The sequence below is a fragment of the Malania oleifera genome, chromosome 9 (genome assembly GCF_029873635.1).
Source record: "Malania oleifera isolate guangnan ecotype guangnan chromosome 9, ASM2987363v1, whole genome shotgun sequence".
Taxonomy (NCBI): domain Eukaryota; kingdom Viridiplantae; phylum Streptophyta; class Magnoliopsida; order Santalales; family Ximeniaceae; genus Malania; species Malania oleifera.
The window spans coordinates 79,112,268-79,184,356 of record NC_080425.1 but is presented as its reverse complement, the minus strand read 5'-3'; the positions used below and the strand labels follow the sequence as shown (position 1 = coordinate 79,184,356).

Here is a 72,089-nt window from a genome sequence, read left to right as displayed (position 1 = left end):
GAGATTGGGACGAAATCCAACCTAACTTTTCCAATGATCAGCTCTGGCAGACTTGCAAAGAACTTCGCCAGGAGCGTCGTGGTAGCCTCAGATCTTCGATTTGGAAAAAAATAGGCCCGAAAATGAAGAGAGAAGGAGAGAGAGGGGCGCTGAAATGAGATAAAAATATGATTTTTCCTTATTTATAGGGCCAGATTCGTCGACGAGACACGTCATCTCGTTGACGAGTCCTTCATTAAATTCGTCGACGAAACCCTGTATTCATCGACGAAATTTAGAGTAGCCCATTCCTCGCTCGGTAGTTTCTCGTTGACAAAATCTTGCCTTCGTCGACGAAGTCTTGAAGACCTTCGTCGATGAAACCCTGTATTCGTCGACGAATTTCCTTATGCGCTCGTCGACGAACGCCTGTATTTGTCGACAAGTCCTGGAAGTCTACTGCCTCCTTTTGTTCCTGTTTCCATTTTTCTCTCCCTTTAATATTTAAATATCAGTATTTTATGGGTCGTTACATATTGCTTATGTATCCAGGCAACTTAAAGAATATGAGAAAAACTATCCTGTGCATGATTTACAGCTAGCTACAGTGGTGTATGCCCTTAAGATTTGGAGACACTACCTTTATGGAGGAAAATGTGAAATCTTCAAGGACCACAAAAGTTTGAAATATTTCTTTACTAAAAAAGAATTGAATATGAGACAAAGAAGATGGCTAGAACTCATTAAAGATTATGATTGCACTATTAACTACCACCTAAGGAAAGCAAATGTGGTAGTTGATGCACTAAGCCGAAAGTTAGTGGGAGCAGTATTGTTAGCAGTGGAGATTCAGTACCCTATCCAAATGGATTTGGAGAGGTTAGGCATGGAGTTGATAGAGGGTGATCATTAGACATTCATTGCCAACCTGGTGGTACATCCTACTTAGCAAGAAAGAATTAAAGCCGCCTAGAGGAGTGATCTAGAATTAGCAGAACTTATAGATAAAGTACAGGACAGACAGGAGGAAGAGTTCAGTATTTCAGATGACAGATCTTTGAGGTTTTATGCCAGACTATGCATTCCTGCAAACGTCGAGATCAGGAGGACGATCTTAGAGGAGGCTCATAGATCCCTTTACACTGTGTATCCGGGAGGCAAGAAAATGTATCGGGATCTATGTGAATCCTTCTGTTGGAGCAGCATGAAAAGGGATATTGCTGAATTTGTGAAACAGTGCTTGACATGCTAGCAAATAAAGGCTAAGCACTAGAGACTGGTAGAGCAGATGCAACCATTATACATCCCTAAGTGGAAATGGGATCATGTTTCCATGGACTTCGTGATAGGGCTACCACTAGCACGGTAGGGACAAAACGATATATGGGTGGTCATATATCAGCTATCGACCGCTCATTTTATCCCTATCAAAGTCAACTATTCTATAGACAGACTAGTAAAATTATACATTCAGGAGATAGTGTACTCATATGGTGTGCCAGTATCTATAATCTCATACCGAGACCCCCAATTTACTTCACGGTTTTGGAGGAGCTTTCAGGAGGCTATGGGGTCACAGTTAGCATTCAACACCGCTTTTCATCCTTAGATAGATGGGTAGACAGAGAGGACGATCTAGATACTTGAGGATATGCTGCGAGCGTGCGTGCTGGAATTCGGGGGCAGTTTGACCCAGTATTTATCGCTGGTCGAGTTTGCGTACCATAACAGCTATCAGGGCAACATTGGGATGGCATCGTACGAGGCTTTATACGGGAGGAGGTGTCGTTCTCCATTATACTAGGATGAAGTGGGAGAAAGGCGAGTATTGGGACCGGAGTTGGTGCAGCAGGTGTACGATAAAGTTCGCTTATTAAAGACAGAATCAATGCTGCTCATAGTTGGTAGAAAAGTTACGCAGATACTTGCCACCGGGAGTTAGAGTTTGACGTGGGAGATCAGGTATTTTTGAAGATAGCTCCATTGATAGGAGTTATGAGATTTGGAAAGAAGGGTAACCTGAGCCCTAGGTACATTAGCCCATTTGAAATACTTGAGAGAGTGGGGTCAGTTGCCTACATGCTAGCTCTACCACCAGTTCTATCTACAATTCACGACGTATTTTATGTTTCCATATTGAGGAAATACATTCCAAACCCTTCTCATGAGATAAGTTATGCAAAAATATAGCTAAGAGATTCATTGTCATATGAGGAAGCACTAGTATAGATCTTAGATAGGAAGGAATAGGAATTGCGCACCAAGAAAATTCAGTTAGTAAAAGTCCTGTGGAGGAATCATGCCATAAAGGAAGCTTCCTGGGAGCTTAAGGAGGAAATTAGACAGAAATACCCACACCTATTTAGTGGGATACAATAGTAGTTAGTATTGTTCAAATAACGACAGTTTTATTTTATTCAGTACATAATGATAAATGTATAGTTGTAGTTTAGGTTATAGGTTAGATAGTATTTTAGTTTTGGGAGAAAATTTTCTTTTATGGGTGTAATTGTAATCTCCTAAAATTGCTTATATAACCACGATATTCTTTTGCCATAAGTGAGGGTAAATAATAAAATAAGTAGCCCATTTTCCTCAATGAATGGTGTTTAATACAGATAGCAAATTTCAAGGAAGAAATTTTATAAGGAGAGGAGAATGTAGTACCCCGAAGAATTATAGTAATTAAATAATAAAAAAAATAAGAGAAAAATAAAATTTTCGAAAGGGACTCATAGGGTCTCGTTGACGAACGCAGGGTGCTCGTCGACGAGCATACTTCTTGGGCTCATCGACGTGGACATGTGTTTCGTCGACGAGAACTTACCGAGAGGTGTTTAGAAGAGAGGGATTCCAGTTCATCGATGAACTCCCTTCATGGACTCGTAGACGAGATGACGTGTCTCATTGACAAATCTGCATTTAAAAATAGGCCTAACTTGGGTTTTCCAATGAGAAATTCATGCAAAAATTCATCTCTCTCTCTCTCTCTCTCTAAAAACCATCCCTCTCTCATTCTCTCTAGATTACTGGCTCCATTTCTCCCTGTTTCGATGATCGGAAGCCGTCACGCTACTCTTGAGAAGATTCTCTTCAAGTCTGCTGGAGTAGATTGTTGGTTAGGCCAACTTGGGCACCATCCCAAAACCAGGATAAGTTGATTATTTGGGTATTTTTAGTATGATCAGGCTTATCCGAGTTTAGATTTTGTGTTGTATGAGAATATACTAGTGTTTTGTGAAGTAAAACTAGGGTATTATGTTTTCAGGATTAAGGTGTTTTGGGACCCTACAGATATGGGTTGAGGATCCTAGTGGGTATATTTCCAGGAGCTCTGGTAAATTATAGTTTAGAAATGCTGAATATGTTGAGTTGGGGAAATATGAATGTAATAATTATTATGGTACATTTAGTTGTGTGACTGAGGATTATATGGGTGTTCTCACTACAAAAAATCATTGTATTAGTGAAGGATTTATTAGTATTAGTGACAGTTTTAAATTAGTTTCTATATCTGCAGTTACTATTAACTATTATTGATGAATTTTATATTCGTCACTAATAATACATTATTAGTGACGAATTACAACCGTCACTAAAACCCTAATATCGTCACTATAAATTCTACATTGACTCTGCTCGAATTCGTCACCAATAGTACAGTATTAGTGAAGGATTCAAATTCGTCATTAATAATAGAATATTAGTAAGGATTAAAATTCATAACTAATAGTAGGGTATTAGTGACGAATTACAAATTTGTCACTAATAAAGTAATTCGTCACTAATAGTACAGTATTAGTGAAGGATTTGAATCCTTCACTAATAACTTACTATTAGTGACGAATCTAGAAACCGTCACTAATACTCCACTATTAGTGACGAATTTTAATCCTTCACTAATACTTTATTTTTAGTGACGAATTTGTAATTCGTCACTAATACCCTACTATTAGTCATGAATTTGAATCATTCACTAATAATTAAAAAAATAAAAAAAATCTTTAATACTAATTTTTTTTAATCATCAATTCCCATAAAAATCTATAACTATATTTTCGCATACATAACCTGAAACCATAATTACTACAAAATTCGTAAATTATTCAAAATGAATTCAAATACAAATTCAATTAAAATAAAGAAATAACATCTGTTTAGATAACAAAAACAAATTTCAAAATATTCAAAATTCAAATACAAATACATTATATAAATTCAAATTAAAATACAAAAATTCCTTTTGTTCAAATAACAATAAAAACTACAAAGAAATAATAAAAAGTTGCATCCGACGACTGTAGTGCATGCATGCATGGCATCGTGCTGATGTTATGATAGCTACGAACCTTACAAATTAAGAATCATAAAAAAAAAAAAAATTACTATACAAATGGAGAGTTGGCGCTCAGTATACTCAGGAAGAAAAATATAAAGAGTACGCTATTGACTCTATGAGTCCAATCTTATTTTGATAATGACAAATCACTTGGTATTTGATCTGTGTATTGAGATTGTGAATAGGAATAATATTTAGCATGCACGGAAGGCTAGCAAGTCATGGAAGCCATGAAGATTAAAGAATATATATCTTGGCACAATCCATGGAACTAAAAGAGTAGAAGAATGAAGATGCAATCGCAAAGTTCAAGAATGTCATAGGAATGGGTATTTAGAACTGAATGTACTTACATATTTCATATGATTTAATTTGAAGCTCAAAACATATCCTAGACTGACCTTAGGACTCATGCATCTCATGAACATCTTTAGGGGATATTTATGGACTTAGAGATTGTTTTTGAACCTCGAAAAATATTTTATAAAAGAGCAAAGAAAAGGAGCAAAAATAGATTTTTGAAAATAAAAAGGAAAATCCAGAAAATGCACTGTTCAGAAGACTGAACTCCATGTTCAGTCGTCTGAAGTGTCAATTTCAGAAGACCGAAGTTAAGCTCAGTTGTCTGAAGAATTTCTTTAGAAGACCAAAGATTAAGTTCAGTCGTCTAAAGAATTATTGGAGAAACACAGAAACAGGCAGAAGCACATCAGAAGACTGAACCCTAACTTCAGTCATATGAACCTGCAACTTCAGAAGACTGAACCCCAACTTCAGTCGTCTGATCCTATGTCCAGGTTCTATTTTTCAAAACTTTAAGGAACTTCAGTCGTCTGAGCTCTAACCTTCACTCGTTTAAACTTACAGAAAGATTAAAAATTTGATTTTTAATGAGAGAACACACGAGTTATTTCTTTATGAAGTTTATCTAATGGTTAGAAATCATCTTAAGGGAAATAATCAACATCTAAACCCTAGTGCTCCATGATAGAAAGAAGAAAAACAACCTTTGGCATACGATTGAGCATATTGTAAGATTAACACAACTTTGGGAAACACACTTCTGAAACTTTTTCTTGGGATTTCAAAGTTTATACATCAAATCTAGGTTAAGGCTATCTTGATCTTCAAAAGTCATTCTAGTGATTGTTGTGCATTCAACTTGGTATTGAGGTTTGGTAAATCGGTTTGTTTGTTAATACTTATGTTCAAAGAGTTTTTCATCTCTACATCTATTATTGAATATTATTAAAGAGATTGATCTTGAGTGTTCATTTACATATATAGATTGTTTTTTTTTTTTTTTTTTTGACAAAATCACTACTTGAGAAAAGTTTTGCCATTGGTTCAATATTCTTTGATTCAAGTGTGTATTCATTTAAAGACTCGATATTTTTGATATTATAAACCACTTGATTAAATATCCGTAGAGCTTATAACTATATTTATTTTGGAGGGATATTTTCTGAAAAATATTATATTAGGTTTTTTATCTTTGGAACTCATATTATATATATATATATATATATATATATATATATTTGCATATTACAAAGATCATATTGTGTTTGGATATTTGGAAGAAATCTTATTGATCCATATCTTTATCATATTCAAGACAAATCATTTAATAAGATCACATTTGGTATTCGTGCATCTAGTAAGGTAAACTAGAACCCAAATTTCTCCTACTTATATCATTATTTGGGAGATTTGATAAAAGGGAAATTGTGTTGAAGCATATTATTCATATAACAATTATATCGTTACATACATATTATGCTTCAAGTTTCATCATATTGATATGTGTTACTGTCACGCCCCGAACCCCGAAATGGGACCCGGGGGGTGAGAAAGTAACCTAACATGTCCCTGTATCATACAAATCATCACAAATATAGTACAATGGATGAGGGTCCAACCCTATAGGGTTCCCAAGCACCCTAAACACATCCAACCAGAATTATATACGCAGCGGAAAAAGTCATTCTATATCAACATATGCAGTACCATACTAGAGTCTATACAAGAGCAGAAGATGACTCTAACAAAGTGTACAAATTGGGTGCCCAAATACAACTCAAAATGGCAACCCAACAAACTACAGTCCTAGCACTTACCCAAGTGCTAACGTAGTACACTGGCCACTACGTTCCCTACACCAGGATGCTAGTTCCGGTTACTCGAAGGACCTGTAAAAATGTACGTACAACAGGGGTGAGACACCTCTCAGTAAGGAAGAACACAGGTTATATCGATGTGTGGCATTTGAGTGTTATCATGATACAACATACACGCAGTTAAATACATTCCAGTACTAACTTACACAGTGCATACACGCACACATACGGCGGCCATTTATACGTAGCCCCGTCACAATACATACACATGATCAGTAATCCTCAATGTCGTCACACTCTTCGGCCCGAAGCCGGCCCGTGACATATAGCGTTGGCCCGTAGCCAACCTGCAAACACGGCGCCACCGACACATGGCTAGTCCCCGACTCCCATGGCATCGTACCGAAGCTAAACTGGTGGATCCACACCCTTTGGCCTGATCTGCTGGAATAGACTCACTCCCTCGGATATAGAGCCGGACACTCTTAGTACCTAGAACAATTTCAGAACCGTGTTCCTACTAGAATTTCAACATATCACACATACATGCATGCTCATATAACCAAACAAACCACACTCATTTTGTAATCTAAATCATGGTTTTCCAGACACGGTTCGGGTTGTGAACCAGGTGAGGAGGAAGCTTTGCCTCTTTTAAGCAGCAGATGTAAAGGAAGTTCCGTCCCGGTTAAAGGAGCAGAGATTTAGTAGAATCCTTAAGTGGGTTGATCAAGGCGAGGACATAGGCCGGGTTGGTTGAACCTCGTAAAAATTGTGTTTGCCTTCTCTCTTCCTTTACTCCTTTTATTTTTCGGCAACGTATTTCATTATCTATCTCGTATGTGTATGTTGAATAACCCCACTCGCACTTGACAATTAATTGGGTAAGAAGAATTCATTGATATAATAATTTAAATCAGTCTTAAACCCCTGCACTTAATTTGTTAAATATAAAAATAGGGATTAAGTGGTAAATAATTTTAAAGGTTTTTAAAAATACCCAATTCAGCCCTCTTTTTGGGATTACACCTAAATTAACATTTGGTATCAGAGCGGTTTTACATAGACTTAATTGTTCATTTGTAAAAAGATCACATGGCACACATTGGTGTAACTCCATTCGGTGAGGGACACTCGTCCACTAGACCACCTATTTTCTGCGGTGTAAATTACACCCACTGGAAAAGAAGGATGAGTATATATCTGTTAAATGTAGATTGGAAAGTGTGGAAAATTGTTTCCAAAGGAAGCCATGTCCCTATGAAAGTAGTTGATAAGGTTAATGTACCCAAACTGAAGATGAGCATACTGAAGAGGACTGGAAATCAGTGCAAATAAATGCTACTGCAATGAATCTGTTATTCTGTGCACTTGATGTAAATGAGTTTAATAGGGTAATGACATGTAACTCTGCTAAAGAGGTTTGGGAAAAATTAGAGGTTACATAGGAAGGTACTAAGGAAGTAAAAGATAGTAGGATAGACATGCTCACCAGTGAGTACGAAGCATTTAAAATGACTGCTAATGAATCTATTCAATCCATGTACACTAGATTCAACAAATCACAAATTTTTTAAATGCTCTTGGTAAATCTTACCCTACTTATGAGTTGATTAGGAAAACACTCAGGGCTAGTTTAGGAAGCTAAAGCTACTGCTATAGCATAAGGGAGAAATCTCAAGAAGATGTCGGTTGAAAAACTAATTGGATCACTTATCACCTATGAGCTTGCAATAAATAAGAGGAAGAATGAGCAAATTAAAGTAAAGAAAACTACAACACTTAAGGCATTATCTCATTGCTCCAGTGAGGGAAGTGATTCAGAATCGGATGACAACATGACACTCATCACTAAGAAATTTGGAGAATTCATGAGAAAGAACAAGAAATACACCAGAAAATTCAAGGGGTCAAAAGTAGAAAAGGGAGAATCAAGCAGAAGGAAGCAAAAAGATGATCCTCCTATGTGTTATAACTGTAGAGAATTTTGACATATCAAGCCGGATTGTCCCCAGCTGAAGAAAGGATCTAAGAAGAACAAGAAGAAGGCTCTAAAAGTGGGCTGGGACACACATAGTACCAGTAGTTCAGAATATGAATCCAGTGCTGACGAAATGGCGAATCTATGTCTAATGGCACACAATGACCACGAGGTATAATCCTTTTGTTCTGCTTCATCATACTATTCAAGTGATTCAGAAAATGAAATTAGCATGCTTTCGTATGATGAATTGCATCAGGAATATTTGTACACCCTTAAAATGCTTGAGAAAAATGGATAAAAAAAATTCTAGTTTGAAATTAAAATTGAAAGAATTTTCAAAGTTAGTTGAACGTCAAAATGAATCTCATGCATCTCTCATGAAAGACAAAGATTTGAAAATCGAGGAGTTAGAAAAGAATTTGAAAGATAAATCTAAGATTATTTGTAAATTTACTGAAGATCAAAATAATTTTGAAAAACTCCTAGGAGCTCAAAGAAATTCCCTAGAGAAGGAAGGTCTATGTTTTAATGGACAGGAGAATCTAAAACAGAAACATCTCTACTTGGGATATTTTGTAAGAGAGTCAAAAGCATATGTTTCAACTAAAGACTATCATAGAAATATTACATGTTTTAAATGTAAGAGGTTGGGTCACATAAAATTTGATTGTCCTTTCAAAAATAAAGATGTCAAACTTAAGAAAGTCTAGAAAGTCAAAGGAGAATCTAGTACTAACCCCCATGGATCCAAGAAAATTTGGGTACCAAAAGTAATTATCTGAATATGTTCTGCAGATGTGCTTGAGATTGTCCTCCTCAAAGAACAAGTGGTATATGGATAGCGGATGCTCGCAACACATGATAGGAGATAAAGCTAAATTCGCAGCTATCATATCCAAAGATAAAGGATTCGTTACATTTGGGGATAACTCTAAAGGTAAAATCATTGGAGTTGGTAAAGTTGGTAAGGAACCTTCACTTGTCATTGATAATGTGTTGTTAGTTGATGGATTGAAACATAACTTATTGAGTATAAGTCAACTATGTGATAAAGGTTATAAAGTCTCATTTGAACATGACAAATGCGCTGTAGAGAACAAATCTGAAAACAAAATATTGTTTACTATTGATCGTCATGAAAAGGTATACATTACTAGCCTTGATAACCTTGCTTTTCAATATGTTACTTGTTTTTTTGCTATAAATGAGATTAATTGGATTTGGCATAGGAGACTAGGACACGCAAACATGGACTTAATATCTAAACTTGTTAAGGAAGAATTAGTTAAGGGATTGCCTAAGACCAAATTCGTGAAAGATGAAATATGTGATGCATGCCAACTAGGAAAACAAGCAAGAACGAGCTGTAAGAAGAAGAAAGTAATCTTTACTACTAGGCCACTTCAAATGCTACACTTAGATCTATTTGGCCCAAACCCAACTCAGAGTTTAGGAGGAAAATCATACGCATTCGTCATAGTTGATGATTATTCAAGATACACATGGGTACTCTTTTTAGGTCACAAAGATGAAGCGTGTGAACAATTCATAAATCTATGTAAGAAAATTCAAAATGAAAAGTGTTATACTGTCACTAAAATCTGAAGTGATAGGGGTAGAGAATTTAAAAATCAAAGCATGGAAGACTACTGCAATTCATTAGAAATAGCTCATAATTTTTCGGCTCCTAGAACACCACAGTAGAATGGTGTAGTTGAAAGGAAGAATAGGTCTATATAAGAAATGGCCAGAACTATGCTTAACGAACATAAACTACCTAAGTACTTCTGAGCTGAGGCAGGAAATACCACCTTCTATGTTCTAAATATAGTTTTGATTAGACCTTCTCTTAATAAGACTCCGTACGAATTATAGAATGGCCATAGACCAAACATATCATATTTTCATATCTTTGGCTGTACATGTTTTGTGCTTAGAGACAATAAACATTTACATTTAGGAAAGTTTGATGTGAAATCAGATGAAGGTATCTTCCTAGGGTATGCCTTAGATAGTAAAACCTACTGAGTATATAATAAACGAACATTAACCGTTATAGAATCTATTCATGTAGTATTTGATGAGTCAAATCCCTTCTCTAAAAGGACTGATGAAGATGAAATTGAGATAAATAAGGAATTTGAAAAATTGTCCATTAAAATTGATTTAGATAAGAGAAATGAAATTAAGGAACCATCTTTTGAAACTCGTCAAATTGAAAATGAGGTTAATGAACTATCTAGAGAATAGAAGTACATAAAGAGTCATCCCACTGATTAAATAATAGGTGAACCATTACGTGGTGTAGCCACACAATCATCATTTAAGAATATGATTAGTCACTTTGCCTTTCTATCTCAAGAAAGAACCTAAGAATGTGAGTGAAGAAATTGAGAATGAATCGTGGGTGTTGTCCATGCAAGAAGAGTTAAATCAGTATGAGAGAAACAAACTATGGATATTAGTTCCTAGACCTAAGAATAAGACAATTATTGGAACAAAATGGATATATAAGAACAAGAAAGATGAACATGGGATAGTTGTTAGAAATAAGGCAAGACTAGTAGCTCAGGGATATAACCAGGAAGGAGGAATAGATTTTGAAGAAACCTTTGTACCTATAGATAGAATGGAAGCCATTCGAATGCTTTTAGCCAATGCTGCTTTTAAGGATTTCAAGCTATATCAAATGGATATCAAAAACGCATTTTTAAATAGCTACATTAGTGAAGAGGTATATGTAGAACAACCCCTAGGTATTGAAAACCATAAGAATCCAAATCATGTTTATAGACTAACAAAAGCCTTGTACGGTTTAAAGCAAGCTCCTAGAGCTTGGTATGAGAGACTAAGCGGCTTTCTACTAGACAATGGATTTATCAGAGGAAGGATAGAAACGACACTTTTCATAAAGTCTAAGAAAGATGACATGCTCCTAGTTCAAGTATACGTAGATGATATCATATTTGGAGCTACAAATAAAGACTTGTGTAATGAGTTTGTAAACACTATGTAAAATGAATTTGAAACGAGCATGATGGGTGAACTAAATTTCTTCCTAGGACTTTAGATTAAACAAGTGAAACATGGAATCTTTATAAATCAATCGAAGTATATTAGAGATCTGCTCAAAAAGTTTAATATGGAAGATGGAAAAATACTAGGAACACCTATGAGCTCTTCGTTGAAATTGGACAAAGATGAACAAGGTATACTAGTAGATGTCAAAGTTTTATATTAGGTTTTTGATCTTTGGAACTCACATATATATATATATATATATATATATATATATATATATATTTGCATATTACAAATATCATATTGTGTTTGAATATTTGGAAGAAAGCTTATTGATCTAGATCTTTATCATATTCAAGAAAAATCTTTTAATAAGATCACATTTGGTATTCGTGCATCTAGTAAGGTGAACTAGAACCCAAATTTCTCCAAAGCATTTACTTATATCATTATTTGGGAGATTTGATAAAAAAGAATTGTGTTGAATCATATCATTCATAAAACAATTATATCGTTACATACATAGCTTCAAGTTTCATCATATGGATATGTGTTAGGATTTCAATTGTACTCACTAGCTTTGTTAGAAGCAAATCTTGAGTTGTTTTGAAGATTTAAATTCTATATTGTAATCACGGTTCTAGTTGTGAACCAGGTGAGGAGGAAACTGTGCCTCTTGTAAGCAGCGGATGTAAGGGAAGCTCCGTTCCTGTTAAAGGAGCGGGGATTTAGTGGAATCTTTGAGTGGGTTGCTCAAGGCGTGGACGTAAGCCGGGTTGGCTGAACCTTGTAAAAATTGTGTTTGTCTTCTCTCTTCCTTTACTTCTTTTATTTTTCCGCAACGTATTTCATTATCTATCTTGCATATGTATGTTGAATAACCCCACTCGCACTTGACAATTAATTGGGTAAGAAGAATTCATTGATATAATAATCTAAATCAGTCTTAAACCCCTGCACTTAATTTGCTAAATATTAAAATAGGGATTAAGTGGTAAGTAATTTTAAAGGTTTTTAAAAATACCCAATTCACCCCCCTTTTGGGATTACACCTAAATTAACAACTTGATCAGAGATGAGCATGTTGTGCAGGTGGAGTTAGAAACTTAGGGCAATGATCTTGGTTCCCCAGTTGTAGGGAGTTCTAGCTTAAGAAACTAGCAAGTCAATGATGTTCCTATATGGAGATTCAGATGAACTATCAAACCACTGCCTAGGTATGGATTTGATGATTTGGTATCTTATGCTTTCATTACCAGGTACAAGGATCTGACTACTTTTCAAAAGGAAGTGCACGACCAGGAGAAAAGTAGTTGGATGGGTGTAATGATTGAGGAAATGGAGTCGCTGCATAAGAATCAGACTTGGGATTTGGTGGAGCTTCCAGATAGGAAGAAGGAGATATGCTACAAATGAGTATATAGGAAGAAGGAAGCAATTTCAAAAAAGGAAGGAGAGAAATTCAAGACATGGTTTGTGGTAAAGGGGTACTCATAGAAGAAGGGAGTAGATTATGATGAGATCTTCTCACCTATGGTCCAACACACTTCCATCAGGGTGGTGTTGGGATTAGTAGTTCATTATGAGCTACATTTGGAACAAATGGATATGAAGATGACATTTCTCCATGGTGACTTAGAGGAGCAGATCTACGTGGCACAGCTAGAGGGATTCAGTCAACCTCGGCAAGAGCACTTAGTGTGTAAGTTGAAGAAGTCTTTGTATGGGCTAAAATAGTCTCCAAGGCAATGGTACAAATGGTTTGATTCCTATATGACCCAGATAAGCTACTTGAGGTGTGAGTATGATTGTTGCATGTATGTGAAAGGTCATGATGATGGTTCTCTCGTCTTATTATTGTTGTATGTCGATGACATGTTAATAGCTGCGAAAGATTTAACTGAGGTAAATTAGTTAAAGGATCTGTTGCATAAGGAGTTTAACATGAAGGATCTTGGTATAACCAAGAAGATACTTGGGATGAAGATTTACTTGGGATAGAACTGTAGGCAGATTATGGTTATCTTAGGGTGGTTATGTGGAGAAGGTGTTGGAAAGGTTTAGTATGGTTGATGCTAAACTGGTATTTACACCTTTAGTGAATCACTTTAAATTGTCTACCACTAAATGCTTAAGGATGGATGATGAAATCCGAGACATATCAAAGGTCCCCTATGTAAGTGTTATGGGGAGTTTAATGTATGCCATGGTATGTACAAGACTAGACTTGGCACATGCAGTGAGTTTGGTGAGTAAGCTTCTCTTTAATCTAGGTAGACAACATTGGGAAGCTGTCAAATGGATTTTCAAATACTTATGGGGTTCTTCTAGTTATGACATTATGTTCGACAAGTAACATGATAGTCCATCTACTATGTGGTTTGTTGATGCTGATTATGTAGGGGATATGGATGACAGAAGGTCTACAATGGGTTATCTTTTTACCCTTGTATGAGGACCCATCTGTTGGAGGTCCATGGTATTCTAGTGGCATTGTCTATAACTGAGTCTGAATATATGGTAGTTGCCGAAGCTGCAAATGAAGCCTTATGACTTACCAATCTAGTCAAAGAGTTGGGTATACAGTAAGGTGGAGTTGTATTATGTTGTGATAGTCAGAGTATCATATACTTGGTGAAGAATCAAGTGTACCATGCTAGAACGAAACATATTGATGTAAGGTTCCACAAGGTTCGAGAATTGATATCTTGAGGTGAACTTGTACTTGAGAAAGTTCACACATCTGAGAACGCAATGGACATCTTGACAAAGCCAGTGACTACTGAAAAGTTCAAGCATTGCTTGGACTTGCTTCATGTCTCCAAGTGCTAGAAGGGAGATGGACCCAACCTAACGTTCCAATGTCAAGGTAGAGCATCAAACTATGTTTTCAGTTACTGCTGAAGGGCATATAATCGTCAAAGTAGAGATTGTTGTGTTTTGTGGCTCATATATTTGAGTGGATGACATACACAAGGAGAAAAGCATACTAAGATCAGCATGCTGGGGGGAAACCGTCGACGCTTTGCTCATACCATCGACGGTTTGGCTGAATTTTAGAATGGTTTGCTCTCGGTATGTTTCGGTTGAAGGAACCATCGACTATTGTCTGAATGTTGCTAAGACGGTTTGCTCTCGGTATCTTAAATCATCGACGATTTTACTTGAGAACCCAGCACAGATTTTCAAAATTTGAATGTGAACGTAAAGTTGGCTAGGTGTTTGAAGGGAAAGCCTTTGTGGTACATCAGTTTGGGTGTATTTGCATTGTAAGAAAAATATTGTAAGTGTCTTTGACACAAGATAGTAAAAGTTCTTTGCTGATTGCTCTCATGGATGTAGGCATTGTCAAACCACGTAATTCCTTGTGTTGTTCTTACTTTCATTTGATTGTTGTGGTTATGTTATGTATTTGTTCTGTGCTGATTGCTATGTTAGACTTTCATTGTGCAAATTCGTGTGTTTTATATATAACATACATGCTTTATTACATGAAAAGTCCCCCATAATTTAAAAGTTATACCCATATGAATAGGGGTGACTTATGATAAAAATCAAGACTTAAATGCACACTTTAAGTGTGTTCAGTCAACTGAACCCAAACCTACATAGAAGCTTCGATCGACCGAACCTAATAGAGTCAACTTGTTGACTATTCGGTCGACCATTTTGAAATGAACTTGCACTGCACAGTCGACCAAACTGACAGGTGGGTGATTCCAAACAATCTGGTTGATCGAACCACTAGTTAAAATCTGGCATGGTCGATCGAACATTAGACTTTGGTCAACCGAACATGCCCTGGTCAACCAAACCTCGGAGGGTTCAAAATTGCCTTAATATGGTCGACCAAAACCTCAGTTCAAAAATATCACGGTTGATTGAACTTAGTGATATGGTCGACGGAACCTCAAATATGTCGATCGAAAACTCTCGGGTTGCCCAATTTTTACCGAGGTAAAATAAGATTTATTTTTTATTAACCTCACTTAAACTTTTCAAAAATACCATATGAGTCTCGAACGATTATATTTTTTGGAGTGTCTATATATACTCCCTCATTTGGTTTGATTAGCAACCAATTAGAAAACATCATTAGCAATATATTCTATGAATTTTCAAATACCTATTTTTCATGCACAAGCTCACTACTTCCATTCTTACTCATCCTCCTTGTTGAAAATCATTTAGTAAGAGTGTTTTAGAGATCATACTATAAGCTTACACTCTCATTGCTTGTATTTGATTAAGATTGATTTTATTGGGAGTAAGTTTTGAGTTTTCTCTTGTGATTTCATTCATAAGTCATCTTTGGGAAAACTCTCTAGAGCTTGTGAGTCTTGCATTATTATTGAAAAACTCAAGAGCTCGTATTGTGTTTGTTTGTGAAAAATTTTTACAAACTAATTTCAAATATCTTTTGTGCTTGATTTTTGAGAAAAAAAAATTTTGAGATATTTTCTTGTGTGCTTAAGATCTTTAATACTGCACATTGTGATTGATATTGTTATCTTGATTCAAAGATCATAACATATACACTCTCACATTCTGATCGCTATACTTGCATTTCGTTGAGAGTAGTTATTTAATCTATATTGAGCCTATCACATCCTATCATCTTGTAGTGTATTGATTATACTGGTACAAATCTGCTTATTGGAGAAATACATATTTTTGTACATGAAATTTGTATTGTGAATCTGTTGTATTCCAGGCGTGGCCTGAGGGGACGTTAATCCAGTTCGGAAGGATTGATTGTATAGGTTGAGGTTAGTCCTGCTTTAATTTGACTTGATTATATTTCGGTACTGCTCCACCCATTAAGTGAGCTGTAGTGAAATCCTTACACTTGTGATCCAAGGCAGGGACGTAGGCAGTATTGGCCAAACCCCGATAACATATTTTGTATCGGCTCTCTATTTAATTTATGCACTTTCAATGCCGCACATGTATGCTAGTACTTGAACTACTATGAATGTTTTAATTTCTTTAAATATTTGCATACATATTTTCTTGGGAAATTGAGTCTGTTTTAGAAAGACCTTAGGTTGTGAAATGCTACTAATATCTCGCATAACCTAAGAAAAGTTTTTAAAATTCCAATTCACCCCCCCTTCTTTGGAATACACCAAAGTCAACAGTCTTATAACCTACATCTATAGACAAGTATGACAGGAGAAATTCACTATTCAAAAGAGTGAAATCATACGAGCATATAAGATGTCATGCTTTATTGCACACTAGAAGGCCCAAAAAAGGGACCTATAAATACACACCCTCAAAATTAACTTTCCATTAGACCATGGAGGTAAATTAAATCTCCATCGAAGTTAATATTCTCTTCCTTATTATTTCTTTTCTTCTTAAATGACCCTTCATTTAATACAAACAACTCTTCTCTTAAATGAGGGATTTATTATGAAGCATGGGTGCGTTGAACATGGCATGGAAGGGAAAGTGAGAGTATTCATAGAGGGCTGGCCCACACCTTTTAACATTTATATAAGTTAAAGCTTAACACCTATTGAGATTTAAGGTTTGATTTGTTGTTATTGTATAAGTTTAAAGTTTTAAATTAAAATTTATATGATATTCAATAAAACTCAAATACAAATTATTCAATCCAAATAATAAAAAGAGAAATTGCAAGAATAGACATAAGATTTATGCGGTTTGACTTATAGCTTACATCCACAGGCAATGATGAAAGGAAAATTTTGCTGTTCAAAAGAGTCAAAATACAAGAGCATCTAAGATTTCATGCTCTATCACACACGTCCATACGTTGTTCTTGAACAAAAATGAAAGTCTAATAATCAATATATTATTTCAATTTTTACATTCCATAATCAATAACTATTCATTTTGAACAAAGCTAAAAGAATGAATCTATCATTGCACAATCTGTAGATATCTAAAATTATAATTTTTTCCTTGCAGCTACCTCCGTTGGAAGTTTAATTTCATAATGCAGAATGCAAATATGAGGGCAAAGACCACAGTGAAGCCCACCAAAACTCCAGCAACAGGTCCCATGAAATTCAGGTTACACCCAAAATGGTTCTCCACATACCATGCCAATGGGCAAACCCAGTAATACCATGTCCACCACTTGGGAATTCTCTGAAATGTTTGAAGAGAAATTAAAACAATTATTGTATCACATTATGATGCTGTATGATATGACATTAGTCGAAATGAACTCACTAGTTTGGGGACAAAGAAGCTGGAGAAGAGGGTGAAGAACGCATAGAAGGCTGGCGCGAGGAGAAGCCACTTCATGGCTTGGTATGATCGAAACCATCATCATCCCATAGTATGTGAAGTAGAGAAAGGAGAAAAACAAGATGAAGAAGAACTAACAAAACTTTGCTACTGTCCATTGAAAGCTCAGTGTCACGGTCCGATTATTTTCACACAATTGTGAAAAGGTCGTGTAGCTCTAGTTAAAGCACTCTTGTTTAACTAGCCAGCCCATTGTTTACTAACATTCATCCAGGAAATACTTTCATTAGCATTCAATCAAATGACAACGAAAATAATAAGCATTCATGAAAGTAATGGCAAGCAAGTAGTAAACATTAAACCTACGAAATTCATTAACAACACCTCCGTTGACATCGTGTGTTTAGCGAGGGAGGCAAGTAGGCTAAACACGTTGACAATAGCTAGTGAGTTTTACAATGATTGATGAACACTCACCCTCCTCTAAAGAGCTTTCTAGGCTATTCTCACTCTGGCAATAAGAAATATCAAAGTGACCGAGGAGTCATACTACTTTATTTGATATATAATGAAATAAATGCTAGAAAATAACCATGCACTAGTATTTACATGATGGAAACTCATCTCAAACACGCTAGGCAAGTGGTCACAGGCAAGCATAATGGCCTGAACAAGCTTAGCTCGTGAAATTCTCCCTCACTTATGCGGTTGACGTCCTCATAGACTTTGATGCTAGGTACACTTCAACTTTGTCCATGAACAGTTGCATATCTTCCGCAGAAACCCAACTGATTTCTTCATCACCAAGGCCTTTTCACTTCACTAAGAACTCCTGCCGCTTTTTCCTTGAGGATACAAACTGTCTATTTGCAAGGATATCTTTAACTTCACATCTGTCAGGTTGAACTATACTCACTTCTGCTCTGGTTGACTGACTTTTGCTTGGATTGTTGGTGTCGGCATTGTACGGCTTGAGGCAGCTGACGTGAAACATAGGATGCACTTTTATCTAAGTCGGAGGGTCGATTTTGTAGGAGACCTTCCCGAATTTGGCCAAGATGGGGACTAGTCCTTCGTATTTGTGAAGTAGTCTCCTATCTTGTCCTCGTAGTGAACTGACCTGAGATTGTGCTTAACAAGCACCAAGTCACCTACGTTGTAGTGCTGCGGTCTTCTCCCCTGATCTACCCACTTCTTCATCTGCTTAGTAGCTTTCTCCAAATAGACTTGGGCAATCTCAGCATTCTGTCTCCATTCTTTGGTGAAGTTGTACGCCCTAGGACTCTTTCCTCTGTACAGTTCATCTAGTGCGTGAGGTAACAACGGCTGCTAGCCTGTAACTAGATCAAAAGGGCTCTTGTTGGTTGTTGAGTTCTTTTGGGCATTGAAACAAAACTGAACCACATCAAGTAGTTGCACCCAATTATTTTGGTTGACGTTGACAAAGTGGCGCAAGTACTCTTCCAGTAGCCCATTAAATCTCTCCGTCTTTCCGTCTGTTCACTTTTTGAGTCCTATTTCATTTTGATTATGACAAATACAAAGTATCTAACCTATGCCTTGAGTTTGTGTGCAGGTTGAGTCTTGCATGAATTGGCAATATCATATGGTGTATATGGAGACTCGAAGAAAAATGAAAACCGAATTGTTTATTGTTTGTAATTTATATTTCATTCATTCGGGTTTGTAATATTTAATATGTAACGACCTGCCTATTTTACCGTAATTTTTTTTTCATAATAACATTTAATATAATAAACCTGGTACACTATTCAGCTGATAAAACATAATCAATCAGGACCCATAGATACCAGGGATATACCTAAAATACAACTTGAACACCTAAGCAGCAGAAAACGTAAAATCATATACATATCAAATCATCCAACAACACAATACCAAAGTTTTATTTAAACTATTATATACATATACACATCCCAAAATGACCAAAAAGTGCCCTAGGCTCACAACCCAAAAATCCATCAGACCCTAGCAAAATGGCTTACCCTTCTGACAGGGTAGAATAATCGACCTCTAGCTCTACGAAGCTCTATCTGCTCTTCTATCTGGGACTCCTGAAATGTTTATATAGTTGGGGTGAGACACCTCTCAATAAGAGAAATAAACTAGCATCAGTGCATGGCAACATAAGTATTTTCGTGTTATACATATAACAGTACATAAATCACATTTGGCAAGACTGTCTGTAGCGTAACTAGATAAAACATAATTTATCATAAAATGGTATAACATACTGAGTTACTATACATGAAATCATCATATGTAACTGTACATGAAATAACACCCTGGATGGATAACTGGCTGGTGTCCTGTCTTACCCCCACATGACTAGGTTGTGCGGGCCAAAGATGGGACCTAGCAATGGCTAGCCGACCACATTAGATCAATATATGTTTGTAAGTACGATGGGTCTGCCCCTCCTGGTCCGGATGCCAGAGGGACGCCTGCACTACCATAAAACCACATCGACTGCCGATCTCCCATAGTCCCCTACGACATGTGGTAGCACTAACATATACATGATTGTGATCATATAGCTACGGTACCATACTTCGTGAAAGCCTAAATCAAGTCATCTGTGTTCTGATAACATATAGTAAATCTCAAATAATAATATATAACTGTTGCATAATAATATTTGTCAAAAATAATATTTTCATGAATTTTTGCATATCATAACGTATAAACCACGACCATTACACTGGCATAGCAAAACAGGAAAACCACTGTCCTTACGCCGGCATAGTATATCATAAAACCCACGGCCCTTACTCTGGCATATCATATAAAACTACAGCCCTTACGCTGACATATCATATCATGTAAAATCACAACCCTTATGCCGGCATATATTTTAACATACATAGTTTGAAATCTCTGTACTGTTTCAATACCATACTTTAAACATAGTTCCCGTATCGTTTTTAATATCTTCCTGAAAACAGTAATTACATACTGATTCTGAAAACATAATATTCTGATATTACATAAAATTATATAATTTCATACTCATGCCACACAAAAGTGAATATTGTTCTATTCATAAAATCTGCACAAAATCATATTCCCTTACCTGACTTATAGAAAAGCCCATAAATTACTCCAAAATTACACCTCTGTGTTCACCAACTCAACACCCTAAAATTGAATTTCTCCCAACAAAACTTCAATATAAACTCATCTAATACTTTTCCTTAACCTAGAAATACCAAATACCTTAATAAATATTAAAATAATCATCTTACCCAAATTTTGGGATGGTGCCCAAGTTAGCCTAACCAACGAATCACTATAGCAGATTTATATAGAATTTTTCCAGGAGCAACGTGGTGGCTTTGGATCATTGAACCAGAGAAAGAAGGAGCCGGAATCAAAGAGAGAAGGGGAGGGAGTCATAGAAAAAGAGAGAGAGAGAGAGAGAGAGAGAGAGAGAGAGAGGGGTTTCTATAAAATATTTCGGCAAGAAAATGAGTTCTTGAGCTTATATAGAAAGCTTGTCCACGTGGCCTCGTCGACAAGTCACATTTCCTCGTCCATGTGTCCAAGTGGTAGTCTCTTCGACGAACACCTTCTTCTCATCGATGAGTTTCAGGCTCTGAAAGAAGTTCTCTCTCGGCAACTTTTTGTCAACGAGGCACGAGTTCTCGTTGATGAGCCAAAGAGCACTGCTCGTTGATGAGCACTTCTTTACTCGTCGACGTGACCTTGCTAAAACCCCTTTTGAAAAATATTTTCCTCTCATTTCTTTTATTATTTAATTACTATAATTCTTCGGGTCTCTACATTCTCCCTTTCTTATAAAAAATTTCATCCTCGAAATTTACTATCTGTATTGACATCATCCTTTTAAAGAAAAATGAGCTACTTATTTTATTACTTACCTTCACTTGTGGCAGAGGAATACTGTGGTTACATTCAAGGTTCTAGGAGATTACATATACACATAAAATAAAATTCTCCCACAACCAAAATACTATCTACTACCAGAAATTTATTACATTTAACTAACCTGCACAAAAGAAATTTTACATATTCACTAGTAACTTTTCCTGATTACTACTGATGCCCACTGAAGAGATACGAGTACTTCTATCGTATTTGCTCCTTGAGTTCCAATGAAACTTTCTCTATCGCATGATTTCTCCACAGGACTTTTACTAAAAGAATTTTCTTATTGCGCAATTTCTATTCTTTCCTGTCCACCTCATACGGCAGAGTATCCCTGAGCTCTATCTCACTATATATGATCACATGAGAGGAGTCTAGGACATATTTCCTTAACATGGAAACATGGAATACGTCGTGCATTATGAACAAAATGGGTGGTAAGGCTAGTATGTAGGCAACTGACCTCACTCTCTTAAGGATCTCAAACGGGCCAATAAACCTAGTGCTAAGCTTACTCTTCCTTCCAAATCTTACAACTCCCTTTAACGACACTATCTTTAGAAACACGTGATCTCCTATATCAAATTCTAGTTTCCTGCGATGAGTATCAGCATAACTCTTCTATCAGCTCTAAGCTACATTCATCTTGTCTCTGATGAGCCAAACTTTATCGTATGACTATTACACTATTTATGGCCCTAAAACTTGCCTCTCACCTAACTCATCCCAGTATAGAGGAGAACGACACCTTCTACCATAAAGTGCCTCATAAGGTGCCATGTAGATATTGGCTTGATAACTATCATTGTATGCAAATTCTACCAGCGGCATATACTAGGTCCAACTGCCCCCAAAATCTAACACGCATGCTCGCAACATATCTTCTAATATCTGAATCACCCTTTCATTCTGACCGTTCATTTGAGGATGCAATGTCGTGCTAAAAGATAACTGAGACCCCAGAGCCTCCTGAAAGCTTGTCCAAACCCATGATGTGAATCGTGGGTCTCGGTCTGATACAATAGACACTGACACTCCATGTGTTCATACAATCTCCTGAATATATAATTCTGCCACTCTGTCTATGGAGTAGTTGAATTTAATAGGAATGAAGTGAGCGGTCTTCGTTAATCCATCAACGACCACCCGAATAGCATTCTCATCATGCGGTGCTAGTGGCAAACCCGTCACAAAGTCCATAGATACATGATCCCACTTCCACTTTGGGATGTAAAGTGGCTGCAATTGGCCCGCCGGCCTCTGGTGCTCAACTTTTACCTACTGGCACGTCAGACACTATTGTATGAACTCGGCAATTTCCCTTTTCATGTCGTTCTACCAGTAAGACTCTCGTAGATCCCTATACATTTTAGTACTACCTAGATGAACCGTGTACAAAGACCTGTGAGCCTCTTATGAGATCATCCTCCTGATGTTTATATCTGCAGGCACGTACAACCTGGAATGGAACCTCAGGGCCCCATCATCAAAAATACTGAATTCATCTCCCTGTCTGTCCTACACCTTAGCTATCAGCTCTGCTAATTCTGTGTCATCTCTCTGAACTATCTTAATCCTATCCTGTAGAGTAGGTTGCACTACTAAGCTGGCAATAAATGCCCGAGGATCACTTTTTACCAACTCTACACCGTGTCTCTCCAGATCCATCTAAATCGTATGCTAAACTTCCACAGCTACCAGTGCTAGTCCTACTGATTTCCTGCTCAGAGCATCAGTTACCATGTTTGCTTTCCCTAGGTGGTAACTCATAGTGCAGTCATAATCTTTAATAACTTCCAACCACCTTCTTTGTCTCATATTCAGCTCATTTTGAGTGAAAAAGTACTTCAAACTTTTGTGATCATAGAATATCTTGCATCTCTTACCGTACAAGTAATGCCTCCAAATCTTTAACGCGTGTACCACTTCAGCCAATTCTAGATTGAGGGTAGGGTTCTAACGACCTGCTTATCTTATCATATAGCAAAATATATTTATTTATATAGTCAAATCAAACTCGTGGGTAACAAGGACACATCTGACATTCATAATATAAGCCTAAGCAGCAGTAAATGTAAATCACATTGTCATAACCATAAAATACATAATACCAGAGTCATCTACATTTCAAAATACTGTATTTATATATAATCTCCAAAAATAAAAAAAAAATGTATACATAGCTAGGGACCCACAACACAAATCTTCTGTTCCTAGATCAAAACTTACCCTCCTAGTGGGGGTAGTTACACACTATCTCAATGGCGGCCTCGATCCGCTGGTCTTTCTGGGTTTCCTGAAAATGATTTAATGTTGGGGGTGAGACACCTCTCAGTAAAGGAAAATAAACTAAATAAAGTTGTGTGATAACATGAATATTTAATGCTAATATAGATATACAATACATTTTGCATACCAAAAAATATTAATCATTTAATAACTGCATAAACATATACTTTCATATTTCTAATAAATCATATTGTTCATGAACTATTTGGTATAGCTAGGTATACTGAAAATTTACCCAGGATGAATAACTAACTGATGTCATGTATTAAACCCCATGATGGGTTGTGCAACCCAAAGGTGGGACCCAACAATGGCTGATCGACCACTGCCGAGTCAAAAATGTCTGTAAGTACGATGGGTCCGCCACACTCTGGTCTGAACTGTCAGGTGGACGTTTACAACTCTATACTGAAAGCCACATCGAGTATCCATCTTCCACCCTCTCTACTAGTAGGGGCGGTTAGCACAAGTATGAAACATAATAATCTGATCTATATAGTTACAGTACCGTGCCCCTGTAACTGAACTGAATGGAACTATCATCCAGGTTCTGATAATATATAATACATGATAATTTAGTGTTTAACATAAATGGATTGATAATATTTTCTGTAATATCATAAATACATACGGCCTTACACCGAAATCATACATAATACACGACTTTACACCGACTATCAATCACAGCCTTGCACCGAATATTTCATAAATAATAATCTGAATAAACATGTTATTTATCATGTATTGCAAAATCGTAATGTATTGCATTTTTCTATATTTTCTGAAAATATGTCTTATCTGTAAAATTGTCTTAACATAATACTTTTCACATAAAATAATATTCATGTCACACAATGCTAAATAATACCATATATTCCATACTGAAATCATATTTTTTGGCATTTTATACTAATACATACATTTCAATATAATAACTGTATTTTTCCCAAATAAACATTTTCTTAATAATACTCAAATATAATACATGCTTTCTGAACATAAATCTACTAGTAATTTAATAGTATTTTCATGGAAAAGTAACTGCTTTAATTTATTCCCTTACCTAATTTCTGAAAAGAAACTCCCTAAATATCCTTGTCCTGCACTCGCAAGGTTCCCTGTTCAACACCCTGTAAACGACAACTCCAAAACTAAACTTCAGTATTTATTCGTGAGTAACATTTCCTATAACTATGGGAAGACCAAATTCTGAATAAATAGTCTTACCTTGAATCAGAGATGAATTCCAAAGTAGCTCAACCGACGATCAATTCCGGTAGGTTTGTAGAGAACTTTCCCAAAAGCGTCGTGGTAGATTCAAATCGTCGAACCAGTGAGAATCCGACCTGAGATCTTAGAGAGAAGGGGAAGGGACGAAAACCTAGAGAGAGGGAATTTCTCGCGTGATTTCTGCTGAAAAATATGATTTTAGCATATTTATACACTGGTCATGGCATGATGAAAGCGGTTTTTTCAAGCTATTTTGGCAATGGTATGAATAATAGTACGAAATTAAAAGTAATTTTGGAAGGAATTCGTTTATGCAAATGACTTCATTATTTTAATGTAATTATTGAAAGTGACTCACGAATTGTTGTTGATTGATTTCGGAAAGGTAGATGTATCTTATGGTATCTTTGGGATTTTTGGGAGGACCTCGTGGCGGAGTTAGAAGGAGTGAATTTTATGGTGATCCACCAATATAAGGAAGACAATAGTGCGACTGATTTTCTCACTAGAGAAGGAGAAATGGGAAACAATGTCATCTACGAAAAACAATATCTTTTACCACGTTCTTTGAAAGGTATCCTTTGGATTGATAGGTTAGGTCTCACTTTCTTTCGTCATTAGTTCATCCTTTAGATTTTTATTTAGTTGGTTTATATTTTTTTATGTTAGTTTATTTTATTATTTTTGTGTTTAATAGGTCTGTTTAGATTTGTTTCTTATTTAGATTTATTTGAATTTATAGTCCAATTTTGGTTGGTTGTTGGTGTTATTTTTTGGGAGGCCTTTAATCTTTTTTTATATGTAATCTCCCAATACTCATCTTGTAATTGCAGTATTCCTCCGCCAAAAGTGAGGATATATTCATAAATAATTGGAGGTGTCGCCCTCCTTTAGTTTAAAAAAAAAAAAAAAAAAACTCAATTCAATAAATGAGTGAAGTTTGAACATGCTAAAAGTTGGGCTAACTAGATTTGATTACAGCCTTATTATGCAAGAAACATGTGATGCATATATGAATAGAACTTGCAGGGTAGAACAACAGTGCAATAAACTCAATATCTGCTTTTTATAAGTAACATGATACGACGACATTTTTTTTTCTTTAGCTACCTCTGTTGGTAGTTTAATTTCATAATGCATAATGCGTATACGAGGGCAAAAACCACAGTGAAGCCCATCAAAACTCCAGCAACAGGTCCCAAGAAATTCAGGTTATACCCAAAATGGTTCTCCACATACCATTTGATGCTTGGATCAGGTTCAACCCCAGGCACTTTGATGGTGTCCTCTAGGTCACCATATTGTGACACAATGAGCCCATAAACAGTCCATGCCACTGGACAAATCCAGTAATACCATATCCACCACTTGGGAATTCTCTGAAATGCCAAAAATAATTTGGTTATTGAATCGAATTATACTAATCTGGGAAAAAAAAAATGGATGCCATATGATAGAAATGAACTCACTGGTTTGGGGATAAAAAAGCCAGAGAATAGGGTGAAGAGCGCATAGAAGGCTGATGCGAGGATAGAAGCTAATTCAAGGTTTGGTGTGATTGAAACCATCATCATCCCGTAGTATGTGAAGTAGAGGAAGGAGAAGAACGAGATGAAGAAGAACCAAAAGAACTTTGCTAGTGTCCACTGAAAGCCCAACAATGCGTACACTATGAGTGAATAATACACGGCTTGAATAAAGACGTAGGGTATTTCACAGATAACCTGCATGTCAAGCAACCAATAAGTCCATTAGTGAAACTTCAATTTTTTATCATTTTCATTCATTCAAATATGTGCTTAACCCCCTTTCCCTCACTTGTGCCATAGCATATGGAAATGCAGAGTACATCCCAGCAGCTCTCTCTCTATAGAATACTGTTCGTTCAATGGCGACTACGGGCTGGACAGTTGAGCAATTGTTGATTCCAATAAACAACACAGAAGCATACATTGCCCCAATGATTATTGTTAGATCACTTGCGTTTTCTCTAGATCAATAACAGTTGCAAATGGTTAATATAATGAATCTTGTATCAGCAATGGAATCACCTAAAATCAAAAATCAAAGAGAAAAAAAAAATGAAGAAAGGAGAAGTATTGGATTGGAGTAGGAATTGGACCGACCTTTTACCGCCCACCTGCCAAAATATAGTGCCAAGTATAAAAGCTGCAAATAAGGTAAAAGTGTATCGCACAAGGTTATAGTCGGGACTTCTCCAATAAGTCAACCACTGTTTCCAAAAGCAGGATTTGAATTGTCCCCAAGTTGACCGAGAGTACTGTGAGGGAAAATAAAGCTCTTTTGTTCCTTGTGTTGGTGTACTCAACTCCTTTACCAGATCCTTGTTTTGCCTAAATCATGACCATGCACGTTAGGCTTTTGAACACCCATCTATTGCATGACACCAACCTAGAAGCTCTAACTAGTGTGATATTTTACACTTACTGGAATAAGGCAGACGCTTTGTAATGTTCAGCCAAATCAATTCCAATACGGACTTCTACTGCAACTGAGCTGGCTTCAAGCATCCATGCAGCCGGGTTGAACTTTTCTCTGATTGTTGGGGCTCCAGGAATTGCCTATAGTAATCAAGCAAATGTGTAATAAGTCCACAACTTGTTCATTCATCTTCTTTCACATGGCTGTTAGGAACAAAACATGTTTCTGGCCAGGAAAATACATTACCTCAAAGTATTTGATAATCTCGTGGGAATTTTGACCCAATGGTCCTGAGTAGATGACTTGTCCCCCTCTCTTCAAAAGTAGAAGCTGGTGGATAATCACCTGTCAGAGAGAGAGAGAGAGAGAGAGAGAGAGAGAGAGAGAGAGAGAGAGAAAAGAGAGAGAGAGAGAGAATATTACCTCATCAAAGCTTTCAAAGATGTCAATACTGGGCTGGTGAATTGTGCAGACTACGGTTCTTCCAGTATCCACGGTGTTTCTCACGGTCCTCATGACAATGGCTGCTGCCCTCGCATCAAGACCTGAAGTCGGTTCGTCCATAAATATGATTGAGGGATTTGCAACAAGCTCCACTGCTATAGTCAACCTCTTCCTCTGTTCTGCTGACAAACCTGTAATCCCTGGAAGCCCAACTATAGCATTTTTGAGAACATTCAGCTCGATTAACTCCATGACTTCATCAACAAAAATCTGAAAACATAAAATGCATATTAAATTTTTGTGCTAATATTCTTGCAGCATTATACTTCAAGAACAAGTTTTGAGATGAGGCTTCTAACCATCTTTTCTTCATCACTGACTTCTTTAGGGAGCCGCAAAAAAGCAGAGTGGAGTAATGATTCATATACTGTCACCTGGGGAGAGTGGATATCATTTTGTTCACAATAACCAGAAATTCTTGCGAATGTTTCTTGTTTTTTCGGGAATCCGCAGATTCTAATATCCCCATCAATATAACCACCTGTTTTTCTTCCTGCTAGAACATCCATTAATGTTGTCTTTCCTGCTCCACTAACTCCCATTAATGCAGTCAGGACCCTAGGCCTGAATGCCCCAGTCACTTCTTTTAGCAGTTGTAATTTGTTTTCTTTCTCAGCCGCTTGTTTCTTCATCCCCTGTTAAATACTAGCATTGTAAGTTAAGTAACTAAAGTTTGTTATAGACTATGCAATATTATAAAAAGGTGACAAAAAAAAAAAGGAGTTGTTAGGCCATAGTTACGAATATGGAGAAAAATGAGAGAGAAAAACATTCCCACCAAGGGCATGTCCACATAGTAATTGATGTTGTTGAATGACATGGATATTGGCGTAAAAGGAAGAACCATTCCTCTCTTCGGAGTAATGTCATCTGTCGAATCACTGCTAGACCTTTTGCCATTTTGCTGCTTTCTCCTTTTTTCCATTGCTACTCCTGAAAGTTCCCAGTCCATCTCAAAAACTGTGACTGAAAAAAATCTACGTTTCTGCAATTTAAGCTCAATGAATTTCTCACCAAGTATGTTGCTGACCTTCTTACCTGTATTGTTTCCATGAGTTGATGTTTGTCCCTCCAACCTTCTTGTTTCATGTACTTGTTGTTTTACCTTTCCTTCTTGGTCGAATGCTTCCTCATTTGTAGTTTCGACGGATGTTATAGCTTGTGGCTTTCCAAAGGCTATTGTTAAGAAAGAAAGAATTAAAATGAGTAATCAGGGGTCTTGACAAAAAGTTTAGTAAATAAGACAATTATAACTTTCAAATGTTGGTTTATTGCACATGAAAGATCTATTACACTTACGATTTAGGTAAATGAGTGATAAGGTGAACAGGAAGTTGAAGAGGATAATAAACCCAAAAAGGGCCATGACCCCAATCCAATACCAGTTACTGTTGGGAGAGACACTGAAGCTCTCTAGTACTGCCACTCCCAACCGCGTCATATTATCTGATGCCTGCAATTAATCGATCTTTCTAAAAATTTGCTACCTTGATTATCTCTCTATGTATGTGCATGCCAGCATTACACACACACACACACACACACCACAAGTTGAGCTTAAATGTATACCCTGTGATTCACTGTCTCCACTAATATTATGGAAAATTGTTGTCTTCTGAAAAGCAATAGAAGTGAAAAATATCATACCATTTTGTTCATCCATCTCGGAGAAAGCATCTCATTGACTGTCATAGCCTTGAAACCATAAGCCATAGGTGACACCCAGTTGCCCCATTTCAACCATACAGGAAGCTCACCTATTACATCAAAAGGTAAATCTTGTTCGTCATTAAACTGGTAAATAATTTTTCTTGTAGTAACTGGAACAAAAAAAAACCCGATGTCTTGTTTGTAGATTGGCATTGGATACTGACAAATATCACACTGGCTGCAAAGATAAGTTGAAAATAAACATTTTATTTCATTAAATTTGTTTCACATTGCCTATTCAGTCTTAGGTTTCCAAAATTACAGTTAAGATCATAAATTAATGAGTAACTAACCTTTTGAGATGAACAGTCCTCCAAGAAGAAACAGAAGGAACATAGAAAGTCCTCCACCAGTGTGAGCGACAGTCATGGTCCTGCATACTCCAGTAATCAGCCTTAATATCCCGCAGGCAGTTTGTTGGATTAAAAATACTAACAGCAGCTGCTTGAAAAACCTGTAAGAGAGAGGGGACTATAGGTTGGACTACTTATTGTTTTTCTTAGCTTCACTGAGGAACCCAGTAAGAAAAAAGTAGATTGCCCTCTGCGATGAAGCTCATTACTACTTCACATCATATGTTCTATTCAGTTTTTGGCATAATTAGGTTACCTGTTAGCTTCGGCTGTATATCCAATAGTGAAATACGTAACTATCATCCACACTGCGGATTCTAAAAGTGACAAAGGGATCCTAAGCAAAACATTTGGGAGAGTGAAAACCCATGCTGGATAGAATAAAAGATCCCTATGCTTGTAGAACACGGGAAGCCTCATCATGGTTGCTGGCATCTCAGCGAAATTATTGAACGTGTTGATTATAATAGAAAATATTACTGCACCAATATATAGTAGCCCATCATCATATTTGATGTCAAGTGTTGTCCCCAAGAACATTGTAGATAAGAATATTGCAACAATTATAATCTGAATGGCCTTGAAGACATGAACAAAAGCATTTCTCCTGATCATGAGCCACTCTTTATCAAAAGAGGCTTTCAAAAGATCCATTTTTGGAACCGAGCTTTTTGTGAAAACAAGAGCTGATTCATGATTTTGTCTCTTGTCATAGGCGACAGAGAGATCATCCGCAAGCTTTAGTCCTACATGGAAATCCTTGAACATGGTTGCAAATTCTCCAACCGCTACATAATGGTAGGGCTTTCTCCTATCAGCCCAGTACTGCTCTTGATCCTTCTTTGATGTAACCTGCGACCATTGCACAATTGGAACATGAATTTATGCTAAGACCAAATTATAGGCCAATTTCTTATGTACATTCCACTCTTCATTGTGATGACATGTTTGAATGCTTAAATATGTATTTATCTTTGCTGGATGTTTAGGTTTACCTCTTGTAAGTAGTCGGCAGTGCCCTTTCTCTCAGGGCATTTGAATCCACACCTTTCAAAGAAATCTAGTATGTGCTTCCGTGGCCCCTGGTAGACAACCTGACCTTCTGATAGGAGGATAATGTCGTCAAAGAGATTGAATGTCTCAGGATCAGGCTGGAGCAGGGATACGAGGATGGTAGCTTTGGTAAGATGAGCAGTCTGCTGTAACCACTTCACTATCTGAAAAGCTGTTGAGCTATCTAGACCCGCAGATATCTCATCCATGAATAGGGTCTTTGAAGGTCCAACTATCATCTCTCCTGCAGCCACCATATCAATTTATTATACAATCCCAACTCTAACATTTCTATTTTTCAGGACTCTAGTCATTGAATTCTCCTTTAAATTTCCTACTAGTCTCCTAAGTGACATAGAAAGATGATAAAAGAGAACTAAACCTATTGTCAGTCGCCTTTTCTCACCACCAGAAATGCCTCGCATCACCTGGTCTCCAACAATTGTGTCCTTACATTTATCAAGTCCCAATATCTGTTTCGTCCATTATTTAAAAATATTAAGTGAACTGGTTGGTGATGAGAGTAATGCGACAAGTAAATGAGTAATCATAAATCAATGTGTGGCTGTGAAAAATGTCCTACTTACTCTCAAAACATAATCAGTCATCAGACTGTTCTTAGCTCCTTCCATTGCCGTTGCCTGGACAGAAGAAATGCCATAATTAATACATATCAAACACACAATGACACCATAAAACAATTATGTTTGACATGGTTTGCCCGCTGCTTGTGAAGTTTTCTTGACCCTGTCTCTTAGCTGGGGGAAGTTTTCTTTGGTTTTACCTTCATAAAAAGGTCCACTTCTGCATCTGGGACAATCCCAGCCTCCATCTCCCTCTTCACAAGCTCAGTTAATAGTTCTGAAACATCAACCAATATGAAAATCAGAAGCAATATATGGAATGAGGATTCAAGAGAGGCAATTACAAGTTGAGTTATCCAATTACCAAGTCTAGAGCCCACCCCTTGAAACCTTGCTGAATAATCCAGAGTTTCCCTAACAGTTAGCACTTCGGTATGAACATCATTCTGGCTTATGTATGCCGATGTCTTCCTTGGCACAAATTCACCTAGCTCATACCCATTGTAATTCACTTCTCCACTCACCTGATGCACCCATATAATTTGTTGGGTCAAATTGAAGAATGAAGACCAAGGAGGAATGAAGGCCTGGCTTTTTATGTTTCTGTTTTTGTTTTAATCAGCCGAAAGGCAAAAAGTTCATGGCGCCAAGGAAACACAAAATCACACCCAAAGACGCCCAAAAAAAAAAAAACCACCAAACAAACCAAGAAGCACATAGGCTGATGACTTGAGCTGCTTGGATTGAGCTTTAAAGAATTGTAGAGCCATGAACTAACCTTTAAACTTGGGTCCAACTTTCCAGCCAATGCTTGCAAAAGGGTTGTCTTCCCAGACGAGGGAGGACCCAGCAGCAGTGTCAACCTGTGACCAAATGGGAACAGCGCTTGATCACAATGTTCACTAAATTCATCATTTTTTTTTCTTCACATTCTCACCCCCAACAAACAGAAAGAAGTATATGTTTTTCCTTCTTACCAAATACATTGTTAACATATGTTCTTGTGAAATTGGTCCAAACTAATGCCAAAGTGGTTACTGTACCTTGATGGTTTTATAATGCCGGATACGTTGTTGAGAATCGTCAGCTTTGATTTCTTAGCAAATCTTAATCCGAGCAAGCCAACAAGCGACTCTAATGCGTTGCGGGTGGCGTTTAGAAGTGTGGGATGAGCTCGGCTACCCACATAACAATCCGCTTCAACAGCTAGTTCCTTGAATCTTACTTCCACTGTGGGGAGTTGGACCCCAATCCTGCAGAAAAGAGGATGTAATAAGGATACGGTAATAATGATATCATGCATCAACTCCAAGCATATAAGGAGTTGCTCTTGAATTTGCTCGCTGAATTGAGTCACTCCACATGAAGGACTCCCAATCTTGACCGGCACAGCCTCAACAACGAAACAATCAATATAAACACTAAAATAGAATCAATTCAATTCAATCCAATTAATTTAAATTTTAAACAATTTTAGTTGAAATAAGTAGAATTCTAACCCTATGTATAAGAGCTTAGGGTCGTCAATTTCAGACACAACTGAACATTGTGCTTTGGGATATAAAATTTAAAGCTTGGATTCCTTTGCTTCCTACTGCAAATAAAAGGAAAACATTTACTCTTTTTTTCCTATTTTACCACAATATTTTAAACACGATTTACAAACTTCAGGGCAGTAGTGATATTTTATTTTAATTTTTTTTTTTTACAAAATTCTCACCAAATCCAAACATTTTATTAAGACTTATAATTCTCATTGTATTTGCTCTTAAAATAATATTCTATTTTTAAAAAAAATTTATTTATTTATTTATTCCGGCTTTCTATAACACTACCATTTCTAATTTTTTTTTTTTTTTTTTTTTTTAAACCATCCCATTGTACTCCTCACAAGACATTGGGAGCTTGAAAATATTAGGGGGGGAAAAAAAAAAAATAAGAAGGATTTATTTTATTTTATTTTACTTTTTTATGTTTGATTATTGGAAAGAAAACAGGTTTTCCCACCTTATATATTCGAGTTGGATCCTCTCTTTATCTTGTCTCATCTGTTAGGCCTTCCATCCAAAGTCTTGGCCCAGTTAGAAATGTAAAATAGGATGTGGCGTGTGGGTGCAGCCCAATTTGGGCTCTTAGGAAATATTTTTGTTGTTTGATAGTTCAAAATTTGACAAAATCGAAAATAGTAGAGTTGTAAAATTGGCGGTTCGGTTTTTTCTTAAAATGATGTTTTGCGATTTTCAGTTTTAAAAATGGTTTTCGATTTTAACAACAATTGTAGTGAACATAGTATTTAACATATAGGTATAAATGAATTTATTTATTTATTTTTTTAATGTAAAAACTTTTATCCAACCCGATGTAAAGGGTCAAGCTCCCTTCAAACAGAAAATTGACAAATTCTGTTACACATTTAGATGAAGTAAAGAATTCATCCATATCAGCGGTAGAGTTTGTATGACTATTATCCCACGATCAAGACAATTGGTTAAATCCCGTGAAACCATTTCATTGAAGTTCACTGATATCTTCTTTTTATAAAGCAAATCGGCTTCGATTTTCACCGAGAACTAAATTAACCTATCTCAAATAATACCTAAATTTTCAAAATATAGTTTTCATTTTCCAATAAAAGTAATATTATCATTCATGGGCTAACGTTGCAGGAAAAAAATTAAGTCTTATAATAAGACTTGCGTTATCCTTCTGTCAAATCCTTCCATCCAATAACACATTTCTAATAATGAATCCCAAAGTTATAACGATTGTTCAAAGTAAAATCCACAGTACTTTATTTATGAAAGATGCTTAACGACACTGGCTTGTGTCTGTATTGCATGACATGGTTGTTTATTTATTGAGACTCTTAGGCTCTTACTATGTGGGCTGTGATGCGGTGGGGGTGGGGGTGCTTGACAAATTAAAGACTAAAACTTACCGATCAAAACGCGCCCTCAGCTTCTTCAAGAATGTTTCATTGTCTTCATGGGCAACCTTAAAGCAGCGATCAATGAACCGCGTCCGATCGTCCGCGTCAAGCTTCCGAACGTCAATCTTCCTAAGATTCTGATCAGCCTCCTCCTCATGATTATGATGATCACCTTCTGCCGTTTCCATAGAACTCGTCCTCCAGCTTCCGGCGCTCTGTTGGTCGTTGTCCTCCGCGAAATGGCAGCGCCGCTCACATCATATGAACGCCACAGCTACTGATCATATGCGTATATATAGCTAGCCTCGAAGATGTGCTGGGTAGAACTACAAATCTATGAAGAAACCAAAAGTTGCCTTTGTCATTACTAAAATCGAAAATTAATTTGAAATCTTACTTGGGACTAATTAAATTTGAACTCTTTTTTGGCGTTTTTGGTTTGTGACAAGACCAATTTAGCAAATGAGCAAATGAGGTGCATGTCTTTATTATTATTATTATTATTATTATTTGAAAATAAGGATTTCATTAAATAACCATAAACACAACAACCTTCACCAACTCTGCAAATTAATGAATCTAAAATGCATGCACGGAATTAATACGTAGTGATAATAGTCAAATTAGGAATTCAAGAGGAAGATAAAAATGGTTCTGACCTAACTAAGAGAAATATTTCTCTACATGGAACAAATCTTTTAAGTGTGATTTTAAATTTATCATTAAATGTTGCATCAACATGTAAACCCATAAAGTGGTGTGTAACCCATATTATTGGACTCCACACCAAATTGTGTGGATCTAGCTATTAATATAATATCGTGCATTTAGTGAGTTTCAACTTTTACATGGAGGAATCTTTTTAAATTTTTCTCCCAATTTAATGCTATTCCTTATAGGAATTATAAATATATTGTCGCAACATCCCGTAAAAGGGTCCAGAATGGTAAGAAATAATAATATTATAAGTTTGATGGAGTGGTCACTAACCTTTTTTTTTTTTAATTATATTGGAACTCTAGCCATTAATGAGCCCTTCGGACCCTCTAGTGCTACACCAAACTTACGGATCGGCATCCTCCTCCCCCGGGTCTCGTTGATCAGGGTAAAATTCAGATGCGGACACGACTTCTGTGCATCAGTTGGATGTTCAGTCAACCCGACTCCCGGGATACATCTCCATTACCATCCACAGTCCTCGCTGGCTCACAGAGAACTCTCACCATCCACGATCCCCGCTGGCTCACAAAGTAAACTCTTATCATCCACAGGTACCTAGTTACAGTTAGTTCACCTAATTACTACTTGTTGATTGGTCTCTAAACTAATCCTAAAGTCAAAGAATTAGTAATCTCAGTTTGCATTTATTAAAGTTGGGATTGAGAGTTTACTTATGCGAGGAGAAGATACTAACACCCCCTAGGGATGTGCAATCGTTTGGTTTGGCCAATTCGACCAATTAACCAAATTAATCAATTTTTTTTTTGTTAACCCCACCCCATAACTAAACCGACTAAATTGAACTCTTTAACCGAATTGTATCTGACCGAACCGAATTGTCGGGTAATTCAGTTAACCGAATAAAATAAAAGTTAATTACAGAAAAAAAAAATGAATGTATAATTTGTATGACGAAATAGGAATGGTCGAATGGGAAGGGAAACTAAGAATAGCCAAATGGAACATTGGAAGTTTGGAACCCTATCCTAAAATCATATAATTTAATAATTTATATTTTGTAACAGCCTGATCTCGTAAACCCGGTCCAATGCATTATACTTGAATAAACTGTGCTTCGTGGTGCCCCGAACCCGCCTGGTGGGACTCAGGTGCCACGTCATCCATTCATTTACCTGATACCTGACATTTTATTATCATTTACGCAACGGAAACATAAATATAATCTTCCGAAAATAAAATACCAGAGTTTCTAATTGTAACATCCCAAATAATCCATCCATCAACCTGCATCTACATATATAGTATTCACAACCATCCATAACTCAGAAAACTTAAAACATAAAACATAAAAACTTAATACAGCTCAAAAATATCATCAAGCTTATACCCTTTCTTTCTAACTTAAAAATACTATAATAGCCCCGAGCTTTCTAAGCTCGATCACATGGAGGTCATGAAAAAGATGAATTTGTATTCGGATGAGACACATCTCAGTAAAGGAAGAAACAATATATTAAATTAGCGTGTGACCAACATGAAGTTTGTAAATAACATACAAAATCATCATTTGCATTTAATCATAATTTCTAAAATCTTTTCCTGATCTTGATCAAACACATGTAAAGTATTTTACCAACGAGATTTCCGAAGGATTGGGGTGATTACCCGCCCATTCAAGTAGCAACCCTTTGTTCTGATACTTTAGGCAACCAATGGTCACAGCTGAAGCATATCACGACACTTACCTTACTCGGTAAGACCTCAGGTGAAAAAGTAATCTCGTACTCACATAGTTCATACAAAGGTTTACCAGCAGAGGCTCCCAAGAATAAAGAAAGTTATCCATCCATACAAGTAATTTTCCTCTGCCCTAATATGTTATGCAGCATACTACTACATCTGATACCTACTAGGGCACTCGCCTTTCTCAGCAAGCCCTCAAACAAAGAGTTTGTCCCGCCCATAACATGTACCATGTTATACTAGCATATATACTAATACTACTGTAATACATTATTATGTCCATCATTATTCTGTATCTCTCATCTATTCATGTTCTTAGCTTTGACATTTCATTGCATTTCACTTTACGTGGCACTTTCCCATTTTATAGTGTTCATATTTCATATTTCATTTCCATTTCATTTCATTCTTTTCATTTCATTTCATGCATTCGTACTATATCTCCTTTTAGTTGTACATCAGTTAGTCCACATAGATATACGCTAAATCTGCAACTACAGCTTCTTTTAGCTGTCAAAAATTAGTCTACATTTCTTTTTAACTATACATCAATTAGTTCACATAGATATGTGCTAATCTGCTACTATAGCTCCTTTTAGTTGTTATCAGTTAGTCTACAGTTCCTTTTAGTTGTTCATCATTTACATGATTACATTTACAATCACATGCAACATAATTCATATAACATTTTCTTTCTCATTGCATTTTCTTGTATAACTTGTATCTCATACACATAACATAATTCAACACAGAATTTTCATTTTACTCATGCCACACAATTTAGCAATATATTTCAAACATTTTCTATAAAATAAGTCAACCTTCATTTATCATTATTATACTGAAAATATACCTTTAAATTCTTACACAATTAACCTGAAAAACCTTTCTATTTCATCAGTCCATTTTCACAAATACATATCTAATAAAACAACCCTAGGCTTAGAAATTATAATTTAAATGGTTGGCATTTTAAACCCACATGGAAATATATACATATATTCATAACATAATCCATTTATCCATTTAATTCATAAAAATTTGATTTAATATATATTCTCCCTTACCTGGTTTCTTGAACTACACCAATAGGGACCCCAAAAATATGCCTACGGCGCTCACCCAAACCCTGATTCAATAATCTTAGTTCAATTAAATCAACCCTAAATAATATACTATTTCAATATTTTTTAGACCTGTAAATTCCAAATAAATAATTAAACTCTCAAATATAACTAATTTACTTAATTTCCCAAATCCCACTCTCGCTTTGGAGTGGTGTCGAGGATATCCAAATTGAAAATTTACTCTGACCAAAATGACGACAATCGAGATTAGAACCTCGTGGTGGTGCCCAATCGTTGATTTAGCTAAAGATCTAAGGAGAAATTGAGAAAAGAGAAGAGGAATACTATAATGACCCGAAGAATAATGATATTTAAATAATAAAGAGGAAAGGAAATGGAAACAGGAACAGAAGGAGGCAGCTGACTTCGTCGACGATATTGCACTTTAGGAGAAATAATTGAGGAAATTTATCAGGTCCTCGTCGACGAACACAAGGGATTCTTCAACGAGGGTACAAGAGGGCCTCATCAATGAAGACAAGTTTCGTCGGAGAGAAGATACCGATAGTAGATTTTGGGGAAATCTGAAATTTGTCGACGAATGTGCAGGTTCGTCGACGAATTTTGTATAGGACTCGTCGATGAGGTGACGTGTCTCGTCAACGAATCCAGCCCTATAAATAACCCAAAACCCGAATTTAAATGCAAAAATTAAGAAAAATCACGCCCTTTCTCTCTCTCTCTCCCTTCGATTTCTCTCACCTCTCTCTTCGATTTCGGCTTCGTCGTTCGCCGGATCGACAATCTGAGGTCACCACGACGCTCCTGGGGAAATTTTAGGGGGGTTTCTTTCAGTGTCAGGTAAGGGAATAAACTAAAACAGTTATTTTTCATTCAAATTATTATTATTATTTATCAGCAAATTTATTTTCAGGAAAGCATGTATTATATGTGTATATTATGAAGGAAATGCACATTTGGGAAAAATCCTGCTATTATGTTGAAATGTATACATATGTATAAGATGCTAGAAATTATGATTTTAGAATATAATTTATGGTTTTATAGAACAAATATATGGCATGAATATTACTTTATGTGAGAAGTATTATGATATGACAATGCTATGGATGAAGTATGTTTTTTAAAGATTATGAAAGAATACAGTACATTATGATTTTAAAGTACATGATAAATGATTTATTTATTCCAAATGATATGTATGAGATATATGGCGCAAGGTCGTGATTAATAGCCAGCGCGAGGCCGTGTTTTACGATGATTTCAGCGCGAGACCATATGTATGAAATATTCGACGCGAGGTCGTATTTATGAAATGTTCGGCACGAGACCGTATTTATGAAATTATAGAAATGCTATCAATCTATTTATGTTAAATGTTATATTATCATGTACTATATGTTATCAGAACCCGGATGTTAGTTTAGCTCAGTTTTAAGAGCATGGTACCGTAACTTATAGATCGGATATTTATGTTCAGATTAGTGCTAACCACCCCATGAGGGGGTGAGAGATGGATAGTCGATGTGGCTTTCAGTGTACAGTTGTAGACGTCCATCAGGTAGTCCGGACCAGGGTGTGGCGGGCCCATCGTACTTACAAACATTTTTTACTTGGCAGTGGTCGGCCAGCCATTGTCGGGTCCCGCCTTCGAGCTGCACAACCCATCATGGGTGGTAATACATGACATCAGCTAACTATTTATCCTGGGTATGTTTTCAGTATTATTAGCTATACCAGACAGTTATGATTAGTATGATGTATTAGAAATATGAAAGTATATGTTTTTGCAATTATTAAATGATGGATGTTTTCTGGTATGAAGTTTGTATTGTATATCTATATTATCATTTAGTATATCTATGTTATCATTTAGTATTTAGTATTCTTATTTTCTGGAAATCGGTCCTCACAGCAGTCTTGGTGTGCTCTCCTTCTCTCCCTTTGCATTACATGGAGTAACGAGGAGTTTCTGCATTCTTGTGTTGTTGGATGATGTCTGCATGTTGCGTGTTTGTCAAAATTTTTTATTGAAGTTTCTGTGTTTGTGGATGTTGTCTGCATGTTGGGTGTTTGTTAAAATGTATAAATGAAGTGAAGTGTGTTGGTGGATTGGGTTTGCAGGGGAGGTGTTTGTCAAAATGTTTTAATGAAATGAATTTGTTGGTGGTTTGTGTTTGCCTGTGAGATGTTTGTGAAAATGCTTTAATGAAGTGAATGTGTTGGTAGGTTGTGTTTGCATGTGAGATGTTTGCGAAAATGTCTTAATGAAGTCAGTGTGATTTGATTGTGGATACTAAAGCCCAAGACACCGCTGGCTTTCTACATTATCAACAGAAGGTTTGGTTTTTTAAAGGCTTATATGGGCTAAATTAATGTCATGGTTGTGCCACTACAACCAAACATCACTACACACTACTCACTCACCATTACACACACTGTTTACTCACCATTTACAGACACTGCTCACTCACCTTTTCACACACCCTCACAAACTAACTTACTAACTTTTACTAATATTTTATTTATTTTCTTGCATTCATACTGACTCTAACCCATGCATACTAACATTTAATTTCCTGCTCTCTAACATTTAATTTCCTGCACCCTAACTTTTAAATTCATGTATACTAACATTTAAATTCTTGTATGCTAACATTTAAATTCCAGTATACTAACTTTTAAATTCCTGTATACTAACTTTTAATTTTTTGTATACTAACATTTAATTTCCTGTATACTAACCTTTAATTTCTTGTATACTAACATTTAATTTCTTGTATTCTAACTTGCATACTAACACATGCTAACTTGCATACTAACATTTACTTGTATATTACTTCCTTTACACACATTAATGCACACACATTTTTGCATATGTTATTTAGACATTAATGCACACACATCTTGCACATGTTATTTGCACACATTCATACACTTTCACATACCCACATGCATATACACATGTATTCATGCATGCATGCATTGCATCATCACCCACGACTTCATTCATTCATGCACACGCATACCTACCACACGTCATGCATGCATGCAGGTTCGTTATTGTGCATGCATTATGCATGTCATTGCTTGCTCATGCATGCATGCATACGCATGCCCATTTATGTCACACATGCATTTCTATCCTCACACATACACACGCATTCATATGTATTCACATACACATGCATTCATGTATCCATGCATGCATGCATGCAGGCATTCACATACACTTACATGCACGTGCATACACATGCAAACATGCATTCACGTACACATGTATATACATGCACGTAACTCTACACATTCACATAATCACATGCATGCATGCATTCATATACACTCACACACACACATGCATGCATTCATATAGACTTACCATGCACATACATATACGTTCACACGCATGTACATGCATGTAATGCACATAATCACATACTCATACACCTGCATGCATGCAACCCACTTCATGCATTCCAATGTCACCCATGACATCATCACATAGGCCATTGTCCATTCATGCATGCATGGCACAAGTATTCTAATCCAGGTCTTATATCATGTCATTATTCATGCATGCATGCATACGCATGCCCCTACATGCGCCCATCCATCACATATCATGCACACATGCATAATCATTCGTGCCTCATACGCATACGTATATTCATGCGTCGGTGTCATTGTTCATCCATACATGCATACATGGATACATGTGCATGTCCGTTCACACACCAAGCACGTCCATGCCCTTCCATGCATTGCATCATTATTCATCATGGTTCATTCATTCATACATACATGCATAAATGTGCATGTCCACTCACATACCATGCACATGCATGCCCATTTGTGCCTTACATGCATACCCATATTCATGCGTCGATGCCACTGTTCGCATGCAGACATGTGCATGCTCATTCGCATTCATGCACACATACACTTAGGCATTTTTGATATCGCCCATGACATCATCATTTGGGTCATTGCTCATTCATGCGTGCACGCGCATTCATGCACATACCCACGCACATGCATGCTTACTTGTGCCTCACATGCATACGCATATTCATGTGTCAATGTCACTGTTCATTCATGCATGCAGGTATGTGCATACACTCATTCATACATGTGCACATCATCCATGCATGCACGCACATTCATGCATGTACTCATTCACACACGTGCACATTTATGCATGTACTCATTCATTCACGTGCACATTCATGCACGTACTCATTCATGCATGCACACACATTCATGCATGTACTCATTCACACACGTGCACATTCATGCACGTACCCAATCATGCATGCACACATTTATGCACGTGTTCATTCATGTATGCACGCACATTCATATTCATGCTCATTCATGCATGCACGCACATCGGTGCACATACCCATTTATGCATGCACGCACATTCATGCGCATGCTCATTCATGCATGCACGCGCGTTTGTGCATGTGCTCGTCCATGCATACACATAGTCTTGCATTCCTACTAACACGTGCATCATGCATCATTCATGCACTCTAGCATACACCTGAACACACAGCCCGCGCATTAGGCAACGCGTGTTGATTCATGGTCTCGACTAAGATCTTAAACTAGTTTTCCCCTAGACCGGTCGACGTTTGACTAGTCCACCATTTTCGGAACCGGTTCACGCCGGTTTTCTCCATTTCACTTGTATATTATTATTATATTCAAAAATTCACAAAAATCACAAAATTTTCTGAAAAATCCAAAAATATTTTCATACTTTGATTTTCATGGTTTATTTTGTGCTATTTTGAAGCTCGGGAAAAATCGCAAAAAATCACAAAAATGTTTTCACACTTTGAAAAATCAAAAAAATATTTTTAGGTCTAAAAAATCATTTTCATCCCGAACAAACTTCAAAAACCTCCCAGAATAGTATTTTCCTACTTAGAGAAACCTATGGATTTTAAAACCCTCGGGAGCGTATTTTGTACCTTATTTTTTTGATTTTCCATCCCGATGATTGCAACCAAGGGCATAGACTCTTCAGAGTATTGGATTGCCCTGGTTATGAGGGAATACCTATATAGTATTTTCATTCTTTTGATTTTTTAAAGGGAGTAATTTCAACAGGCTTATTAAGTTTATTTCAGGGATAATTTTTTATTAATCTGGTACCATTCGTAAAAAGGGCGCGTAGGAAGTGCTAATACCTTCTCCTCGCGTAACCATACTCTTGAGCCCTATTCTAGTGACGCAGACCGATTCTACCCATAACAGGATAGAAATCAAGTGTTCTAACTGTCGCGACGTCTCGGGAGCGTGTGTGCCCCGGGCGGCGGAATTGAAAATCAATTTTAGTTTTCAAGGAAAAACATGGAATGTCGGAGTCGCCACTAACCTTTTAGTGTGGTTAGAACACGTGATTACTACCCCGTTAGGGGTAGAATGGGTCTATGTTACTAGAGTTGGGCTCGGGAGTTCGGTTACGCGAGGGGAAGGTACAAGCACCCCCTACGCACCCGTTCTTACGAACGGTACCTAATTAATTTGAAATTATCCTTAAGTTAATCTAATAAGTCTTTAAATTACTCCTTTTTATGAATTTATAAATACCTATGAAAAAATAAATAAATATATATATATATATATATATATATATATATATATATATACATATATTCCCTCAGAGCTTAAGGTACGTGAAGCCTGAAGGCTCATACCCCCGCAATAAAATCATAGGGATTAAAAATCAAGAAAATATTTTATCAAAATATATACCATAGTACGTATAAGAAAATACTAAAAATAGTGATAATATTATTAATAATGATAAGAATGATAACGTTAATAAATAATAATAATACTAATAACAATACTAATATTAATAATAATAATAATAAATATAATAATAGTAATAATAATAATAATAATAAATGACAATAATAGTGACAATAATAATATTAACAGTAACAATACTAAATATCATTAACTAATAATATACATATTTAAATAATATGATATTTATCTTAATATAAACACGCTGTCCAAGATATGCACAAGACATACATATGCTAACAATTAATTAAGGAAAACAAATCGAATTTAAAATATGTAAACTAATAAAACGGGCAAGAAAATAATTGAATTTATGGAAACAAGTTAATTCTAGAATTAATAAGTACCTATTCAATATGGCAACTAAAATTAACACACAACCTTAACTATACAAATATTAAATATAATGTGAGTACAATAATGACCAAAAACCCTAAGTACATAATTTATATGGAAGCAATTTCAACCCTAAAAGTACACAAAGATACTATCAAGCGATCAAAACCCTAATAAATATGAACATGACATAATCCAAACTCTAAAAAAAATGCCTAAACCTTGATAATGTGAGATACTTAAAATCCTATTAAATATAAACATTAAATAATCAAGACCCTAACGATACTACTACATGATAATGAACCATAGTATATGCAACACAAAATAATAAATCATAATATTATATAGATAAGTACAATGACAAACCGTAATAGATATGAATATGCATATATGATAACAAATCAATATGAAACAATGAGCCTTAATATGGAAACTAATAAAAATCTTAAAATATGCTTAAATAATAACATAACATAATTACAACCCTAAATATTAATATGCCAAATATGAAATAAACATTAAATATGTCCAATAATAATAACACTTCATATGAACATTAAGTATGACGTACAATAACAAAAACCCTAAGTATGTAAATATCAAACAATAACGCCCTTTAGTAAACAAGTACAATAATAACAACTATTCTATATACATCAACATTAAACATGCAAAAATAACAAAAGCGACCCTAAATATGACAATTGAACATTAAAATAACTATAATAATAAAAACCTAAAACATGAATAATAGACATATGAACACATATTATAACTTTAAGGATCCTACAATAATAATAATTGGATGAATGCAAAAGGTTAATATTAAGAAAAAAAAATCCAACTATAAAAATTTCACAACCATGATAATAAAACAATTAACCTATAGAACAAATACAACAACAAAAAAATCACCATGAATATTAAATATTAAAATAAATATAAAAACCCTATAAAACGAATGGTACTTATGTAATAAAAACAACCTAAGCATGCCACATGCATTTACAATGAAACCAGACATTAGAATAAGTCAAAACCAAGAAATAAACCAAACAGGGAAGAAAAAGAAAAATAAAGAAAGAAAATAAAAAATTAAAAATATTGGTGCACGTGTGTGTACTGATGGCATGCATGGGGAATTACCGTGGGGGGTTGCCGGGAGTTCCAGTGGCCTGGAGGAGCAGTGGTGCTCGGGTCTGGAGGCCGTGGCTGCGATGGTGACGGAGAGGTGAGGCCTGTTGTGGCAATGGGTGGCCGTGTTGATGGTCGCAGCAGAGTTGCAGAGGCAGGCTGGAGGTTCAGAACCTTCCCGGGTGTTCTGTGGGTAAGCCGTAGCCACTGGTGCCGCCGGAATGGTGTAATATCAGCAAGGATGAAAGCGGGGCTGCTTCACTGCTGTGTGTCCAGTTGCTTACCGGCGTGGTGGTCGGCGTGGATGAAGATGTGGTGGCTATTGCCAGCGGTTCCCTGTGCGTGAGGTGAGGGTGGCCTTTGCTGAGTCGCCGGAGAGAATGGAGAGGACTGGTTTGACGACGCCGGGGTAGGTGCAGAGGCTATGTTCGGCTGCTCTGAGATTTGTTGCAGGGTGAGGACGGAGAAGAGAGAGACGACAAGCAGATGGAGATCGATGATGGTGACTGTGTGGCAGTACGGAAGGTGAAGGGGCCGTGGAGCTACTAGGGGGTCTGGAACGGTGAGTTTTGCTCGGATGGGGAAGATGAACGGAGATGGGAATTGCAGGGAGCTGCTGTGAAGCCTACTATGTGGCTGTGGAGTGTTGCAGAGATTTGCTCGGGGCTTGGATGGCTGTAGAGGGTAGTCTGGTATGGTGAGGATGAAGGAAAGGAGCAGCGGCTGGATTTTTTTGTTTTTTTTCTTTTTGGCTTCCCCTCCTGTGCGCAACGCTCCCCGTGCTTTATAAAAAAAAAAAATGAAAACCCTAATACAACCTACCTTCTTTGATTTTCATTTTTCTTTTTTTCTTTTTATTTTATTTTTTCATTCTTATGGTAATAATGAAAAAGGAAATAATAATAATAATAATAATAATAATTATCATAATAATATAAGTATCCATAAGATAATAATAATAAAAATAATACTACTATTAATAGTAAATAATAATAAATAATTATGGTAAAAATAAAAATAATAAAGATATTATCAGTAAAATAATAATAATAATAATAATACTAATAAAAATAGAGTAATAATACAAAAAGTAATAATAATAACAATAATAATAATAATATATCAAAAATAATAACAATAAAATAAATGGAAAACAAAAATAATTATAGTAAAGTAAAAATAAAATAAAGATAATAAAAGTACTAGCAATAATAATAAAAATAAATAATAATAATAATAATAATAATAATGATAATAAAAATACTAGCAAAATAATAGTAAAGTACTAATAATGATAATAAAATAATAATAATAAAAATAAGGTAATAATAATAATAATATAATGAGAAGGGACTCCTTTGTTCTATTCGGCTAGGGCAAAAATAGGGTGTCTACAGCTGCCCCTCTTTGCAGGCTTAGTTGCTTCAATATAACGATGAGAACTCTCCTACGTTTTTGTAGCAACAAGCCTGCAAAGATAAAAGACACCTATTTTAGCCAAGCCATTCAACTCCCTATGGCTTTTCAGGTTAATCAAGATTTGTTTATTTCTACCAACCAGAGACGATCTGCACTGAATGTAAGAATCCAAGTTGAGGTACACAGGGATGGCTTACTGCGAATGTAAGAATCCGAGCCGTAGGGACATGATGATCCAGCCATGGGACACAATGATGGCTTGCTTTGAATGTAAGAATTCGAGCCGTAGGGATACGATGATCCAGCCATGGGACACAATGATGGCTTGCTTCGAATGTAAGAATCCGAGCCGTAGGGACACGATGATCCAGCCATGGGACACAATGATGGCTTGCTTCGAATGTAAGAATCTGAGCCGTAGGGACACGATGATCCAGCCATGGGACACAATGATGGCTTGCTTCGAATGTAAGAATCCGAGCTCTAGGGACACGATGATCCAACCATGGGACACAATGATGGCTTGCTTTGAATGTAATAATCCGAGTCGTAGGGACACGATGATCCAGCCATGGGACACAATGATGGCTTGCTTCGAATGTAAGAATCCGAGCCGTAGGGACACGATGATCCAGCCATGGGACACAATGATGGCTTGCTTCGAATGTAAGAATTCGAGCCGTAGGGACACGATGATCCAGCCATGGGACACAATGATGGCTTGCTTTGAATGTAAAAATTCGAGCCGTAGGGACACGATGATCCAGCCATGGGACACAATGATGGCTTGCTTCGAATGTAAGAATCCGAGCTGTAGGGACACGATGATCCAGCCATGGGACACAATGATGGCTTGCTTGGAATGTAAGAATCCGAGCCGTAGGGACACGATGATCCAGCCATGGGACACAATGATGGCTTGCTTCGAATGTAAGAATCCGAGCCGTAGGGATACGATGATCCAGCCATGGGACACAATGATGGCTTGCTTCGAATGTACGAATCCTAGCCGTAGGGACACAATGATCCAGCCATGGGACACAATGATGGCTTGCTTTGAATGTAAGAATCCGAGCCGTAGGGACACGATGATCCAGCCATGGGACACAATGATGGCTTGCTTCGAATGTAAGAATCCGAGCCGTAGGGATACGATGATCCAGCCATGGGACACAATGATGGCTTGCTTCGAATGTACGAATCCGAGCCGTAGGGACACGATGATCCAGCCATGGGACACAATGATGGCTTGCTTCGAATGTAAGAATCCGAGCCGTAGGGACACAATGATCCAGCCATGGGACACAATGATGGCTTGCTTCGAATGTAAGAATCCGAGCCGTAGGGACACGATGATCCAGCCACGGGACACAATGATGGCTTGCTTTGAATGTAAGAATCCGAGCCGTAGGGACACGATGATCCAGCCATGGGACACAATGATGGCTTGCTTCGAATGTAAGAATCTGAGCCGTAGGGATACGATGATCCAGTCATGGGACACAATGATGGCTTGCTTCGAATGTAAGAATCCGAGCCGTAGGGATACGATGATCCAGCCACCTCAACTAGTAACAAGGTGTGAGAGCAAAGTCGGGAAAATTGTTAATCTATTTGGAAAATGCACTTGGGGTAAAATCCGAATGTCAATGAATGAATCCCCTTGTCTTTGGGATCTATTGCCCTAGTTCAAAATAAATCAATGTGTGTCTGGGATCAACTTGCCCCAGTTTTTCAAGTAAATCAACATGCGCTTGGGGTCAGTTACCCCAGCTCATAATTAAACACAACAGGAATCTCTCTATCAAGGATGTCAAATAATCGTTCGAAAGCTCAAGACAAGTGTGAAGGGTGCTCTATTGCTGCTTGTGATGTTAGAATGCAATGATATGCTGTTATATGTATGCATGTTGCTAACTTATAATGCAGTGATATGTTGCTATTGATATGCATGTTACTAACTTGTGATTATATGTATGCATTTTATTTTTTTATTTTTTTATTTTTTTTATGTAATGTATGAACGCACAATGGCAATGCATGAGATGTATGGTAATGCGTGAAATGCATGACAATGCATGAGATGCATAGTAATATATGAAATGCATGACAATGCATGAGATGTGTGGTAATGTGTGAAATATAGGGTAATGCATGAAATGTATGATAATACATGAAATGTAGGAAATGCATACAATGGATGATAATGCATGAAATGCATGGTAATGCATGAAATGTATGGTAATGCGTGGAATGCATGGCAATGCATGAAATTTAGGTGATGCATAAATTACATGGCAATGCATGAGATGTATGGTAATGTATGAAATGCATGACAATATATGAAATTTAGGTAATGCATGAAATGTATGACAATGCATGAAATTTGGGGTAATGCATGATAATGCATGAATCTTTTCTCCCAATGCGCTTGTGATCAATGACCTCATCTTTGGTCTCCACATGAAGCTCGCCATATTTAAATGGATCTATAACTGGCCTTGGCTTAATCTTCTTTATTCATCCAGTCATGAAAGTGATTGACTCAGCTTAAATGAAAATCACAAAATCTGCCTCAGTTGAATGGACCTACAGCTGATCTTGACTTTGAATTCATATTCCAATCTGATAAGAAAGTGCTTGAATGGGACCTACTGAGACTCAACTCGAAATTTGCCCCAGTTAAATTCATCTACCACTGATCTTGACTCTATTGTTAGATTCTCTTTTGAACTTGACATAACATTTGCCCCAGTTTGATTGCTCTTTCTCCACAAGGATCTTCTTTATAGAAATTTTTGGTGATTCTGAAACTCTTTGACTATCCATCCTCTTTTAATGCTCTAAAGAATAAGAAGAGTTCCTTTTTTTTTTTTTTTGTGATTTTAAGGAACGAGGAATGATTATACAACTATGACGTCAACTTGCTAAATCAAAAGGTCATCTGCACAAAATAAATGTTTTACCATGTTTCAATGCTATTATAGGAAAAAATTCATACCAGTATTCAAAAGTCATATAACATTGATTTCCCAGCCTAGATGACTGTCCTTCTCTTCAACTGCCCCAGTTTCATCAACTCATGCTTTGATCTCAAGATGGTCTTTAGGACTTGGGACGAAACGTAGGCTTAGGGATGTAGGATTTCAGAATAAAAGAGAAACTAAGGCTCAACAATACCACCCCAAATAATGTTTTATGCCCCCAGTTCGAGTTGAGGCGCTTTTGCAAGATGTTGACCGAACTTGTTATTTAAACAAGCTGCCTACGTACCTTTTCAGGATCAGGTCATTACGTAGTTCAGACTCAATATTGAGTCTGACAAATCATTTAAGACAACAATGTATACCAATCTGGTCAGGACTTTCATTTGGACCGTAATGTAGGCTAAGGATATGGGTTAAAAAATAAAGGAGTTACATAAGGCCCAAAATCATCAATTTCATCAAGGGTAATTTAGTCAAAGATCACATATGTAGTAAGTCCCTTATTCTCTTTCTTCTTCCTCTTGTTTTTCTTTTTCTTTTCTTTCCCTTTTAATCTTTCCTTCTTTTACTGCAACTTTCACTTTTCCTTTTATAAAGGAATCTTGTCTTCATTTCCATTTGAACTTCAATTGGGACCAATCTTTTAAAAACTGCCCCAGTGTGGGGTGTGATCCTTTGACAGGTTAATCAAGAAATGAATCTTTCAGGCTCAAAAGTGGTTTGCAAGAGATTTCTTCTTTGACTTTCTTTTGGGTAGCAGAACAATGGCTTGTCATCCTTTTGGTAATGACTATTGTCTCAAATGATTTGCCAAACGCTAAGGGACCTAAACCCAGGTTGGATTTTTGGTGATCTGACTTTTAAGAAAAAGCTGGTTTAACATTCAGGCTCAATTTGGTTAACAAATGATAAATCAATGTTTGGGTTCTTTTTAGGGATAACTGGTCAGCCAAAGAGGGTCATCCATCATTTGATCAAAACATGAGTGATTAATTGATAGGAAATTATCATAACAGCGCAGCCACTTTGTTGAATTCCTTGGAAAGTTGAAAAACTTCTTCATAACATCTGAATTCAATGGTTGTTTCATCCTTTAACATCTCTTTCTAGCTTATGAACACTGGTAATATTACTTTCACTATTCCGGCATGAAACATAAGCAAACAAAATTTGACAACTAGACTTATGATGCAAGTGAGATAACGAAATGCATATTTATTGAATATAGAAACTATTCCGAGACACAAGCGTCCACGGATTACAAAAAGCAAATGACAATGGAAAACAAAAGAACATCAATTGAAAAGGATTAGAAAGTCAAAAGTTCGGTACTTCATCACTTTAGCCTCGGCGGATAATGACTGAAACCATTGATTTTGGGAAGCTCCCTGATATGTCAACTACTTCCTTCCTCGTGTTTGGGCAAAGGATTCCCCTGGACTCTTGGTTGCTTGTCATCAAAAGCTAACCATCCTGCGTCTCTTAACAATTGCACCTTATGCTTGAAAGCCCAACAGCGGTCAATAGTATGGCCAGGAGAGTTAGCATGGTACTCACAACGAACCCCAGGATCATACCATTGGGGAGGAGGGTTCGCAACGGGCATCCCAGGGATTGCAGATACCATCCCCTTTTCCCACAGCTGAGGAAATAATTCGGCATATGTCATGGGAATGGGGTCCACCCTTCGGAAGTTTTTGGTCACAAACCTGTCTTGTGTTTGCTGATTCGGTGGACCAGAGTGAACAATCTGGGGCCTTATGCCTGTATGCGCCGTTTGATTTACCATGGGCTCAAAATCAAAGTTTCTCTTGGGCCATTGGTTCCCACCTCTGGTATACTGATTCTTCCAATTAAACTGCCCCTGTATCATTTGTGCTTCTTCCTCCTTCTTCCTATTAGTCCACCTTTTGCCTGAACTGATTTCCGAGCCACTATCCTTGACTAGGCCTGCCTTGATATCACCTTCAATTCTTCCTCCCGCAGCCACAATGTCCATAAAATCATGGGGAGTTGCTCCACGAAGATGTGTGCTGTAAGGGTCTTTTAATGTGCTCACAAACAAGGAGATGGCCTCTCGGTCACTCACCGGGGGGTCCACTTGGATCGACATATCCCTCCACCTATAAGCATATTCTCTGAATGTTTCAGTGGATTTCTTCTCCATCTCTTGTAGAGTCATTCGATCAGGCGCCATTTCCGTCACATGGTGGTAGTGAGTGATAAAGGCACTAGTCAAGTCCTTCCAAGTGCGGACCCGAGCCTTATCTTGTTGAATGTACCAACGGATAGCAGACCCGGTCAAACTGCTTTGAAAGCAATGCATCATTAGTTTTTCATCGTCCGAGTAAGCGGCCATTGCTTGGCAGTACATCACTAAATGTGTTCGAGGGCACCGGGTCCCGTCAAACTTTTCAAAGAAAACAAAAAAGAACCATGGTGATGTAACTTCAAAAAAATTTAAAAAAGAAAACAAAAAAAAAAAAATGAGGTGAGATTAAAGTAGAGTTTCCTCTTCCCTCTTGTTGAATATGTAAACCATCTTTCTCTCTCTTTATGAGTGTGCCTCAAAGATGGATCCCTCATGATCTCCATTGTCTACCAAAAATTCCTCTCCCCCCCCCCCCCCTCCTCCCCTTCACTTTAGTCCCTTATTTAAAGATAAGGGGTTAGGATTTTTTATTTTTATTTTTTTCAAAAAAAGAAATGTTGTCCCAAGAGTGTCTTTAGAGATAGGAAAAATTACTTCCTTATCCCTTAGAGTGCTTGGAAACACAGTAGATTTGTTTAAACCAGAATATTAAGACTCAATATTTGTATTGTGTCCTATTTAAATCTACACATACAAATTCAAGATTTGAATAGCTTTCGTTACTTCGCTTTTTTGCTTGCCATTGTTTTAAAAACCTTTTAAGTTGTGTTTGATTTGTACAATACCTATGCATAAGAATAGGTCAATTTTCTTATCATAAAGCAAACAACAAGGCAAAATTATTAATAATAAATAATTATTTCCAAATTTTAAGAGTCTAATATTCTTCTAATAAGACCTACTCTCTCTCTCTCTCTCTCTCTCTCTCTCTCTCTCTCTCTCTCTCTCTCTCTCTCTCTCTCTCTACCAAAAATGGACAACTTACCAGCAAACTTGATTAGTACCTCAATCATGAATTTGAATGACACTAGTAAGTTTGACAATTTTCTTAATCATATATTTTAATAAACTTTGGATAACCTCTAGTGCCAACCTCAACACACCAAGGCACAACTTCAGCCACAATGAACATTCAAGGCTGTGTATAAGGAAAAAAAAAAAAAAACACACACACACACACACACATACACATAATTCAGAGCAAGCCAGTTTCAAGTATCAATGTATCTCAGGTGAGAAATGTAGAAAAAATTTTCTACACATAGCAATACTGACTAGTTGAAAAGTTCATTGACTAATTCTAAGTAAAATGTCTGCATTTATCCTTTTCTTTACATTCGATATATGATTTTTCATTCCAAATAACATATTTAATAAGTACCAATTTTGTATGTCTTTGTGTTAAATTAGATTATAGGAAGGTCACTTCTTAGGCCGAATCATACCCTAGCAAGATTGCCCGTTTTCATTTAAAAATATTTAAAATTATAAAAAAAAATATTATATGCAAAATGTGTATGTATATGCAAATACATACATACGCATATAAAACCAAAGCATATCTCAATGATTGGGTTCCAAAACCAAAGTGAACCAATCTGAAAAGTATTACATATACATATACATACAAATACACATATAGATATATGTACATACACACATATAAGTGTTAAGTGTTAGTTATATTTAATAATTTTAAGTAATTTTTAGATATAAATGAGCTGTCCTGAGGGAGCATATATCTTGACCTAACTCAATTGCCATTCAACACATCTATTACCATTGTTTAACACAAAGATGTTACACAAATACAATATTCTTGCTTTTGTGAGACATGTCCACTTGAATATCCCTCATGGCATTCATGTTGTTCTTTTTCAAAGATTTAGATTCATTTTAGAAGGAAAACTAGTTGAAGATTAAAGATGAAAAATATTTTTACATAGTCAACAACACTTAGTTTTGTTACTTAAATAAGAAAAACATAGTCAATAGAAGTCGGTTGAATATGAGCTATCATTCCACTTTGTACCATATCAAATCTTGCCTGTGAAACACCAATTCTATTGAGTAATATTATCTTTCATGGGCTTGTATCATTAGAAGCTTACGTGACAGGATTGGGCTTGATCAAGCTGGTAGGACTCACTCTGCTTCACCCACCCTAATCCTATCATAAGGGTCTATGATGTTACAAGTCCATGACACTCAGCCTTTCCCATCCTATATGTGATTATTGAAAGTGACTCAAGAATTGTTATTGATTGGTTTCGGAAAGGTAGATGTATCTTGTGGTATCTTTTGGATTTTTGGAAGGACCTCATGGTGGAGGTAGAAGGAGTGAACTTCATGGTGATCCATCAATATAGGGAAGGCAATAATGCGACTAATTTTCTCGCTAGAGAAATATGTGATTATTGAAAGTGACTCGAGAATTATTATTGATTGGTTTCGGAAAGATATATGTACCTTATGGTATCTTTTGGATTTTTGGAAGGACCTCATGGTGGAGTTAGAAAGAGTGAACTTCATGGTGATCCATCAATATAGGGAAGGCAATAGTACGACTAATTTTCTCGCTAGAGAAAGAGAAATGGGAAACAATGTCATCTACGAAAAACAATATCTTTTACCACATTCTCTGAAAGGTATCCTTTGGATGGATAGGTTGGGTCTTACTTCCCTTCGTCATTAGTTCATCCTCTCGATTTTTATTTGGTTGGTTTAGAATTTTTTATTTTAGTTTATTTTATTATTTTTATTTTTGCTATGCCTATTTAGATTTGTTTCTTATTTAACTTTGTTTAAATTGGTAGTCCTATTTTGATTGGTTGTTGGTATTGTTTTTGGAAGATCTTTAATATCTTTTTTATCTGTAATCTCTCAATGCTTGTCTTGTAATCACGATATTCCTCCGTCAAAAGTGAGGGTATATCAATAAATAATTGGAGGTGCCGCCCTCCATTTGTTTTTTGCTTTTTTAAAAAAAGAAACAAGTGCTACAATTCATGTCTCCAATTTTGAGCTTATTGCAAAATTACGTCCTAAGATTATGTTATACACATAAAAAATACGGAAAAAAAAAATAGAGAGAATCAAAATGGAGAAGAACACAAATTTACGTGGTTCAATAATATGCCTATGTCCACAAAGTCATTGGACAATTTTCACTATCAAATGAAAACTATCACAAGATTTTAATCGTCAACTATAATGTATGTATATATAGTCCCGAATGAGAACCTCAAAATACTCTCATGTAATATTATAATTACATTGTATCCTGGACACCCCCGCCTTCAAGTGAATAAATAGTAGATAAATAAAATTATATAAAACTTAGGAGGAAATTTGTAACCGCCTTCAAGTGAATAGCCCTCTGCATATAAGTCACAACTCAACAAAGTTTGTTCTATCCAATTCTCTTCTCTTGTATTTTGCTTAGGTGCCGCACTGTTGAGTTTTTTTTTTTTTTTTTTCATATTTGTTACCAGGCACAAGACCTTGAGCTGATAATGATTATGATTATGATTCTGATGATGATTTTTATTATTATTATTATTATTATTATTATTATTATTATTATTATTATTATTAACCCTTAGGAGAGATGGCTTTTGAAAAACAAATATTCTTTGGTAATCTAAGATTAGGTACCTTAGTTGGGAAAGTAGTTTCTATGTGGCACCAAGGGAAATGTATCATACAAATCATTTGACACTCACTATTCAGAAAGATAGGGATCTATAAAAGCCTCATAGGTTCCTTGAAAAGTGAATGCAGAAATAGACTCTAGGTTGGACTAACCTCTCATTTTTCATTTGAAAATTGAATCCTTCCCATCTCTCTTTAACAGGCCCATTGAGCTAGAGCTATATAGGGAAATCTTCTATCTTCCATTTCACACACTTTTCCATCCCTTCTACTTTGATTGCCTGTTTGATAGGAAATGAGATGTAAGGAAATAAAATTAAATTTTTCACTTGATTTTGTTATGCTATCTGTTCAAATTTTCATTCTATTCTTTTTCTACTTTATTCCATTTCAAAAACCAAATATGAGCATGTAGACTACACTTCCAATATGAGCCTCAACTCAACAAACTTGTTAGACAATTACCATTGTTGGCGCATTCTTGTTTCGTTCGTTTAGTTTTTTAAGCGACAAATTTTAGGGAGGAGATGGAAACAGAAAATAATGCAGTCTAATTCTATCTTGTCTGCCTCCAAAATCCTCTGATCAGAATTTGAGGGGAAAAACTAAAAAAAGAAAACAAAAAAATGTACCATGGAGCTGTAAAGTGAAAACAGCGAGCACTGATATATTTCCCTTAGATCCAAGGACCTCTTTACAGTTGCAAACAGAGACCCAAAAAAAAGGCTCCTCAAACAACCTACCAACTACAAGATAAAATCTCTAGATTCGTTCTTAAACAATTATCACCCTTTCTACGTATGATCATTAATGGCTTCAATTAAATAAATATTTACAAAGAACCATTCTTACTAATAGAAATTAAATTTCTTCTATCTTGTTTGGAAGTTCAGTGCCTTAATGCAGTAGGCATACATGAACGCAAAGAAGGCTGTAAAAGCAACCAAAACAACAGCAACCGGTGCCATGAAATCCGAGCTATACCCAAAATGGTGCTCCACATACCATTTTATAGTCGGGTCGGGCACGATACCTGGCACCTTTATGGTTTCCTCTATGTCACCATATTGTGAAACAATCAATCCATAAACAGTCCATGCCACAGGGCAAATCCAGTAATACCAAATCCACCACTTGGGAATCCTCTGAATTTTCAGAAAATAAAATTGAACTTGTTAGTATGCAAAACTGGTGAAGTCATTATTTTTTTTAAAAAGAAAATGTTTGCAGGAAGAACTTACTGGTCTGGGTATGAAGAAGCCAGAGAAAAGATTGAAGAGTGCATAAAAAGCAGCTGCAAAAATGGCTGCTACTTGGTGGTTTGGTGTGATGGAGACTGTCATCATTCCATAGTATGTGAAATAGAGGAAGGAGAAGAAGGAGACAAAGAAGAACCAGAAGAATTTGGCTGCCGTCCATTGGAAGCTCACCATAGCATACACTATGACTGTATAATATGTTGTTTGGACGAACACATAAGGTATTTCTGCAATTACCTGCATGTTATATAAGCAAAAAAACTCCATCAATTGAATTTTAAAAAATTTTAAACCACAGATTGATGCCATTTTAGTTACCAGCTTGTAGAAAACATGCTCCATCTTTTTATTGATATCTTTAATTATATTTGGGAAAATAATTTGATTAGCTAGAACATCATTTTTATTGATAGCCTTTTACATCTGTTTATATATCTTGTTTGCTACCTGTAAAACCTTTTACTCACCTGTGCAATGGCATAAGGTAATGCTGAATACATCCCAGCAGCTCTTTCTCTATAAAATACAGTTCTTTCGACAGCTACAATTGGTTGAACTGTTGAGCAATTATTGATTCCAACAAACAGAACAGAAGCGTACATGGCCCCAATGATCATGGATAAATCAGTTGACGTCCCCCTGAACCATATAAAAATGAAAAAGTAAAAAAGGAAAATTAGCAAGGATATGGAAGAACTTGATCAAGTTTGCTGCAAACAGAGCCAGCACAGTTCTAATTATTTTTTAAAAAAAAATAAAAGAGAAGGAAGAAGACATGGACCTTTTAGTGCCAACCCTCCAGAATATTGTCCCAACCATGAGGGCTGCAGCCAAGGTGAAGAAATACCTAACAAGGTTATAATCAGGACTCCTCCAATAAGTCCACCATTGCTTCCAAAGACAGGCTTTGAACTGTCCCCATGTGGATTGAGAATACTGAGAGGGAAAGTAAAGGTCTTTTGCTCCTGGTGGTGGTGTACTCAACTCCTTCACTAGAGCCTTGTTTCTTCTGCTTGTATAGCACATAAGTTAGAAACAAGAATTTAGTGCGGCTATAAATAGCCTTGTTTCACAAGAATTTAGTGCGGCTATAAATCTTAAATGACTTACTGAAACAGGGAGGATGATTTGTAGTGTGTGGCAAAATCAATTCCCAGCCGAGCTTCAGCTGCAACTGAGCTCACTTCCAGCATCCACGTTGCCGGGTTGTATTTCTCCTTAATTTTTGGTATGCCAGGAATTGACTGCAAGAAATGAGCAGCAGTGGATTCGGATGTGTTATTTTTATTGATTTTGGCTTTTGGAAATGGAAAGAAAAGTTATTATAAGTGAAATACCTCAAAATATTCAATTATCTTGTGGGAATTCCGGCCCAATGGTCCTGAGTATATCACCTGTCCTCCTCTTTTCATCAGAAGCAGCTGAAGCACAATGTCATACGTCAGAAAGAGGAGAGAGAGAGAGAGAGAGAGAGAGAGAGAGAGAGGGACTGAGGGAGGGAGACAGAGAGAGGGAGTTGCAAAAGAGTTCTTTTTTGTTTTACCTCATCAAAGGCCTCAAAGATATCAATACTAGGTTGATGAATTGTGCAGACAACAGTTCTTCCAGTATCCACAGTGTTTCTCACAGTCCTCATGACAATGGCTGCAGCCCTCGCATCAAGGCCTGAAGTTGGTTCATCCATGAAAATGATCGAGGGATTGGCAACAAGCTCTACTGCTATTGTCAATCTCTTTCTCTGTTCTGTCGACAAACCCGTAATTCCAGGAAGCCCCACTATTGCATCCTTGAGATTGTCAAGCTCAACCAGTTCCATCACTTCATCCACAAAAATCTGAAGAGAATAAAAACAGATAAAAATTATTGTTCAATGGTATTGAAGCTTTTGTCTCATAGTCTATACAAATGAGTTGCAAAGAAGTGTTCTCTACCATTTTTTCGTCATTGCTGACTTCTTTAGGAAGCCGAAGGAAAGCTGAGTAGATCAATGATTCACGAACAGTGACTTGGGGAGAGTGGATATCAGTTTGCTCACAATACCCAGAAATTCTTGCAAAAGTTTCTTGTTTCTTGGGGAACCCAGAAATCTTAATATCCCCCTCGACGTAACCACCAGTCTTTCTTCCCGCTAAAACATCCATCAATGTCGTCTTTCCAGCTCCACTTACTCCCATTAGTGCAGTCAGAACACCTGGCCTGAATGCACCGGTTACTCCCCGAAGTAATTGGAGCTTGTCTTCTGTTACTCCTTGCTCCTTCATTTCCTGTTACCATGGGCAGAGTTCATCAGTTTTGTTAGCTTGTCATTATAATATCTAGTTCTTCGCATTTATTTTCTATATCAAAACAAATAAGTAAATGATTTTACAGGTTTTCAACTGATTAAAATGGGAGTTAAATAGGGAAGAGATTCTTACTGGGGGCATATCCACATAGTAATTTACGGTGTCGAAGGACATGGAGAGGGGAGTAAAGGGAAGAACCATTCCTCTCTTGGGAGCAACCCCATTTGCTGCCTCAAGAGCTGAGTCAGCATTTCTACTCAATCCATTGGGATTGGATCTACTACTCATTCTTGTGATTGCCATTTCTCCTGAAAAATACCAACTCCATATGAGGAACTTTGAAATTGCTGTACCAAATACCAATACCTCATTCAAGAAAAAGATTGGAAAGTGTATATAGTAAAGTTTCCTTACTTGTGTTGTTTCCATCCGAAGAAGATAATGATCGAGACAATGATTCAGCTACTGCATCTCTCTTTGTCTTATTTCCTTTTAGTCTTGGCTCTCCATTTGTTTCTTCTTGGTTAGCCTCCATTTCGCTTGCAGCTTCTTCTGATATTATTGCTTGTGGCTTTCCAAAAGCTGTTATATTGAATGGAAGAACATAAAGGCTTAGTCACCTTGACAATGAGGATTTTCAAAACATTATCACTTAAAGAAAAATTCTCAAAACTCACGGTTTAGGTACATAAGCGCCAGAGTGAAGAGGATATTGAAGAGAATTGTGAATCCCACAAGAGCTGCAGAACCAATCCAAAACCAGTTCCTGTCCTGGAAGACATCAATGTTCTTGAGCACTGCCACGCCCAATTGTGTTACATTGTCTGAAGCCTGCAGAGCAATTGAATTCTGTAAAGGAAACTGGATTTTTGTTGTAAAACAACATTCCTTTTACATGTCCTTGTTTTTATTTCTTTTTCTTTTTCTTTTTCTTTTTCTTTTTTTTTTTTTTTTAAATGGGAAATTAGAGCAAACATCTCATGTACAGTAACGTAAACAGGCTTACCAGTCTATTTATCCACCTCGGAGCAAACATCTCATTCACAGCTATGGCATTATAGCCGTAGGTCATAGGCGAAATCCAGTATCCCCACACCCACCACTTGGGAATTTCACCTGATCATACACATAAATCAACTCCTTGTATCAATTCACCTGCTAAATTGTTCATGAGACAAAGGAAACTGCACAGACAATGCTAATTGTGCATTGATTTCCCACTTAAGAAGACCCAAATGCCCAAATAGTCTCAATTTGAGTCAATTCTCACATTTTTTTTTTCTATATTTTTGCTCCATATGATTCAATTTTTTCACTTTGATCACAATGAGATAATTAAAAGGAACATTAGGTCCGATTCTAACCTCGAGGAACGATAAACCCTCCCAGCAGAAAGACAAGGAGGAGAGTGAGAGCTCCACCAGTGTTGGCTATGATCATAGTCCTGCACACTCCAGCTATGAGCCTAAATAGCCCAGCAGCCATTTGCTGCACCAGAAACACTAGCAGCAGTTGCTTGAAGAACCTGAAAATTTTCACATGAAATAAAGCGACAGTGAGAAAGTTTTCTGATTGTCGACCTGAAAAATCAAAACCGGTGCGCGCATCGAGTGGTACCTGCTAGCCTCAGGAGCGAATCCAATGGTGTAATACGTCATGACAATCCAAACAATGGACTCGAACACGGAAATTGGGACTCGTAGTAGGAAATTGGGGAGGGTGAAGGTCCAGGCGGGGTGGAATCGGAGGTCTCTGTGCTTATAAAACACCGGAAGTCTCGCAATGGTGAGGGAGATCTCGGCGAATCCATTGAACATGTTGATGACGACGGTGAACAGGAGCGCGCCGATGTAGAGCGCGGCGTCGTCTTCGTTTCTGGTGTGCATCTCCGTCCGCAAGAACACCGTGGAGGCGATGACGGCGACGATAATGATCTGCACCGTCTTGAAGACGTACACGAAGGAGTTTCGCTTGATGAGCAGCCATTCCTTGTCAAAGGTTGCCCGGAGAAGCTCCGCTTTGGGGACGGAGTATTTCTTGAAGACGAGGGCGGCCCTGTGGCTCCTGGACTTGTCGTAAGGGAGGGAGAGCTCGTTTTCCACCCGCAGACCCACATGGAACCGCTTGAACCGGGCCGCGAACTCGGCCACTGGTACGTACCGGTACGGTTTGGTTCTGGCGGCCCAATACTGCTCTTGGTCTTTCCTTGAGGTAACCTGCAAGAATTATTACATGCATTTAGCATAACCTCTTGGGCTACAATTCATAATGGACCGAGTTGGGCCATTTAACCTACTAGGCCCATACAATTGACTGGTCTGGGCCGAGGTCTAAAAAAAGGACACGTAAGCAAGCTTTTAAATTTTCACATAAGGAGAAATTGTAGTGGGGACATTGTTCTCTACGTGTCTATGTAGATACTTTCTAAATTATACAATGTGTCATCATCATCTTATACTAATAAATGTATGACTAATTTCGCACATGTCCAACATTTAAAATACAGAGACACGGAAAGGGAGATTCCTTGTATAATTTGATACATACCTCTTGGAGGAAATCGGCGGTCCCCTTTCGCTCAGGGCACTTAAACCCGAAAGTTTGGAAAAAGTCGAGGACTTGGTCTCGAGGGCCTTGATATACAACTTGGCCTTCGGAGAGGAGGATGATGTCATCAAAGAGGTCGAAGGTCTCAGGAGCAGGCTGGAGGAGGGACATCAAAATGGTGGCTTCAGTGAGGTGAACAATTTGCTGCAAACACTTGACTATTTGAAACGTCGTTGAACTATCTAGGCCCGTTGATATCTCGTCCATGAGTAACGTTTTCGTTGGCCCAACGATCATTTCTCCTGCACGTTATCAATCCCAATTAAAGACAAACCTTTACAAAGAAACTATATTAATGTCAAAAACTATTGCATAGCTGGGTAAAAGTCAACTCGTTTTATTCTTTTCGGAGGGTGAGCGGGTGAGTTGGGATTTTATTAAACTAGCTTAGCTAGCTTTTGTGCCCATTGATAGTTGATTCTAAAACACATGTACCCAGCTCTTTGTATTTCTTGGAAAAGCCAATTTCTTTTTTTCATACGTCATTACTTCGTAACAAATGGTAATGGATCATTCTACTTTTTTCTGAATAGAATAATATGATGCTGATATATGGAATTCCGCAAAGTGTGAATGCTAGTCTGAGTCATGAGTGTTTCGTCCCATATACACACAAGGTAGGTTAGGTGATTTTGCTACCAGTATATAATTAGGTACCAGCAGGGCAAAAGTTTGCCAATGCCGGGTTCACCGGTTCTCACTTTATTAGTCAAGGTTGGGCCTACTGCATGCATTCACCAACTCTCCCCCTATTTATTTTATTTTGTTTTTTAGCTTTTACAATTGAAAATTAATTAAATATTTCAACGTAATTAATTGCTTTCTCATAATAATGGGAAATTGGGAAAATGAATGGTTTCAATATTAGTTTGGTTCAGTCGCAGCTTTATGAGTCAAGGGTGCATGCATGGGCCTGGGCCTGGGCCTGGGCCTGGGCCTGGGCCTGCTGCAGCCACCAACCCACTCCCATTTATTTTTTAATTTGAAATTTAATTAATAAATATTTCAGGGTATTTTTAAGTTTCTTTTCTTTATCAAAAAAGAATTAATAACAGCAATGGGAAATTGAGGAATGAGTGAATGAAGCGCACCTGTGGTGACTCGCTTTTTCTGGCCGCCGGAAATCCCCCGTTGCATCTCGTCTCCGACGATGGTGTCCCGGCATATATCCAGTCCCAATATCTGTTCCATTATTTACAACTGCTCATTACTAATTATTACCAAAAATATTCATCATCTTCAACATCATTTCTTTTTCACGAGGTACTGTCTTTTAAATTTCAAATCTTTTTCCTAAAAAAATAATTGTGGAAAAAAGGGCTTACTTAATAATTCAATGCACCCATGTGCTGCTCTTTGACTCAATAATTTAATAATTGTATTTACTCCTCCATGATTAATTAATTTTGCTCATGAAAAGCATTCAACTTCAAGTTTCAACACACCCCCATGTGCCGCTGTTTGGCTACAAGCTATACATGCCCCCTCTTAGTAGTGCTTTGTTAATTTTATACTACTCTAATGCCAGGTCCAAATCCAACTTAATTAAAAATCAATTGGCAATTAGCCAAACACATCCTCACTTTCTCATCTACGGACCCACCATAAAAATATGAATAAAGTGTTTGGTCGACTTACCCTCAAAGTGTAGTCAGTGATGAGACTACTCTCAAGCCCTTCCATAGCTGTTGCCTGAAAAAGAAAAAAAAAAGCATAATGTACAAACTTGGTTAGTACGAAAAGTTAGTATGTGCACGGCCTAAGATTGTGTTTGGGAAAATTAAGTTCAAGCATTAATTGAATTTTATTTTTCTCCAGAAAAATAAAATTGTAGAAAAACATAACTAAATACAATTTTGTGCTAGTAAATTTTCCCTACTTTTTTTTTTTTTTTTTAATACGGACCTTCATGAAGAGATCGACTTCTGGCTCCGGGAAAATTCCTGCATCTTTCTCTCTTCTTGCAAGCTCCGACAGAAGTTCTGTACATATAATAGAACCAATTTAAATTCATGTTCGTATAAGAACAAAGTAAATGGTGATTAATTGGAATAATGTAATTTTAATTTAGGGTATGTAAATATATATGCACCATATCGAGATCCGACGCCTTGACACCTCGCAGAGAAATCTAGGGTTTCTTTAACGGTCATTTCCCCGACGTGAACATCATTTTGACTAATATAAGCAGATGTCTTCTGCGGCACAAACTCGTTGAGTGCGTGCCCGTTGTAAGTTATTTCTCCTCTAACCTGCAAATTAAATATATATTCAATTAATCGGCACTGTTAATTTACCATTATAATTAAATTTTAGATGATCTAATTGCGCATTTATTAGGGGTATGCAGGTGGTTGGTCAAGAAGCAGATTAACACAGAGCAAGAAGTACCCTGCAGGTTGACTCTACGAATTGAATTGACTCTATGAATTGAATTGGGTGCTGAAATTATTGGGCAGAGTAGATGACAGTCGTGGTGATGTGCACTCTACGATCTCCTGTCTTCTTCTTCTTCTTCTTCTTCTTCTTATTTATTTATTGTAATTATTTGTATGGTTGATGAACTGGGTTCATTAATTTGATTGTTGAATTTTTTCGCATACCAACCTTCAGGCTTGGGTCCAACTTTGCGGCCAATGCAAGCAAAAGGGTCGTCTTGCCGGATGACGGTGGCCCCAGCAGCAAGGTCATTCTGGTAAAAAGATTAAGCAGAAAATCAGCAATAATAATTAATTAGACATTAATATATATATATATATATATATATAGATAAAACTTACGGTTTTAGCTATTATTGACACATAATTTATTAAATTTTTTTTATTAAAAATTGTATCTTAATACATTAACATTGTTCCCAATCACCACAGATGAAATTGGGGCTACTGTATATACCTTGAGGGCTTGATAATGCCGGAGGCATCTTTGAGGATGGTAAGTTTGGTGCTCTTGGCCAAGGAGATGCCGAGGCAGCCAAGAGCTGACTCTGCAATGTTGCGGGCTGCGTTTGGGAGGGTTGGAAGTGCTCTGTTCCCTATGTAGCAATCTGCTTCCACCGTCAAATGCTCAAACCTCACTTCCACCGTTGGAAGTTGTATCCCCACCCTTCAATATATTACGCACAACCAAACACATCTCATACATATATAGAGTTAATTTAAAAATGCATCCATGCATGCATGCAGTGCGTGCAGAGTTAGTTATTAATTATCAAATACTAGCTAGGTATCTCCCATTGAAAAACTCACTCCCTAGCTGTCACGACTCAGTTGTGTTAACTCAGCCCTATACCTATACACATACAAACATGCATGCATAAGAATACGACATGTATATATATACGCATACATATAAATTGAGCATATTCATAATTGATTATTAATTGATCATTTGGCCACAGTTGGACATAAGGTTAATTAAACTGTTTAGTATTAAAATGTATTGTCCAACAACAAAACCTACCTACTTGGACAAAATCAACTTTTGCCAAGTTCAGAAGTATGAATTTCAATATTGAACATATATATATATATATATATATATATATATATATATATATATTGGTTTCAAAGATCCAAGACTTACTAGAAATAGATCATATTTAATTTGAACGAACAGTTCAAAAGGGTTAATTTAGTAGATGGAAGTTAATTTAAAACTCCATTAATTCGTTAATCGTTGACATGGACGCTCCTTACAGCAAAGGAAATGGTAGGGAGAAATTGTCATATAATTTTTTTTTTTTCGAAAAACAAAATAGAATTGTTCAACTAATCTAACAAAAAGTAGAAACCCAGTCAACTATATATCTTCAATCATAAGAAATTTAAAGAGCAGAAAAATTATCACGATAGATTAATGGGGTGGAGGTCCTCAGGAATAGAAGAAAATAAAGATAACAAACTTGTGGATGTGGTTATGCTTATGCTTATGAATGTTTTTTTTAAGAGTTAAAACCAGTAAAATAAGGCAAGTAATCAACATACTTATCAATCCTATTTCTGAACTTTCTCAAGAACTTCTCGTTATCCTCCTCTGCAACCCTAAAAATCCGATCGATGAACTCTTGGCGGTCGTTGACGTCGAGCTTCCTGACATCAACTTCCTTCATGTGCACCAGTTTGGCGGTAGTGTTATTAGCCGCCGCAGGTGGGACCCCATTATTGTCCATGAAAGATTTGAAGATGCTAGTTCTGAGGCGATCGTAGGTGGGCAGCTTCTCCAACGCAGCCCACCGGAGAGCTTCCTCGTCTTCGTCGGCGCGAGCGCTCTGTCTGGACCTCGCCGAACCGACGAACACGTCCTCCACGCTCCAGTGCCGCCTACTCGTGCTCCGTCTACTGGAGCTTCTGCTCATGTTCCGACTCATCACCTGCGCTGTGTCCCACACTTTCTCTCCCTCCATTTTCTTCTTCTCGTTCTTCTTCTTCTTCTTATCTTTAGTGCTGAATTCATATAAAATAACGCGCACCCAGATCATTAATTAAAACACAATAACAGAGCTTATTAAAGAGGAAAGCGTGTCAGAAAATTTAAGTAAAGGAAACGCTTACTCGGTGTTATGAAGGATGTGAAGTTCAGCTCGCTATCTCCTTCGGAATTGAGAGAAAGACAGAGAGACAGAGAGAGAGTGTGTTGGAGAATGAATTTTATGCTAACTCCCTGTACTGCAATTACATGAGTACCAACATTTTCCTCTTGAAAATCAGAGAATGGTTCTCTCTCGGGCTCCCTAGTCTCGCCCTCTCTTGTGTAGAGGAGAGAACTGGGAAAGTAGTTGATTTGTAAGGATAAAGCTTAGGGTGTTTATATACACATGACGGTGTAGAGAGAGAGAGAGAGAGAGAAGGGTGGAATTGTAAAGGAAATTTCGGGTATATAACTAATTAAGTAATTTAAAACAAAATAGATAGTTTGGGGACGAGGAAGGGGCCAGAGGGGGTTGGTGTTGGGGATGTGATTCACCGACATGTATTCAAAAATGATTGGCCCAAAGCCAGCCCACTTCCTTCCAAGCTATTCCTTCCTTTTATTGCTTAATTGGCCGAACTTGAAACACTAAAACAGGGACAACCTCAGCTGACTCTCTCTCTCTCTCTCTCTCTCTCTCTCTCTCTCTAATCAAATTTCACCGGCCGGCGGGGCGGCATTTTTATTAGTATCCATCACAGAATAATTTCTATATATTCGGATGCCATGCGTGAGTATATACCTCAAATTTGGGGCCATGTGTATTATTATTATTATTTTTTATGAGGTAAGACTCCAACCACCAATGAGTCATTAGGACCCGTAATAACCAAATATGAAGAAAAATTCTAAATTCTCATTCATAATAATTCATTACATCAATAGGTATTTATAGCTGAAACTAATTACACGAGAACAAGCAAAACAAAATAGATAACAAAATTACAAATTGAAAATTAGTTAAGTAACAACAATATTCTTCCTAACTAATTAACTCTCTAATCATATTTACAACTATTAACTAACTAAATGGCTTAACACTCCCCCTCAAGATGGATGTGATTGAGTATGAACATCAATTACACCCATCTTGGAAAGTAATGAAATAAAGGAAGAATATCCAAGGGGTTTCGTGAAGAAGTTTGCCAACTGATTTTGTGAAGCGACTTGCAGTGCCTTGATAATTCTAGCTTATAATTTCTCTCGAACTATGTGGCAATCTATCTCTATATGTTTTGTTCTCTTATGAAATACCGGATTAGCAGCTATATATAGTGCTACTTGATTGTCACAAAAAATCAAAACTGGTCTTCTATGCTCAATCTTTAAATCCTTAAGTAGTGAAAGCAGCCAAGTTACTTCACAGACAGTAGTAGTCGTAGATCTATATTCTGATTCTATAGATGATCGAGAGATTTTCTTCTATTTTTTGGATTTCCATAAGATTAAAGAGTTTCCTAGGAAAACACAATAGCTTGTGACTGATCTCCTAGTCTCTATGCAACCTGCCCAATCTGAATCACAGAAGGCCTTTAAATGTATGTCTGATGAAGTTGAAAAGAACAATCCTTGACCAGAAGTTGCTTTAATGTACTTTAGCACCCGATATGCTGCAGTCAAGTGTGGTGCCCTTGGCTTATCCATGAACTGACTTAAAACCTGAACTGCATAGGATATGTTAGGCCTTGTAACAGTTAAATACAACATTCTCCCTATTAACCTTCTATAGGCAATGGGATCTTCAAGTAAATCCCATTCTTCTGTAATTAATTTCATGTTTTGCTCCATAGGAAATTTGACTGCCTTAGAGTCTATATTGTTGGCGTGAGCTGTCATTGTAAACAACCAAGAGAGATTTAAGGCATTTAAAATTTGTAACATCCCATAAATCAAGGTGAGAGATTTGAGGCATTTGAAATTTGTAACATCCCATAAATCAGGGTGGTTAGCTTGAGTCTAGGAGATGAAAAACTATATAGTAAAGTTAAGTTTTTTATATATAAGAAAGGAAAGACGTCTGAAAAAAAAAAAAAAGGATGAAGAAGGAGTAGAATACAAAAGACAGATTTTTTACATGGTATCAGAGCCAAACGAGTTCTGGCTACCCTATATTGCATCCTAACCATACCTCTATTCATGGCGGACTCTGATGATCTGAACTCTTCTGGCGACACGTCCAATCTCTCTGATTCTATCCTTGAATTGACTACAAGGATGACCGAGGTTTTGAACAACACTCGGACCCCGACCATCACCACTGAAACATTCGCTGCTCCGATCGGCATTAAGTTGGATGGTTCCAGCTAAGCACTGTGGTCCCAGGTTGTTGAGATGTATATCTCTAGCAAGGATAAACTGGGGTACATTAATGGCGACTTTCCCGAGCCGCTATCCACTAATCCCTCCTTTCGCAAGTGGCGCACCAATAACGCCATTGTTAAAGGTTGGTTAATTTCTTCCATGGATTCGTCCTTGATTGGCAATTTTATTCGGTTTCCTATGGCAAAGGCGGTTTGGGATTCCATTGCCACTACCTTCTTTGATGGTAGTGATACATCACAAGTGTGTGATCTTCGACGCCGTGTGACACGGCTAAAGCAAGCCGCTGGCTCGCTGGAAAAATATTATACTGAGTTGCAGGGTTTATGGCGTGAAATTGATTTCCTCCGGCCAAATCCTATGGAATGCTCTGTTGATATTCAGCATTATAATCGGATCATTCAGGAAGACCGGCATTGACAAAATACGAGCTGATGTTTTGCAGATGAAACCATTTCCTACTGTCGAACAAGCGTATGCGCGTGTTAGACGGGAGGCTATTTGACAGCAGGTTATGACTGCCCATAACCCCGATGGGCTCCAGGGGGCTGTCTTGGCCTCAAAATCACTTACATTAAGCACCTCTACCCCTGGTAAATCTTCCAAGCCTCGAAACTCCACTGATTCAAAAAAATGTTTTCATTGTGGAAACAAAAAGCATACACGTGAAACCTGTTTCAAATTGCATGGGTACCCTAATTGGTGGCATGACCTTCAAGCCCGTAAACGTCCTGCTGGAACCGGAACGAATGGAAATTCAGGCACAGTTGTTGTTGCTGCTGTAGAGCCTCATCTCTCCCTTATACAACCAGCTGCAACGTCCATGGATGCTCCTCCTAATTTGAACTCAGGTATCCCTGATCTTGCTCTTCCTACCTCCCATTGAGATGCTGACTGTAGTGCATGGCTTCTTGACTCAGGGGCCACTGACCATATGACTTTTGCTGCCTCGGACTTCTCCCATACCTCTCTTCCGCGACACACCAGCATATCCAATGCAAATGGTGTTATCTCACCAGTCACTGGCGCTGGTTCTGTGACTTTATCTCCATCCCTGCATTTATCTAATACTTTACTTGTTCCGTATTATCCCATAAATTGTTGTCTGTAAGTCAGCTTACTGCAGACCTTGGGTGTGTTGTGCTTATTTATCCCAATTTCTGTCTTATTCAGGATATTCTCACCAAGGAGATAATTGGGCGTGGTACTAAGAGGGAGGGATTATATTATATAGAAGACATTAGTATCGGCCAGGCCAATCACATGAACCATCTACATGCCGATAAAGAGACACTACTTTGGTTTTGGCATCGACGCTTGGGACACCCATCTTTTCCTTATTTGAAGCATGTTTTTCCTGATCTGTTTAAGCATTTACAGACTCCTGATTTAAAATGTGACACTTGTATTTTGGCTAAGAGCCATCGCGCTACTTATCCTTTAAGCATGAATAAAAGTGACACTCCATTTACGTTAATTCACTCTGATGTATGGGGGCCCTCACCTGTTAATAATGTGTCTAGCTGTCGTTGGTTTGTGATTTTTTTGGATGATTGTACTCGTATGACATGGCTTTACTTGATGAAACACAAAGATGAGGTTCTTAGTGTGTTTGAAACATTCCATGCTATGGTTGGTACTCAGTACAGTGCCACCATGAAGGTTCTCCGCTCTGATAATGGTGGTGAATATGTCAATAAGCATCTTAAAGCATCAGTTAGGCAAGGTAACTGCTTTCATAGTTTATGTAGATGACATTATTATTACAGGAGATGATGAAGACGAAATCTCTCTACTTCAAAAGCAATTAGCAACTGAATTTGAGATGAAAAATCTGGGAGGACTCAAGTATTTCTTGGGAATTGAAGTTTCCAGGTCTAAGAAAGGCATATTTCTCTCCCAACGGAAATACATATTAGATTTGCTAACCGAAGTAGGGATGTTGGAGTGTAGGCCTGCAGACACCCCCATAGTTCAGAATCACAAGCTTGGAGAATACCCAGACCAAGTACCAACAGATAAGGGAAGATACCAAAGGTTAGTTGGTAAACTTATTTATCTCTCCCATACTCGCCCAGATATTGCCTATGCTGTAAGTGTCGTAAGTCAATTTATGCATAATCCAAGTAAGAGTCATATGGAAGTAGTGATTCGAATACTTCGATACTTGAAGTCATCCCCGAGCAAGGGACTTATGTTCTCAAAACATAACAGTCAGCCGATGGTTTATGGGTATACGGATGCGGATTGGGCAGGTAATATCACTAACAGAAAGTCTACATCAGGATATTTTACATTTGTTGGAGGAAATCTTGTAACTTGGAGAAGCAAGAAACAAAAAGTGCTAGCCTTGTCAAGTGCTGAAGCTGAGTTTAGGGGAATGGCTAAACGTCTTTGTGAACTCCTTTGGCTAAGAAAGCTACTCACTGAAATCGGGTTTGCCCTCACTTCCGAGATGGATCTCTTGTGTGACAATAAAGCTACAATTGCCATTTCTCACAATCCTATTCAACATGATCGTACTAAACATGTGGAGGTAGATCGATACTTCATCAAAGAGAATCTTGAAGCAAAAAAAATTAGGTTTTTGTTTGTGAAATATGAAGACCAATTGGCAGACATCCTTACAAAAGCTGTATCTAGCAAGGACTTCTATAACTCACTTGACAAGTTGGGTATGCGAGACCTCTATGCATCAACTTGAGGGGGAGTGTTGGCGTGAGCTGTCATTGTAAACAACCAAAAGAGATTTGAGGCATTTGAAATTTGTAACATCCCATAAATCAGGGTGGTTAGCTTGAGTCTAGGAGATGAAAAACTGTATAGTAAAGTTAAGTTTTTTATATATAAGAAAGGAAAGACGGCTGAAAAAAAAAAAAAAAATGAAGAAGGAGTAGAATACAAAAGACAGATTTTTTACATATATGACCCGAGTCTTTGAGAATATCCAATGCATATTTTCGTTGACAGATGGAAATGCCTTATTTGGACCTTGCTACCTCTATCCCCAAAAAGTACTTTGATTCCCCTAGATTTTAATTTTAAACTTCTCATGTAGGAAATGTGTTAGACTCTTAAATTCTTATAAATCATTCTCTACAAGAATAACATCATCTACATATACTAGGAGAGCAGTATATGATTCACCAGTATCCTTAGTAAAGAGTGAATAATCTGCAAGTGACTGTTTGTAACCAAATTCTATCAAAGAGGTAGATATTTTTGAGTACCATTGTCGTGATACTTGCTGCTTAAGCCCATAAAGTGACTTGTTGAGCTTGTATACAATGTTCTCCCCCTAGCTAGCAAATCCAGGAGGCATATGCATATAGACTTCCTCATCAAGATCTCTATGAAGGAAGACATTATTGACATCTAACTGATGAAGGTGCCAACCTTTGATAGCAGCAATGGATAAGATGTATCTAACGCTAACCAGCTTAGCAACATGGCTGAAA

General features: G+C 37.1%; 2 protein-coding genes across 4 annotated transcripts; both read right to left on the bottom strand.

Annotated features, from left to right (window-relative positions):
• Window positions 1-19,632: 19,632 nt before the first annotated feature.
• On the bottom strand, window positions 19,633-35,067 carry LOC131164865 (ABC transporter G family member 42-like). 3 transcript variants are annotated; one of them, XM_058122380.1, is made up of 22 exons: window positions 34,681-35,067; window positions 32,786-32,995; window positions 32,521-32,605; window positions 32,107-32,266; window positions 31,943-32,019; window positions 31,746-31,799; window positions 31,541-31,631; window positions 31,101-31,402; window positions 30,362-30,957; window positions 30,046-30,206; window positions 29,690-29,799; window positions 29,342-29,495; window positions 29,081-29,218; window positions 28,821-28,975; window positions 28,342-28,677; window positions 27,962-28,252; window positions 27,785-27,868; window positions 27,545-27,678; window positions 27,223-27,450; window positions 26,915-27,086; window positions 26,566-26,820; window positions 26,142-26,475 (listed from the first exon to the last, which is right to left on the bottom strand). In XM_058122380.1, the coding sequence occupies exons 1-22, from the start codon at window positions 34,857-34,859 to the stop codon at window positions 26,203-26,205; spliced, it is 4,245 nt and encodes a 1,414-aa protein (XP_057978363.1). In that variant the 5' UTR covers window positions 34,860-35,067; the 3' UTR covers window positions 26,142-26,202. The 3 variants fall into 3 exon arrangements, 1 of the variants encoding a protein (XP_057978363.1); XR_009139360.1 differs by lacking the exons at window positions 31,746-31,799; window positions 31,943-32,019; window positions 32,107-32,266; ... (1 more) ...; window positions 32,786-32,995; window positions 34,681-35,067 and adding exons at window positions 19,633-19,743; window positions 23,807-23,873; window positions 24,930-24,996; window positions 25,094-25,279 and having other exon boundaries at window positions 26,336-26,475; window positions 31,541-31,641; XR_009139361.1 differs by lacking the exons at window positions 31,746-31,799; window positions 31,943-32,019; window positions 32,107-32,266; ... (1 more) ...; window positions 32,786-32,995; window positions 34,681-35,067 and adding exons at window positions 19,635-19,743; window positions 24,930-24,996; window positions 25,094-25,279 and having other exon boundaries at window positions 26,336-26,475; window positions 31,541-31,641.
• Window positions 35,068-56,333: 21,266 nt separating this feature from the next.
• On the bottom strand, window positions 56,334-66,621 carry LOC131164690 (ABC transporter G family member 29-like). The gene is made up of 23 exons (XM_058122081.1): window positions 66,396-66,621; window positions 65,829-66,287; window positions 64,738-64,947; window positions 64,450-64,534; window positions 63,935-64,094; window positions 63,748-63,824; window positions 63,481-63,534; window positions 62,934-63,024; window positions 61,783-62,084; window positions 60,853-61,451; window positions 60,600-60,760; window positions 60,242-60,351; window positions 59,913-60,066; window positions 59,650-59,817; window positions 59,368-59,543; window positions 58,882-59,214; window positions 58,494-58,784; window positions 58,288-58,371; window positions 58,061-58,194; window positions 57,732-57,959; window positions 57,418-57,589; window positions 56,933-57,187; window positions 56,334-56,836 (listed from the first exon to the last, which is right to left on the bottom strand). The coding sequence occupies exons 2-23, from the start codon at window positions 66,245-66,247 to the stop codon at window positions 56,564-56,566; spliced, it is 4,536 nt and encodes a 1,511-aa protein (XP_057978064.1). The 5' UTR covers window positions 66,248-66,287; window positions 66,396-66,621; the 3' UTR covers window positions 56,334-56,563.
• Window positions 66,622-72,089: the final 5,468 nt, after the last annotated feature.

Bases quoted from the DNA above. Each gene is read 5' to 3' on its own strand.
- LOC131164865 (XM_058122380.1), bottom strand. From the start codon at position 34,859: ATGGAAACGGCAGAAGGTGATCATCATAATCATGAGGAGGAGGCTGAT. The intron at 32,267-32,520 runs GTTAGTTCATGG...TGGGTGCATCAG, and splicing joins AGTTGGACCCAAGTTTAAAG to GTGAGTGGAGAAGTGAATTA. The intron at 27,869-27,961 runs GTAATATTCTCT...ATTATCCACCAG, and splicing joins TCTTTGAAAGCTTTGATGAG to CTTCTACTTTTGAAGAGAGG.
- LOC131164690 (XM_058122081.1), bottom strand. From the start codon at position 66,247: ATGGAGGGAGAGAAAGTGTGGGACACAGCGCAGGTGATGAGTCGGAAC. The intron at 64,095-64,449 runs GTTGGTATGCGA...TTTAATTTGCAG, and splicing joins AGTTGGACCCAAGCCTGAAG to GTTAGAGGAGAAATAACTTA. The intron at 60,067-60,241 runs GTAAGCCTGTTT...ATTGCTCTGCAG, and splicing joins CGAGGTGGATAAATAGACTG to GCTTCAGACAATGTAACACA.